The sequence below is a fragment of the Bombus vancouverensis genome, chromosome 5, assembly GCF_051014615.1.
Source record: "Bombus vancouverensis nearcticus chromosome 5, iyBomVanc1_principal, whole genome shotgun sequence".
In the NCBI taxonomy this organism is placed as follows: domain Eukaryota; kingdom Metazoa; phylum Arthropoda; class Insecta; order Hymenoptera; family Apidae; genus Bombus; species Bombus vancouverensis.
The window spans coordinates 6,310,786-6,371,733 of NC_134915.1; the positions used below are offsets into that span (position 1 = coordinate 6,310,786).

General features: G+C 35.1%; 5 protein-coding genes and 1 pseudogene across 12 annotated transcripts; 5 read left to right on the forward strand and 1 right to left on the reverse strand.

Moving 5' to 3' along the window:
* The first annotated feature begins 9,842 nt into the window (after positions 1 to 9,842).
* LOC143302706 (uncharacterized) lies at positions 9,843 to 13,619 on the forward strand. The gene is made up of 6 exons (XM_076618683.1): positions 9,843 to 10,101; positions 10,884 to 11,063; positions 11,193 to 11,448; positions 11,541 to 11,609; positions 13,357 to 13,446; positions 13,524 to 13,619. The coding sequence occupies exons 1-6, from the start codon at positions 9,962 to 9,964 to the stop codon at positions 13,617 to 13,619; spliced, it is 831 nt and encodes a 276-aa protein (XP_076474798.1). The 5' UTR covers positions 9,843 to 9,961.
* Positions 13,620 to 16,260: 2,641 nt separating this feature from the next.
* On the forward strand, positions 16,261 to 17,274 carry LOC143302707 (uncharacterized; annotated as a pseudogene).
* Positions 17,275 to 35,124: 17,850 nt separating this feature from the next.
* Positions 35,125 to 38,362, forward strand: PICK1 (protein interacting with PRKCA 1). Of its 6 annotated transcripts, none has more exons than XM_076618607.1 (6): positions 35,125 to 35,370; positions 35,553 to 35,856; positions 35,933 to 36,041; positions 36,603 to 36,921; positions 36,992 to 37,187; positions 37,347 to 38,361. In XM_076618607.1, the coding sequence occupies exons 3-6, from the start codon at positions 35,935 to 35,937 to the stop codon at positions 38,042 to 38,044; spliced, it is 1,320 nt and encodes a 439-aa protein (XP_076474722.1). In that variant the 5' UTR covers positions 35,125 to 35,370; positions 35,553 to 35,856; positions 35,933 to 35,934; the 3' UTR covers positions 38,045 to 38,361. The 6 variants fall into 6 exon arrangements, with proteins under 6 accessions (XP_076474722.1, XP_033195683.1, XP_076474723.1 ...); XM_033339792.2 differs by having other exon boundaries at positions 35,985 to 36,041; XM_076618608.1 differs by having other exon boundaries at positions 35,553 to 35,599; positions 35,985 to 36,041.
* Positions 38,363 to 39,450: 1,088 nt separating this feature from the next.
* On the forward strand, positions 39,451 to 44,552 carry GAA1 (glycosylphosphatidylinositol anchor attachment 1). Its single transcript, XM_033339750.2, has 10 exons — positions 39,451 to 39,695; positions 40,716 to 40,933; positions 41,091 to 41,247; positions 41,548 to 41,756; positions 42,214 to 42,431; positions 42,786 to 42,973; positions 43,126 to 43,253; positions 43,439 to 43,632; positions 43,702 to 43,872; positions 44,135 to 44,552. Exons 1-10 carry the CDS (start codon positions 39,554 to 39,556, stop codon positions 44,400 to 44,402), a joined length of 1,893 nt encoding a protein of 630 aa, XP_033195641.1. The 5' UTR covers positions 39,451 to 39,553; the 3' UTR covers positions 44,403 to 44,552.
* Positions 44,553 to 46,057: 1,505 nt separating this feature from the next.
* On the reverse strand, positions 46,058 to 49,551 carry LOC117159699 (transport and golgi organization 4). Its single transcript, XM_033339795.2, has 11 exons — positions 49,413 to 49,551; positions 48,920 to 49,197; positions 48,636 to 48,742; positions 48,446 to 48,570; positions 48,079 to 48,359; positions 47,771 to 47,920; positions 47,480 to 47,674; positions 47,270 to 47,388; positions 47,005 to 47,184; positions 46,766 to 46,919; positions 46,058 to 46,655 (listed from the first exon to the last, which is right to left on the reverse strand). Exons 2-11 carry the CDS (start codon positions 48,920 to 48,922, stop codon positions 46,596 to 46,598), a joined length of 1,374 nt encoding a protein of 457 aa, XP_033195686.1. The 5' UTR covers positions 48,923 to 49,197; positions 49,413 to 49,551; the 3' UTR covers positions 46,058 to 46,595.
* Positions 49,552 to 49,718: 167 nt separating this feature from the next.
* On the forward strand, positions 49,719 to 60,584 carry Oseg1 (intraflagellar transport protein Oseg1). 3 transcript variants are annotated; one of them, XM_076618995.1, is made up of 18 exons: positions 49,719 to 49,955; positions 50,030 to 51,893; positions 51,983 to 52,179; positions 52,608 to 52,717; positions 52,798 to 52,918; positions 53,228 to 53,438; positions 53,665 to 53,738; positions 54,945 to 55,215; positions 55,376 to 55,537; positions 55,673 to 55,970; positions 56,277 to 56,647; positions 56,790 to 57,182; positions 57,841 to 58,255; positions 58,405 to 58,631; positions 58,784 to 59,165; positions 59,719 to 59,885; positions 60,111 to 60,272; positions 60,493 to 60,584. In XM_076618995.1, exons 3-18 carry the CDS (start codon positions 52,127 to 52,129, stop codon positions 60,577 to 60,579), a joined length of 3,504 nt encoding a protein of 1,167 aa, XP_076475110.1. In that variant the 5' UTR covers positions 49,719 to 49,955; positions 50,030 to 51,893; positions 51,983 to 52,126; the 3' UTR covers positions 60,580 to 60,584. The 3 variants fall into 3 exon arrangements, with proteins under 3 accessions (XP_076475110.1, XP_033195620.1, XP_076475111.1); XM_033339729.2 differs by having other exon boundaries at positions 50,030 to 50,298; XM_076618996.1 differs by having other exon boundaries at positions 50,030 to 50,249.
* The last annotated feature ends 364 nt before the right edge of the window (positions 60,585 to 60,948 follow it).

The window sequence follows — 60,948 nt, forward strand, 5'->3', positions numbered from 1 at the left end:
TAGATGGCTTTGTCGGTGTGAAGAGGCGGATTGCGTTTATTATGCTCGTGTTTAAGTATTCCGTGGCTGCTTCGATATCTTCCTTTGTTTTTAGTGGGGTGAAGGCTGAGGTTGAGTGTGTAAAGACTTCTCTGAAGAGCTGCCAGTTGGTGTGTTGGTTGTGAATGGAGCCGTCAGGTGTATTCTCGATGATTGTTGAGCTGACTGTTGCTATCACGGGAGAATGATCAGAGGAGAGATCAGCCGAGGAGTTGATCTGGACGTGTCTTGATGGGATATTTTTAGTTATGAAGAAGTCGAGAAGGTCGGGTATTTTGTTGGAGTCAGTGGGCCAGTATGTGGGTTCGTATGTGGTGAGGTAGTTGAGGTTGTTGTTTATTATGCTGTTTAAGAGGTTTTTGCCTCTTGCTGTAACCAGTCTGCTGCCCCATTGAATGTGCTTGGCGTTATAGTCTCCTCCAACTATGAATCTATTGCCCAGGGTGTCCAGGAAGTTATCAAAGTCTTCTTTGGCGATGGAGTGTCTGGGAGGGCAGTATACTGCTGAGGTGGTGATTGAGCCATGACAGTCTTCTATTGCTACGTTTGTTGCTTGTAGGTAGTCTTTCTGGAATGATGGAAGTTCGTAGTGCTTAATACTTGCTTTGATTATTATTCCGGTGCCACCATGGGCCTTTCCGCTGGGGTGTTGGGTATGCTAGAATTTGTAACCATTTATTTTCAGGTAGCTCTTGTCGGTGAAGTGGGTTTCCGATACGAGCATTACGTCGATTTGCTGGTGTTTTAAGAAGAGTTCTAGTTCAAGTTTGTGTTGCGCTAGACCGTTGGCGTTCCAGAGTGCTATGCGCCTTGGTTTTATTTTGAGTCGGGGGATGCTAATTTTTCCACGATGAGTGTTAGTAGCGATAGCAAGTGATTTATTTGCTCTGATTGTTTCTCTATTAGCTTTTCAAGCCTTGAGGAGTTGTCTGTGTTAGGTGGGTTGGGGACACTGTTTTGGGGAAGGTTCCTTTGGCTGTTCGGGTTATTTTGGATGCCTTGTACTGCTTGGGCATAGGAGGTTGAGGTGGAGATGAATTTGGTAGGACTGGGTGCTTGGTTGGTTGAGGAGGTTGGGGTAGTCGTGAATTTCGGCGGGCTGGGTGTTTGGTTGGATACCTCTTTTGCTCTGAGCTTAGGGTACCTGTTCGTGTATAGTGTTTTATATGCTGGGCAGCCTTTGTAGTTGGCGGGGTGGTCCCCTTGGCAGTGGATGCATTTCGCTGGAGTTTCCGGTGATTTGGCGCACTGGTCAGTGGAGTGAGTGCCTGCGCATTTAACGCAGCGGAAAGTATGGTTGCAGTATTTCTGCGTATGACCGTACCTTTGGCACCTTTTGCATTGCACTATTTCTTTTTTCACAAGCGGTGGTTCGAATTTTACTATTGCGTTCATTAGGCGACTGATATTGTAGATTTGCTTATTGTTTGGCTTTTGTTTTATATCTATGAAAAATAAGGATAACGGGTCTTTCGAGACTCTATGCCTTATATTACTTACGTTGATGACTTCGTGGCCGAGTTTTGAGAGTTCGTATTTGAGTTCGTCTATGTCTGCTGAGTGGTGTATGTTTCGTAGGACCACCCGGAAAGGCCTTTCCTGTTTGAGTTGGTAGGTGTGGAAGTTGGCGTTCAGGGTCCTGAGTGTCTTGGTGAGTTTTCTGTAAGCTTCTGGGTTCGTCGGCAGTATTTTTACTCTATTGTTGCTTATCTTAAGGTTATATTCCTCCTTGCTGATATCTCTCTCTAGGGACCTGGTCATTGTCTGTATGTCAATGACGTCGTCCACAAATATTGGTGGGGGAGGGGGGATTCTCTGTGAGAGTTGGTTTGGTGGCGGTTCTACGATTTCCATGGCGTCGTTTGAGGATTCCAATACGGCGAATCTGTTGTGTGTGTTTATTTGCGTTGCTGTTTCTATTTTCCTTTTCTTTGTAGTATTAGCGTCGTTAGTGCGGAGAGTTCTGCTACACTTCTGCCACGGGGGGGGGGGGTAGCTCGGGGTAGCTGCGAGTCTGCTCTGGAGAGCCTGGTCGCGGTTGTTGGGCCATCATCGAGCTAGTTAATTCGGAATGAACAACTAGTCGTGAGGCTGTGAGGCTAGTATTCGGGTTGGGGTTAGGTGCGTGGGATTTTCTTCTCCCTAAAGGGTAAGGGACACTTAGCTGTGTTCACTTTCGACGGTTGGGCGACACGTGTTGTTTTCGGACTACGCTGGGCACTAGAGACACGTCTGCACGCTTCGGCACTCCACAGCGAACTGTACGGGACAGTGACCGTTGAAATGTTTACTGTCGAGTGTTACAACTATTTCCTTTTCAAGGAGAGCTATAGAATTACTCCATACCTCTGCCAGACAAAGCGTTCATCCCGTGACCGCGGCTACGTTCGGCGACTGGTTGTCGCCTTGAGCCCAAGCTCATTATCACAAATCTCGAACAAATACAATCGGATCGAATGACGATAATTGTTTAATTACGCCTATGATAGAATCTACATTACGGTGTTAAGAGATTTTCCCGAAGTTCCAAAGGGAAGGTTCCGATGTCCTTTCATCTCCGACATGTATAATGATGTGTGTTCTGTCCAATCTGAATATTGAATTTTCCAATGAAGGGGTAACTTTAACAAGCCTTATTGTTAATAATATTATAGGATTATTTATTCAGAAATATTAGAAGTTAAGATTTCCAATTATTTCTTTCCTATATGATAATTTTATTGATAGCTGAATCTATTTACAATGGATTAAACATATTTATTGATAGATGGATCTATTTACAATGAATTAAACAGGAAATGATGGTTATTCAACATGAACTTAATGTAGTAATGTGATATAACTAAGACAAATAAATTGATAATTCACAACTCACAACTAATAATGTACAACTCATAACAAATCGGCAACTCTCTCTCGACTCAAATCTCGCAGCTCGCTCAACTCACAACTCGACTCAACTCAGTTAAGACTGCCTATTAATTCGTCTTAACCTCATAAGTACGGTTGAATTTTGTGCGGGGCTGTATCTCTATTCGGCAGAGTTTTACACAAGCACACTGCAATAAAGTTTTTGATAATTACATTATCAGTTCTGCCTGAGCAGCCGAGCTAGACAGACGTGGGAAACTGTGCTTCAGTGAAACCGCGACAAGCAGTGAATTTAGGCGTACGAAAAGACAACAAACACTGGCAAAGGTGAAATATACTATATGAAGAAAGCTACCAAAAAAATAGAAACGATTCAAAACCAAGAAGAAGACAGCTAAGATGACGAACCTTCACATCAAGATGAATACTGAAAGATAGCAACAGGGCACAAAAAGCATAAAATAATATCAAGCCCAAGCGCCATGAAAACTTCACATACAGAAAAGCAACAATGGCTACAAGAAATCCCACTCCGGAAACTCATTCGGTTCATTAATATTATAGAAGAAGTAGATACGGACCCAAAAGAAAAGATCACAACTCAAATCGCTAACCACCGATCACCACCGATCTACGTAGATGCCCAAATAATAGATCTCCTAATGGAAATATTGAACAATACCGCTGGAAAAGAAAACTACAGTATGAAGCAATTAAAACTAGAACAAGTAAAACTACAAACAAAAACTCCAGAAATCTTCAGAAAAGTGGTGCAACCATTAAAGGAGAAAAATGCTGTGTATCGTACATACCAGCTCAAAACAGAAAAAGCTACAAAATAGTAATTAGAGGGCTAGACCCAAGGACAAACACAAAAAACATATGTGAGAAATTAGCAAAAGTCGGAAACAAAGAAAGAACAATAAATAATATAACCAGATAAGATACGAAATAGCAATTGCCACTCTGTTTCTAATAGAACTTGCACCCAAAGCTAATAACAAAGAAATCATTGACATTAAAAAAATCCTAAACACAATAGCAACAACTGAGCAACCCCTTTATAAGAAGGGCATACTGCAATGCATACAGTGTCAACAATACAGACACACAAAAAACTACTGTAATAGAAACCCGGCGTGTGTCAAGCAAGAAATTGCAGAATCGTAACCAACACCAAATATAGAAAACATATCGAACACTAACCATAAAAACATCAACACCTTTGGTAGCCGAAGTTATGCACAAGTCACTAAGCAAACTCCGCCCTAAAACAACCAAAACCAAAACAACAACAATAACGACGCTACTGAAATCCAGGAATTGCTCAAGCAATCTATCAAAAACGCTGAGATGCTAACAAAAATAATAAGTGTGCAAAACGCAGTACTTAGACAACGAACACAAGAAATGTCCAATTACAGTTAACACCAATGGTCTACAACAACGGGTCTTCGAAGCTAAAACATTTCTGTACAACAATGATATTGCCATATTACGTATTTCAGATACACATTTCACTAAAAAAGGCTACATGAAAATACCATATTACATCATCTGATAGCAAACACACCTAGGAAAAGCACATGGGGGGCTGTAGTGATAATAAGGAACGATATCAAATACCATTAACATAGTCAAATTCGTCAAGGTCACGTTCAAGCAACCACCGTTACAATAGAAACTAACAGCAATTATCTTCAGATGTCAGCAGTATATGAATCACCGCGACACAAAATGACATTACTAAAATGGGAACAGAATTATCAGTCTTTACATGACCAATACATCGCAGCGGCAGACTTCAATGCAAAGCACACGCTATGGGACTCAAAAATTAACTCACTTCGAGGTAAAACACTAGAAAAATATATTAGAATAGTAATCGCAAAATATTATCAACTGTACACGGCCAACATATCAACAACTACACGGCTGTATTAGTCAGGCACACTAATTCAGAAACAGCAGTCACATTATTCAAGAGCATATTACAAAAATAGAAAAATGGCTAGAAGATAAACAAATAACAGCAAATCCCAGTAAATGCAACCATATTACATTTACACTAAGAAAACGGAAACCACCAAATATCCAATTGAATGACACGCACATAACACAAACAAGGCAAGTTAAATATATAGGACTCCACTTAGACACACGATTTAAATGGAAATAACTTACGAAATCAATTATGGACACAATACGGATAAAAAGAAGACAGATGCACTGGCTAACTAGTCGAAACTCTAAACTCGCCATAAAAAATAAACTAAAAATCTACGAAACGATAATTTAACCAATTTAGACGTACGGAATACCACTACTGGGGACAGCAGCAATGAGCCACATAAATAAAGTCGCTACAATCGATTATACTAAAAACAATAATCAACGCACCATGGTACGTCAGAAACGATGATATACGCAAAGACTTAAAGATATCAACGGTCAAAGAAGAAATCGGTAGGTACAAAGAAAAGTACAAGGAAAGAAAGGCAACACATCCAAACCAGCTGCCTGCTGAAGCGAGCAAAACTCTCATCGAAAGAAGACTAAAGAGAAAACAGCCCACTGACCTTACTAAAGAAATAAAATAGGCAAACTCGAAGAAGGTATCCCGCTGGGAGTAGCAATCCACACGTTAGTTAGCAATAAAGCTAGAAAAATTTACCGAATGCCCAGCTGGACAAATCGTGAAGTGCAAATTGAATAAAAAAAAAATACGGTAGCTGCCACATTTGGGCTTCTTCGTAAACAGTATAAGACTATATTGCTACAAGTATATTGCTTGGTATCTGCTGTAGGATACATGCAGTATAGATGTTAAAAAGAAGAGGTGATATTATGGCTCTTTGAGGCACGCCAACACGTATATGTTTTGGTTCAACGTATGTACGCATTATGATATGACTCGGAATGAGGCTCTCCTCTTCTTATTTAGAATATTGTAATTTAGTACCATATGAATCACTGAACAGATTCTGAAATTTACCATCATTTTCATGATAATAGAAATAGATAATGTTTCTGTTTAAACTAATAGTTGATTAATTCTAAATAATTTTCCACGTCAGTTAGTCGCATAAAATCTGAAAATCATAATCGAATTGACACAATTATTCGTGTTTGAATTTCGATGATAGATTCTCAAAGTCATTCATATCGGACAATCTGACTACACATTAAGATTACAGACTACACAGAGCGTTCGGCTATAGATGTAACAAATTTAAGGGGTGATTCCTGAAGATAAAGTACGATAAAAATCAAGAATTAGAAAATTGCGTTTTCGGTATTAGTTTTTAATTATTGACAATTAAAAATTCGCCAAAATATCCCTGTTCACGAGCTAATCTTCTTACACGAACAAAAGTATCTGAGCGCAAGCAGCGGGATGCACAGGGATTCTCAAATCGAACGATACATGGATAGCAGCTTATCTCGTACAACTTGTAGAGAACAATATTACGATATTCAAAACCACAACTCATTATCCCCACTCGTGAAAATCCATAACAGCATATTGAAGATGGTCTCAAGGAATTGTCGAGTAGAGAAGATTAATGTTTTCTATAATCCTTTACTTCCATAAATAATTAATAAATAATGGCCACATAAACAATGTTTACACAAATTTCGTACAAGCACCGTATTTGTCCTATCCGCGGGTATCGTTATTCTTTAAATCTCATTTATCTACTTCTAATACGAGTGATTGGAGCGTAGTGTATGTTTCGACCACTCGCGGAGAGACGCGATCGTGAGGAAGCACGCCAACGGGAGTCGTAAATTCCCGTTACGATTAGATAATCGACGCCACGAAATGATCGATCCCCTATTTCGATTAGGATAATAGAGGTGGTTAATTGAATATTACACTGATGTAACTAGTTGTAAATGACAGTTTATTCCAACAACTTTGTGAAGAAGATAGTTACGCTGGTGCGTATGTATAAGATAAGCGAGTGACTGATTTTCGGGTGTAAACCCGGTCGAAGGATGTTGAATGTTTGAAAGATGGAAAATCAGTGAGTTTCGGTGATGATACTGTGGCGAAGAAAAGCTAAGGATGGGTGTGTCTAGCGCACGGGACCATCGGATTTGTTGGTGACGATTTTGGCTAAGAGAGTGAGGGAAATAGACTTCGTTGTTAATTGGTTATCTGCTATGGTGGTGGGTGAGGAAGGATGCTAACCGCCCTTGTGATAAAGTCGCTAGTGGGAAGCCTCATACGTGAGAAAAGGCAACTTTCCCGTGTCAACCCGAGGTGGACAATAAACTTCAGGAAACAATACAGCGAAGAAATCTGTTCGGTCTGAAGGACTTTGACTAGGAAATTCCTGAGATTTATGGAGAGTACTTGAGGCTATTGAGGGTACGCAGTAAGGATCCGAAGACATCTGGCTGCCATCTTGCCCGCGGTGTGTGGCCTGGCAACAGTGTAAGTATGTATCGTGTATGTATCGCAATTATTGATTACTTTGTAAGAGAACAGAGGCTATATTTAATATTTACTGTAATATAAAACGATTTTCGTTGAAATTTTTGTGTCAAGAATCTGGACGCTCGCGGACGGAGCGATCACACTGCGTGTATGAAATTTCTATAAACTTTGTTTATATATGCTATTATTTATTGATAATTTATGGCGGCAAGGAATTAGAGGATAGATTAGTTCTCTCTAATCGCAAATTCCATGAGGCGGTTTTCGGTACACTGCGATGAATTGTAAGGAGTAGGCAGATATACTGCTTAATCTACGATTTTTCCTACAAAACATCGCGCAGAATGATTTACGTTTTCAAATGTCATAATTTTCTTTACGATTTATCTGAGATAAGCTGTTTCCCATTCAGCGTTCTATTTGAGGATCGTTGTGCAACCCGCTACTTAGGCTTTTTTTTATACGAGGGGTATCCTCATACACATCCCGCTGCTCCTCTGGGAAGCGAAGGAGTAGTGTCAGACTTATCGACTAAAACTCTACTGTAGCCCACCTGACGCTCAACAGGGGTGCCCCGGGATCTCTTTCGACTTCCTACCGGAGTACTCCTGCGTCTTCTCCAATTCTACGGGAACCATTCCGGAGGTCTAGTTTGTCTACCCCTGGGCCGCCGTGCAAGTCCGAGGAGATCCCAGAACCTCATTGGCGTAACGATCCCTATGACCACCTATGTTCGTCGCAGAACACTACAAGGGTAAGAAGGTCTCACCCTCTACCCCTTTGCCCGCTGCTTTGCGAGAATTACTTCTTCGCAGTAGGAGCGGCCTGCAAGGAACTCCTGTTAACCCCTCAGCATCGCTTCCACAACTGACGAGGGGTCCAAACTCTCGCCAATCGCTATTCGCAAAATACAGCGGGAGGCCTACCATGTTGAACAAAACTCCAGCGCGTGCTGAGTCGTGACCACGCCCTCTCCACAGTGGTGACATCTGTCACATCTCGTCACCTCACTTCCAATTTTCTGCAGCTATTCCCCGTATATTCCATGCCCGACGAGCACCTACGTCATCCGCGAGGATAGCTGGAGCCCTCCACAGTCCCTCCAAGCCTCCCAGTTCGGGAGGATCGTTCTATCGAGCCAGTGGCCACGGACCTGAGCTTCGGCGAGTAGGTCGGAGCGCCACCGCTCCCATACCTCTCACCTAGCTTCCCCCCGAACGTCTTGGGCCTCCTGCCCGGACGGGCCCTGCAGCTCGAACGGAGGAGACGCCGCCAGGAAAGACGCCGACGCATAAGATACCGTCCAGTATCCCCTTATGATCCTGATGGCGGCCGTCCTGTGTAGCCTCCTCAGAGAAAGCAGACTACGACGACTCGCCATAAGATTTCCTGCCCACACCGGAGCTCCGTACAGGATCCGGGAACGGACGACTCCTTCATATAGTCAGAGCACTTCGACCCCGGCTCCACCGATATTCGACGGCAAGCCACTTAAGGCATTGGCTACCACCGTCACTAACAAAGAGCCTGAAGTGCGGACCGAACCTTTGACTGTCAATGGTGAGACCCAGATATTTCATCTGAAGCCTAACCTCGACATCCACCCCGTTTATATTAAAACACAGGCCAGGCGGAGGAGCCCCCTACGCCGCCAGCCGTAAAACTGTATAGCCCCCGACGAGGCTCAGGCCCAGCCTGCGTACAGCACGCACCGCGCACCGCTGCTTAGGCTGATCTACTTTCGTTCGTGAAAGGAGGTTTGCTTGTGCACAGACATATTTCGGCTAATTTTTAATTGATGGTAGCTAAAAAACACAATGTCTAAAACGCAATTCTTTTATTGATTTTCGTCTTATTTCGCCTTCAAGAATCACTCCTTAAATTTTCTAATACCTGTAGCTGAATATCCTGTAGACACATATATACACATGTACATTTAATTTGGGCGAATAAAAGATATATGTGTTGCTAATCACTTTTACTTTTACTTACATATAGTATATTCTTTCTGAAATTATTTATGTTCTTTAACTTTAATTGTGTTCTTGTTCGTTAATACATAACTTTGATTCGATCTTTTTCTCATGAATAGTTTGTAAAATTAGAGCTGCTGTAGCATTTAATTTAGGTGCTTGATTAGTTATCATTGATCGCTAAGATTCACCGATAAAGCTTTTTTGAACTAAATGCTATAGTTACTTTAGCGTAATGTTGTTAAAAGAAATGAGATGAGAAAATATACATTCGGATTTATATTATTACTATTGTATACTTTTCGCATATATTCGTAATATGCGGGCTAGAATTGCACCATAAGTCTACAATTCTGTCTTTTTGACTATATTAAACATCCTTAAATTCTGGCTATAAATACGACCGAACCAATTTATGTAGACATACTTATTAAGACATATTTAACAGATTTTTCTGTTTATAACGTTCTTGCATTTTTCATAATAAATATTTTTTACTTTTAAGTGTTCGAAGAACATTACTGCAAGATGTGAACAAATAGACAATATTTTAGAGTTATTCGGCGTTGAGAAAAATTATACGAAAATTGTGGTCTATATTATACGAGTAACAAGTGTATGGGGTATACTGATGATAAGTCTCTTCGCATTAGCTTGGCTTTGGTGGAGGAATGGAGCTGACATTATGAAAGGATTGTATTTAAGTCTCCTACTGTCTTTACCAGTTACTATTATTTGTTTGATGAGTCTTACGTTCAACATATTTATAAGGTAAATTATGTAAAAGCAAAAATGTTTGCCAACTAAAAATTATTTGAGCAGAAAGGCGAAATCCATATTTCCCCATTCTAGACCTAACTTTCTAAAAATCTATCGTAAAGTAATTAATAATTATATTATAGAATAGGGGATATTTCGCTGATTTCAATGATAAAATTCCATCGAGATATGCTGTCAAATTCAACATCCAACAGTTCCTTGCCTTTAATTCTTTATATTTCATTTCGGTTCTAATCTGAAAACTAACAATAAATAAGAGTGGCTTACTATCTATTTCTAACACATGCAATCCTTTATTGTAGCAATAAACGCTATTTTATTTGTACTACTCAAACAATGTTCATCGGTTATTGAAGTCAGTTAAGTAATTACAAACCGTATTATATTTTATATATTGTATTTTAACTTAATTCTACTTCAAAACCAAGCCAAACTTGTTTCAAACATTAAAAATTTTTTTCCGTATATTTCTAAAACTAAGACCAAGTGGCGTTGCCATTATATGTATATGTATAAGAATGCATATCGATAAAATTATTCAGGATGTTGACCTTGACAACATAATTCAAAACCATTGAGATGTGTGTTCCATGTATAAATTACCAAACAAATTTATGTTTATCTCACTTTCATGAGCAAATTATTTTTTTGTTTTATAAACAACTTACTCTTTAAGCATTTGTATATAATATTAAAAATTTGCTTTTGTGAGTATGTGTGTATGTGAGTTGTGATCAGTTTCATACGGAGAACATTAACTAATTTCTCATCAGAATTTTAAGGGACAAATTGCACAAGATGAACATAGCAATGAGTGATGTACGTCAGCTACCAAATGAAGATGATATTAACATAAGGTATAAGATGCAACCACAAAGGGCACGTAAGCTTGTATTTGTAAGAGATTATTATAATCAGAAACATTATCTTCAGCACTTTCTCCAAATCACAAGGTATATTTGATATCTTTACAATAATATTATACAGTGTAATTTCTCTTATTACATCATTAACAGTGAGTTCCTAAGCTTATATAAATAATAGAATTTTTCTTAGAACATTTTTCTTTTAATCTGTTCAAGGCAAGTGCATTTTGAAATTGTAAAAATTTCACGCGAACTTAACCACATATATGGTTATCAACTTCTGCTGGAACTAGCGATGCAATTTACGATAATAATAAGTACACTTTATAATGTATATTTCGAAATAATATCATCGCAGAATGTGACAGAAATTTTTCATTCTAAAATAACTGTATCAGCGATGTGGTGGGCTCTTATAAGTTCTGCTAAAGTTATTACCACAAATCATCACTGCACTTGTTTCCATCGTGAGGTAAAAACATATATCTTTATGGAATGAGAAAGGAACTAACATTCAGCATGAACATAATAATAAACATGTATGCAGCATATGAAATTTTGTAGGCAGCAGTAACGGCAGAAACGCTTCAAGAATTGGCAACATTTTGTTCATACAATTGCATCAAAGATGAGGTAAAGAAAGTTCATATTTATATAGTAATAAAGTTAATGTAATTAAACAATTAAACGACAGATTTACTTCTACCAAAAATATTCAAGATCGCATATCAACAATTCTCTTGCATCTCTTCCTTTGAATTTTGAATTGACTCTGAATTAAAGCAATACCAACAATTATTACACATAAATCACACATTCTTATTTTACATGCGTATACTTACGTAGTAACATCTGGCCTAACACAAGGCTGCAAGATTTCTGGCGAGTGATCATTAAACTGTGGATTTTTATGTATTTATCTAAATTAAATATACGAAGATCCATAAAATTGATATAGTATGCAAAAATATGTAAAATACATAAAATATCCAAAGTACAGTGTTTATTATAAATATCTGCATAGATAATCTCGTAGTTGTGTTTATAAAAATATCCGCAGTTTACAGATCACATATATCATCACGGCAGCAGCGCGACGTTACTGCTGCGGCAGAATTGTGTTTACAAGTAATGAAAATGTTTATATATATGTCGGGTTCACATTATGGTTCATTTGGATTAGGCATTATTGTTATGCGATAGAAAAGATATTTACTAGTACAAATATGATTATTAGTACAAGTGTGGATATTGCAGAATTAACAAGTAACCGCGGTGATTAGACACTCATGACAATGGTCTTAGGTTCGATAACGAATCGGCGGGATAACAAATGTACTTTCTTCCAAAGTCCAAGTTGTACCCAACTTCCTTGTCTACGATACAAGTATTACTGAATTAACTCTTTATCCATCGAGAATATCCACCGAGCGTAAAGAAGCTATGTAACTCGCTAATGAGACCTCACGAGAGAGAATGACTTTCCGTCACGATAATGCTGCAGAGGAAAACTATATGGGGTGTGTCTAAGGACACGAGATTCTCGGATTCATCGAGAAAAGCCTTTGTTCGGAAAGTGAGGGCAATTGACGTTGCTGTTAATTGGTCAATTTTCATGTTAGTGGTTAGAGAAGGATGCTAGCCGCCCTTGAGGGAATGTTGTTAGCGGGAAGCGTCGTTCGTGTAAAAAAAATAGATTTCCCCTATCTTCCCGTAGTTGGGACAAAGACTCTTTGTCTATTTGAAGGGCTTTAGTTAACTAAATCTTAAGATTTGTAACGGGTCCTCAGGCTAGCTGAACATGCACTGTGGAGATGCCGACATTTGGTAATCATCTTACCCGAAGAATAGGGTCTGCGTGTGGCGAGCCATAGGACAGAAACCGTTGGAATGTTTACTGTCGCGTGTCACCACGAATATTTCTTTTAAGGAGAGCTATAGAATTACTCCATACCTTTGTTAGACAAAGCGTTCATCCCGTGACCGCGGCTACGTTCGGCGACTGGCTGTCGCCTCGAGCCCAAGCTCATTATCACAACTCGCGAACAATTACAATCAGATTGAATAACTACAATTGTTCAATTACAGCTATAGTAGACTCTAGATTACAATGTTGCGGGATTATCCAAAATTCCAAAGGCTCCGGTGTTCTTTCATCTCCGACAAGTATATAGACATTCTTCAGTACTCACGTGTACAGTTAATTCAGTAGAAATGTTACATTATTCTAAACCAGTTTTTTACAAAAGTATTAACATCTGTTTTTTTCGCTATCTACTTTGCTAACATACACAACAACAATATGAAATCGTATTTAATAGCATCTGAATACATAGCAAACACTGCTTCAGCAGATTCCCAATAACGTCGACTCTTTCAGGTGCAACAATTTTCATTGCAACTCATTCTCCATCCATTACATTTATCTGCTGGCCGTTGTGTTCGTCTTAATAACGAGTTTACAACGAAAGTAAGTTAAGAGCGTAGTGTAATAAATAAAGAGGCGTAATTACCGATTATTTACAAAAATTGAATATTTGTTTTCAGTTTTTTGGTACTATAACTACTTACTTGGCTATATTAGTTCAAGTAAGTTCCACGCCTACTGCAATGCGATCTTTAATTCATACCTTAAACATATAATGCTTTGTGTATACGTATGTAATATGGTAATATGATAATATGCTAATACATATATTTAATATGGTGATTAGTCATTATTGTTTATTGTATTTTACAATACACTATTGCAATTTATGAATAAATAAGAAAATAAAGAAATTATACAACATATGTAGAATTGGAAATTTTATATTTGTTACGCCACTAAGCTTACCATAGGCCGTATTCCTAACCGTCGCTGGTGGTACTACAGCGTGGCAGACAGATCGTCTTATATTTTTTTTTTATTTATTTACATTTTACAATTTGTCCAGTAGGACTTTTGATAAAATATTATAGCTTAGTGATATAGTAATATAGCATGTGGATAGCTACCCCCAGTGGGATACCATCTTCGAATCTGATTGATTTATTTCTTTAGTGTGATGAGTGTTTGTATGTTAGGTTATGTCCTTTGTGAGATCCGTTGGGTGTTTCCTTTTCAGTCTTCTATCCATGTTTAAGGTGTTGATCGTTTCCACAGCTAGCCGGTTCGGGTGCGTTGCTATTCTTTCTCTGTACCTTCTTGCACTTCTGTTAATCTCCTCCTTGACCGTTGGTATTCCCAGGTCCCTATTTCGGTTATATGGCTCATTGCTGCTGTTCCCCATAGTGCTATACTGTATGTCCAGATTGGTTTTATGACCATTTTATATATTTTTAGTTTGTTTTCTATGCTTAGTTTGGATTTTCGACTTGTTAGCCAGTACATTTGTCTCCTTGCCATCTGTATTTTGTCTATTGTTGCTTTAATATGCTGTTTCCATGTGAGTCGTGTATCTAAGTGGAGTCCTAGGTATTTGACTTGCCTTGTTTGTATTATGTGTGTGCCGTTTAGTACAATGTTTGGTGGTTTCTGTTTTCGCAGTGTGAATGTAATGTGTTTGCATTTATCAGGGTTTGCTTTAATTTGTTTTGCTTGAGGCCACTTTTCTATTTTTGTGATATGTTCTTGTAGTAATGTAACTGCTGTTGCACGGTTAGTGTGCCTGACTAGTACAGCTGTGTCATCCGCAAATGTCAGTATTTTACTATTGTTAGTTGTTGGTATGTTGGCCGTATATAATGCGTATAAAATTGGTCCTAGGACGCTTCCTTACGGAACTCCTGCCTTGATTTCTTTAGCTTCACGGTATGTGTCTTTGATTTTTACTATGAAGGTTCTGCTGCTTAAGTATGATTTGATTAATTGGTATATCTGCTCCGGGAACTGTTTCCTCATTGATTGAAGTAGACTAGTTTGGTTTATTTTATCGAATGCTTTTTCGATGTCCATAAAGAGTGCCGTGCAATATTGTTTTGTTTCCAGCGCCTATTGACGAGTCTGTGCATTTGTTCTATTGTGGAGTGTTTGTTTCTGAATCCGAATTGGTGATCCGGTATTAGTTGATTCTTCTCTATTATAGGTTTTATGCAGTCGTAAATTACTTTCTCTAGTATCTTAGAGAACGCAGGAAGTAATGAGATTGGTCTGTAGGATTTGGTTTCGTGTGGGTCCTTGCCTGGTTTGGGTATCATTATGATTTGTGTCAGTTTCCAAGTTTTTGGAAAGTATAGTATTCTTAGTATTGCGTTAACTATTATTGTGATTTGTCTTATCGCTTTTGGCGGAAGGTTTTTCAAGATTTTGCCGTTAATTAGGTCGATTCCTGGCGGCCGGTGGTGGTGACTGTGTAGTGGAGCAAACACAGCGAGGACGGAGCCGTTAGCTTACCAGAAATCTCCGGAAAACTGAAGAATTCAGGCAAGGAAAGTAACCAAAGTGAAGGACTAGCGCCCGTGAATGCAAAGCGGGTGTAGGAACCCACGAAATCTGGTGTAGAAAGGCGCTAAAGGCGGAGGTAAACCGAGTGCGAGGTTATGACGGAGGGATAGCCATATTGGGAGGCGTGACAACAGCGCCGCCACACGGGCTACCCGAGGAACCACACAGACGCAGCCATATTGGCACGTACGTCAAAGCGCGCCGCGTGGGCCATTTGAAAGCGGCAGCGACTAGTGGAGCAGCAAGTGCGAAGGAAACGGCCATATTTGCGCCCAATGGCGAAAAAAGACGCAACGGTGGCGAAAAATAAGGAGGTAGGGGAAACCGTCGGAGAAGGCGGCGAAGCGGAGCTGGTCGCCGAGCCGTCACACGTCATCATCAGGAGCATGACGAGGGCGGCCCTGACAAAAGAGAGGCCCTCCCATCCCACACTGGACACGGAGAACACGCAGACCGAAGAAACGACGGAGGAAGAGGACCTAGCCCAAGAGATGAGAACTGCTACTAGGGCAGACATAAGAGCGGAATTGATCCGTCGGGCCGCAGAGATGACCAAGGTTGTCGAGACATCTCGCAACCTCAAGAGTACGCAGGAGGAAACGTTGAAGGAAGTGGCGAGGACTATCACCGCGGGCACAACAGAGCTGGTGAGGAGAATAGACCCCGCCATCGTCGCCCTCGCTATAGCGCAAGGACGCATAACGACACTAGAGGCAGAGAACGAGGCGCTCAAAAAAGAGCTGGCCACGCGTCCCCCCCGCAGAGAAGAGCAGCGACACGGCGCGTCTCGCCGCAATCGAACATGAGTTAGGGGAGATAAGACCCTCGCTGCACCTGCTGGAGGAACGCCTCCAGAACATGAAAAGGAGGGAAGAAAAGGAGGTCGGCCTGGACGAGAGCACAAGAAGGGGTGAGACCGGAGCCCCAAACGCTCCATCGACCAAGGGAGGACAAGCGGCTGCCACGGAATGGCAGACCGTCGGAAAGAAAAAGAAACAGAAGAAGAAGAATAACAGAAAGAAGAAGGGGGCAGAGAAGAAACAATCGGCCAAACCAACCCCCGGGACAGAGGCGAAGAGTCCGAGGAAATCCCCAGAGAGCGGGTCGGAGAACGCGCGAAGAGGAGGAGGCAAGCTGCCCCTCCCACATACACCACGATCGTCAGCGGTAACGATCACCCTGGCAGACAAATCGGAACAATCCTACGCGGAGGTCCCGGCTGCGGCCAAGAACAGCGTCTCCCTGGCTGAGGTCGGCATCAGCACGATGAGGATGCGAAAGACCATCACTGGAGGCGTCATTCTGGAGGTCCCCGAGGATCAGGAGAGGAAGAAGGCCGCAGCGCTCGCAGCATGCCTGACGCGGGCTCTGAACCCGAACAAGGTCCGCGTGGTGACACCCTTCCGAGCGGCCGAAGCAAGGGTGTCAATGATAGACGTATCAGCCACCAAGGAGGAAATCCGGAACACCCTGGCGAAGGAGAGCGGCTGCAAGCCGGAGGACGTCCGACTGGGAGAAATCCGCCCCGCCCGAAACGGTCTTGGATCTGTGTGGATACGAGGCCCGGCTGGTGCATTGCGGAAACTGGCAATAGGGTGATCAACGGCGAGGGTCGATGCCATCGTGCGAAGACCTCTACAGTGCTACAGGTGCCTGGAGATCGGGCACGTAAGGAAGTCCTGCACCGCCACGGAAGATAGGGGGCACCTATGCTTCGGATGCGGCAAACCAGGGCACAAAGCGAAAGCATGCACTGCCGCGAGCCCGAAATGCCTACCCTGCGAGGCGCTTGGAGCACCATCCGGGCACAGGATGGGTGGACCGGCGTGCGCACCCTCCCCCCTCCCCGAAGAAAGGAACAAAAGGGGTTAGGTGGCAAAGGCGGCAATGGGGAAGGCTCCCCACCGCAAGGCGACCCTAAGCCCGCAGACAAAGAAGCTGGCACGGAGGAAGCCAGAGAAGCGACGACGCTAGGGGGCCGAAAATGCGCATCCTCCAGACGAACCTAGGAAGATCAAGGCCAGCGCAAGACCTGCTCTACCAAACCATTCGGGAGAGCACGGTCGCCCTAGCGGTGGTGGCGGAACCATACAAAGTCCCGGATGCCCCGAAATGGGCCGGAAATACAGACGGAATGGTTGCCGTTACCTGGACATCAACGCCCGGGGCGTTCGCTCACAGAACCCTGCTGGAACGCGGCAACGGATACGTCGCGATCGAATGGGCAGGGATGGTGATGGTGGGTGTGTACGTGTCACCCAACAACGGACGGGAAGCATTCGAGGAATTCCTGGACAGAGTCGGCGACTGCGTCAGGCGACGACTCCCCCGGTAAGTGCTCGTCCTGGGAGACTTCAACGCGCACTCCACGGAATGGGGGAACGCCAGGACCAACGCGTGCGGCCGCACGCTGTCAAACTGGGCCGCGGGACTTGGACTTCTGTGGGTGAACAGGGGCTCGACCAGTACCTGCGTGGCGTGGAGAGGGAGCTCCATCGTCGTCATCACATGGGCCTCCCCCGATGCATTCAGGCGGATCTCAGGCTGGAGAGTAGCCGAAGGGGTTGAGACACTCTCGGACCACCTCTACATATTCATGGGGGCGGACACACCTGGACCCCGAACGTGGACTACAGGCGATGGTTGCGGCCCGCCGAGGAAAGGACACGCGCGCCCACCGCCAAGACGGAAGGTTAAGGAGATGAACGGGCGGCTACTTCGGGCGGCTGCCATAACAACAGCCTGGAGCTGGGAGGCCCCGACGACGACGACCGAGACAGACGTGGAAAAAGAGGCCGAGAACCTACGCCGAGCCATGACAGCAATCTGCGACGCATCCATGCCAGGTGCCACACCAGGCACGGTGCGAAACAGGGCAGTCTACTGGTGGAACCCTGACATCGCGGAGCTGAGGACGAGATGCGTTCGGGCCCGAAGACAGTACCTAAGGGCCCGCCGCTGGCGATGACGCGACGAGGAAGAAGTCTCCCTGCGCTACCGAGCGTACCACGTCCTACCATGCTCGTTACAAAAGGAGATCAAGATCGCGAAGATCGGCCTGGTCCGAACTGGTCGAGGCAGTCGAGTCCGACCCATGGGGAAGGCTGTACAGGACGGTGACACGAAAACTTCGCGCCAAGGGCCCTCTGGTAACGACGGAGATGGAACCTGCGCTGCTGCTGCAAATCATCGGGACGCTTTTCCTCCCGCAAGAGGACAGTGCTGCAGAACAGTCGCGGAAAACAACATGAACGGTAGAATGAACAAATAAATGGAAAGTCACGGAGGAAGACCAGAAGAATGGCTTCCCGCGTCGTGGCGCCGGGCGCGGACGGAATCTCGGGCCGGATCTTGGGGGAAGTGATGGGGGTCATGGCTCCCAAACTTCGGCGCCTCTACACAAAATGTCTGAGAGAGGGAGTTTACCTGCAGTTAATAAAACATATAAATGGACTATTGCTCATTCTCCTACTTATAAAACCTCGTTTTTTTATTACGTGACATTTTAGGCGATCCGTGCCAGGATCCACTCGGTTCAGTGTAAACGAAATTACGATTTTGGCGTATGCGCATCACTGAAGATTGAAGGATCAAGCGGACCTCTGCATAGATCAGCTCACTTTGCGTGAAAACGACTTCTACGGAAAGTGGACTACGGTCGTCACCAAAACTGAAACTGGTCAGAGCAACATTCACGAAAAGAAGAATACCCAGGAAGACTCCTCACAATTACCATCGGATTAAAACTTGGACTAAAAAGATATTTAGTAGACATTGGTGCCGGAATAAACATAGTCAAACGCTCAAAAATCATGTCCACTCCGTTAAAAGGAAACAAGAAAACATTCTTTATGGGCAATGACAAATACGAGACAGACGAATACATTTACCTTAGAATCTGTGACAAAAGAAACAAATTCTAATCTAAAAAGAAATCTAAAAAGAAATAAATCGAAGACGGAATCATAGGGTTGTCAATGCTAGAAAACTATCAATATAAAATTACAAACGACCAAATTCAACTCAACGATCATGTATTCTCATTTCAGCCACCACGGGTAATTTCTCCAGGACAAACCAAAGTCGAAACAATTTATTTGGACAAGAGACCGACGCAAGTATGCTTCTGCAATACTGGCGAGCAACCAATACCAATTTCTAATGACCTCTCTAATGAAGTTGATCTCGAACAAATTAAAAAATTCAGAAACATAATTAAAACGAGCCATATTGAAAACAATTTCCGCATTCCTATCGAAAAAATCCTCTTACACTACATTGACGTATTCAACCTAGACACAGATACTTTACCATGCACCAATTTAACAAAACACATCATCACGTTGAAAGAAAACAAAATCATAAATACAAAATCTTACAGACCACCCGAGGTACACAAATTAGAAATCGAAAAACAAATCAAAGAAATGTTAAACAAAAACATAATCGAAGAATCAGACTGACCGTACAATAGTGCAGTATGGGTAGTCCCCAAGGAATTGGACGCCTCCGGAAAACAAAAGTGGCGCATAGTGATAGATTTCCGTAAATTAAACGAATTAACTGATCAAGACGCGTACCCTTTGCCAAATATTGACGATATACTCTCGCAATTAGGAAACGCAAAATTCTTCTCCGCACTAGACCTCTCCTCCGTGTTTCATCAAATACCAATGGACGTAACATCAAAAAAATACACAGCTTTTAGTACCCCTCAGGGACACTTTCAATACAATCGAATACCATTCAGATTAAAAAACGCGCCAGCTACATTCCAACGCATGATGGACACAGCACTGCGCGGTTTATTAAATAAATATTGCTTCGTTTATTTAAACGACATCATAATATTCGGAAATACGATTCAACAACGTAACAACAACCTTGCAATTGTATTACAAAGATTAGGAGAATTAAGACTAAAGATTCAACCAGACAAATGTGAATTCTTAAAACCAGAATTAGAATACCTTGGACACATTATCACACACGAAGGAATAAAACCAAATCCAAAAAAGATAGAAGCAGTCAAAGAATTCAAAATTCCCAAAAACTCAACCGGCGTAAAATCATTCTTCGGACTAGCAGGATATTATGGAAAATTCATACGTAACTTTTCAAAGATAGCCAAACCTCTAACCGACCTGACAAAAAAAGACATACCCTTTCATTGAACAGAGAAACAACAAGATAGCTTTCAAACTCTCAAAGACGCATTATGCAAAGCCCCGGTATTGACATATCCCAACTTTAATGAAACATTTACATTAACAACCGACGCCTCTAACGAAGGAATAGGCGCTGTTCTTTCGCAAAACGACCATTCTTGTTGCTACATCTCCAGAACACTAAATCCTCTCGAAAGAAATTACTCAACCACTGAAAAAGAACTCCTTGCAATCGTATGGGCAGTAAAACGTTTGAGACAATATTTGCTAGGAAGACATTTTCTCATAAGAACCGACCATCAAGCTGTAACTTGGCTTAAAAACTGCAAAGATCCCTCATCACGACTAATTAGATGGAGATTAAAGTTAGAAGAATACGATTACAAAATACAATACCACAGCGGAAAAGATAATACAGCTGCTGACGCACTTTCCAGACAAACTATTAACAATTTGACGACTGAAGACCATCTCCTTGACGAGTATGACAAATGGGAGCAAGACACCGACACACTTCCTAAACTACTAAAGATAGTCCCCAACGAAAAATCCTTCTTCCAAATAACAAAAGAAACTCTAGGACCCTACGACAAAAAGAAATGGTTAAAGAAGATCATAGAATCAGCTGCCACACATAGAAAGTTAGGTATAGGAGACAACAGCTTCGATGAAATCTGCAGCGGCACGCGAGCAGGACAATTCAGATCCTGGTGTTGTTTTGTTTCGGAGTATCATGACCGTTAGGTCACAGGTATTGCAAGGAGTAATGAACTCCGAGCAAAACAATGTCGCCGCTACTTTCAACCGTCAAACGCAGTCGAGTTCAAACTTTCCGACTGTCCCCCGACCAGTATAAATAAACAAACGAAATGACGAGCGAGGAAGTTCAGCGATCGCAGCATAAGCATACAGACGCATCAGACGTATATACGGAGTTTCTTGACAAGCGCGTATTTATTTCGTAAGACTTATTGTACCTGGACTTGTGCTTTGTGAGAAATCAAGTTTATAGACAATATATATCTTTAATAAATTACTCACAAACAGTTAGTCTGTTATTAGTGATATCCAAAAAGATCAATCCTCTACAAATCGAAAAGGCACGAATAAAAACATTTTTGATGTATGTTAATGACAAGATAGAAGAAATAATCTTTGCATACGACCCGATTCAAATTCTAACAGACGAACAAGTCGACACGATTATAAAAGAAAACCATAACGACGTTTCAGGACACTTAGGTATACAGAAAATTTACGCAAAAATCAAAGAACGATTTAAAATCCCACATTTGTTCTCAAAAGTAGAGGAATTTATAAAAAAATTTGTAGCATGTCAAAAACAGAAGCTTGTCAGAATCCGCGCGAAAGAAATTTCCATAATACCTCAAACCCCCACTGAACCAAACGAAAAGATAGCAATGGACATAATTGGCCCCATGCCAAAAACTAAACGAGGAAACCAATATATACTCTCTATTCGTGATGATTTGACCAAATACCTGATATTAATACCCCTCAAGACACAAAGAACCGAATCCATAATAGATGCCTTATTGAATCATTACATTTACATCTTCTCAGCACCTAGAACTATACTAACAGACCAAGGACACAACTTTATTAGCGAACTCATGACGAAATTCGAAGAAGCATTTAAAATAAAACATATAAAAACAACCAGCTTTCACCCACAATCTAACGGATCCCTAGAAAGAACACACGCAACGGTAAAAGACATGATACGAACAAGTCTAAACGACTCAGACAAAGAATGGGATGAAGTATTAAACTTCATATGCTTAAGATATAACACAGCAATACACGATGCAACCGGTTTTTCACCTTTTGAACTAACCTTTGGACGAAAAGCTAACCTCCCATCCTCAATATCCAGAACCTCCAACTACACGTATGAAGAAATCTTTACACTATGGAAAGCAATTGGACAAATACGAGACACTAGCTGGACAAACACTTGGACAAAGTAGAAAACGCTACATGCGAGATCAACAAGAAAAAAATCATTAAAACACAAACCGTATTTAAAGAAGGAGACGCGGTTCTTGTGCATAATGATCACATAGCAGATAAATTGGACGATGAATGGTTAGATCCTTACCACATCGAAAAAGACTCCTTATTACAAAATTTTAATCAATAACCAAATTAGGAAGATACATGGTAACAGAATTAAACCATACTTTTCAGGACGCTCATCTCATGCACAACCCTCGTGCTAGGATTGGAACTAATACCGATCGAAAGTAATTTCTCTCTTCAGAACCTTCAGAACACTCTTCGGAACCTTAGATGTCAAAATGTGTATTCACATATTTTGCTGAAAAATTAAGAAAAACATCGTTAGTAATACGCCCAACATTAATACTGCAACACCCTCCGTTCCTATAAACATTTACGCATCGATATCACCTGTGCACCCTGGAACAGAAAAGAAATCAAGAGTAAGTTTTGAATTATCAACACCGCCCAAGGCCAAATTCCATCCATCGATTCTAAAGAAACGCAAGAACTTAGAGAACTAAGTTCACTCTACAAAGGGCGGGGGGGGGGGAGTCTAACTATCACCCAAGAGGCAGGTGTAACTACCACCCAAGAGGCAGGTGTAACGACCACCCAAGAGGCAGGCATCCGCTGACATTGGATATGTCGATAACACCTAGTATTGTGATAACTAAGAGAAAAGACAACAGCCAGACCCCCACCCATAAGATATAAGTCATAATAAAAAAATAAAAGCCCCGGTCCTTTAGTCAGTAACCTCAGTTTGTAATCTGCAGTTAATAAAACATATGAAAGGGCTAATCTAATGGTGTTTTGTTCGGCGTGGGAGCTGTCCAGCTACACCCCGCGGCACGTCATAGGTGAAAGACTGACCCCCTCGGCGATCATAGAAGCGATGCTGAGTGGGCCACAGGAATATGAGGCTGTCCGCCTCCTCTGCGAGGAGGATTATGCTCGCAAAGGTGCGAGCAGAAAGGGAGAGAAAGAGAAACTTTCACCCTTGTAGAATAACGCGATGGAGGGCGATGGCGGTCAGGTGGCCTAGAGCCACTTCATCGCCATCCCAACGGATAGCGACTAGAAGAGGGGATATCGTTAGGGACAATGGCCCCCCTAACGCCAAATGCAACAGTCAGGAAATTGTTAGAACTGGCTCGAACAACAAGACGCGGGAAAGGGGTGCAAAGGAATATAATTTGTAAGAAGTTCCTAGAGCACTCCTGTCATACGCGTAGCATGGTCATTGTGGAGTTTTAGTCGGTAAGAGTCCGATACTCCTCTGCTGTTACCGATTATTAGCAGCTGTGGAGTTTCCATGAGGATTTCTCCACGTGCAAAAAGAAAAGAGAAGGTTTCCTATCTCTATATGTACAAAATGAATCCAGCGTTTACCTTGATTTGTTAGCTTCCGTAGATGCTTTATGCTTTGCAGGTTGCTTCCGGATTCGCTGTTAGTGGATTCGTCGTTAGAGATGACCGTGGTCCAAGTTGATTCTTTTCCCGTAGGTTGGATGTCTTATTGTCTCAACAAGCACTTTTCACTATCTTGGCAGGACCGCTAAAATGTCACGTGAACATGAGGGTTGGATGATAAAATAAAAAGGTTAAGCCGTAACACGACTATCAACTTTACTTTTATTAATCTTTATTGTGAATTCAGCAATCACAATGGAATACACACTGAATTAACACACATAAATCACTATTCACTCCAACAACTTTATGTAAAACCTAGTTACACTGATACGTTAAGTACGCGACTGGTCTAAGAATAGAAACTCGGAAAAAAGATGTTAACTATTCTAAAGATAGAGACTGAGTGAGTTTTAGTGACGATACTGTGTCTGAGGAAAGCTAGAGGTGGGTGTGTCTAAGGACACAGGACCATCGGATTTGTTGATGACAATTTTGGTTAGGAAAGTAAGAGCAGTAGACTCTGCTTCCGATCGGATAATAAGAAGGTTGGTGGACCAGGAAGGGTTTTAGCCGCCCTCGAGAGAAAGTTGTTAACGGAAGATACCGAACGTGAGAAAAACCAACTTTCCCGTGTTATCCCGTAGTAAACAATAAATGTAAAAGGGGCACTTGAAATAAAAGATATTTGTATGGTCTGAAGGACCTTAACTATGAAAAATGCCAAGACCCATGGTGGGTCCTTAAGACTACTGAGTGTAAGCGCCAAGGATGTGTAGACATCTGGTTACTTGCCCGCGGTGTGTGGCCTGGTCTGTGATGTGGATTGATGTTACAGTAGCGACAACAAAATATTTCTTTCTACTGCGTACAAAGGATTCAAGTACTTGTATCCAGAAATGCACAATTTAAGTAATATTTTAGTTTTAATTTTGGAAAAATTTGTATATGAACTTTGTAATATGCAAGTAAAGTAATACTGTCTCTAAATTAAGAATTTTCAGACACGCATATAAATACTATGTATAGAATATATATATGTATAGAATATATTTATAGTATATTAGTATAGGAGATTATAAAAGTTATCTATTGATATATAGAATAATACAGGGTTTCATTTTAAAAATTACCGATGATCTTGAGAAGTCACAAAGGAAAATGATCTTGAAAAAGGTATTTCTTTTAGCATTATACGTGTTCCTTTTAAAAATAAAGTAACTTTGTCCTATAAATTCTTTATTCGGTGGAAAAATTTCAAGAATGAGACAGCGGCTGCGTTTATATCGCATCAGCTGGTGAATTGAAACTAGTGTCAACCTTGTCCTGCAGGTCGCAACCTCTCCTAGTCTCAGGCCGTACAATTGAAAAAGCCGGTTATCAATATCAAATGTGATGATAACACGTGTTTCATATCGTTCATATCGTTACACCTGGCATCACTCGAGCGTACTTTGCTCATGATGTTCAATCAAGTTGGCAAAATTGAGACACGTAAGATATATCTATAAATGTTTATAGATTGGAAAAAGACGCATGTGTACCGTTTCTTTAACTAGGTGAAAACAGGCCAAGCATGTCAACATTCGTTGAAAATTGGAGAAGTCCGTTGCGCAATACATAAGAAATCTTTCCAAACTGATTTCAATGCAAAAAAGTACTCGCCGATGTGTGAATACATTTGCAACTAGTGGGTAACATATCACTTTCAGCCGAGTATACGATTTGACAAATGCTGATTTTTTTCGTTTTCAGTTGCTAATTTTCCACTATTTTTTATCGCAAGAAAATTTGACCGCTCAAATCATCGATTGTGAATAAATGAACAACTACGCAGTGATATTTTTGATGGAAGAAGATAAGGGCCAAGACACATGCTTACAAGGAGCGTACATCGTTTTTATCTACGCAGATCTGAAATGTTTACTGGAGGATGCTGTTCTAAAAGGGCACGGAAGTACGTCAGCATATCAGCATCGCCGGACGTTTAGCATAGGTTACTACGTTTGCTGTACGTTCGACCAGTCACTGTGCGGCTATGGCGCTTATCACGGCGAGACGGGAAGTATGCAATGTTCCGCAAAGGAGTTGTACGAGTTAGGTTGTAAGATACAGGCGATAGTTCGGAAACCGGTTTCGATAAATCGCCGTACCAAAGAACAATGAACAGAGTTCCGTCGCGTTATTCGTTGTTACATATGTGAAAACCTGTTCGAAGCGAACGATGTAAAAGTTCGCGATCATTGTCATTTTACAGGCGTGTGTCGCGATTTGGGTACTCGAGTTGTAATCAAAATTAAAAATTGTCGTTCGTTGTACTCGTTGCATTCCAATATTTGTTCGGTTATTACAGGCATTTATCATTAAAGAATTTGTTAACGCGTTTGATGGTAAAGTAGAACTGTTACCGATATTTAAAGTGAGATGCATTTTCATTAAAAAGTTCTGTTTCATTAACTCCTTCAAATTTCTAAGTTCATGTTTCAATAAACTATCATTGTAATTGGAATAGAGTGAGTTGTGTATCGTACGAAGCGCGTTCAAACATCTTCCAGATTGTGATTTTGATCTTCTATCAGAAAAGGTGTCTGCCCATGCGATTACCTAATATCTTATGGTAAATTGCGTGATATATTTCTCGCGCGCACTGGATCATTTCACAATCGAATGTGCGACAATTGTGTCCGAAACAAATTATCTCCAAGCGGTGAACGTTTAGTCACGTTTCCACATCCAGATGTTAAGAGATTATTGCAACTTGCGTCTCAAATTAGACATACTGTTATTGGCAAATGTTTTCGACAATTTTCGAAGCAATTGCATCGAGAATTTCAATATGGATTTCCCACATTGACCGATGTCGATATATTATTGTTCGTTGAGTAGGAAATACGCGGTGGCTGAATCAATGATCGCATAGGTACTGCCTCTCGAAAATAAGTATCTGCCTACAGATGATTAATCAGGAACGTAAAATATTTAAAAGTAAAGGACTCTTACTGAAGGAGCAGTGAAATGGGCCGACTTGAAATTGTATGTTACTGTAAATAATTTGTACGGTTCGGCTATGTTTCAATCGATGCTCCCCGGAGGTTTTCGATGGATCGATAATATTAATTATGATGTAAATTCTGCTCCACTGTATGAGTCACGAGATACCTCTTACCGGTTCAGTTGAAGCATTAGGAACAGGGACAAACAGCAGAAAAAAGACTGCTTGACAACAGTCGATAACAAACTCCAATATGTAACATATACTTATTTCAACAACGTTTCAAATGACGGATTGAAATTGACAAAAGTACACCGTATTTTCAAGAATCGGACGGTTGTGTAATTATAACGATTTATATTACAGACTTTATACGAATGCAACTAAAGATTTTTCCAAGAATTTGTTTAAATTAATTAATAACGTGGTCTTTGGGAAATCGATGGGAAATGTGCGCAATCATACGGACGTGAAGCTATTCACTCGTTGGAACCGTGCTGAGCGAGACTGATCATTGGACCAATTTTGTCGCATATTGTACGGACAGTTTGATTTAAGAGCCTACGCGCGATAACCCATATGATGTTATGAAGCGAAACATACGTCAGTTCGTCACGAGTGATTACGCGGGAGACAATGAGTACTGTGTTCCGTAAACGAAAAAGTGTACCGGGCTGGACGAAAGAGAAAAAGAATGGTGCGGTTATAACGGAGTTTGTAGGACTGTGAGTGAAGATGCACCCAATTCATGTTTATCCCATGCAGAAATATGTAAAAAAGTAATGAATAGTATTAAACGACACTTTGATGCGTAGAGTATGTTTCAAAGATTGCATAAAATGTCATGGAGTGAACATGGAAAAGAATCGTATCTCAGAATCGTATAAAGTCTATAATCTATGACATGTACACAATAAACGTAGAGGAATTAGATCTTAGTTCATTCGATGATAAACTATATATAGTACCAAACACACTCGCGTGAGGACATTACAGTATCGTGAAAAAATGAGCACATAAATTAGTAAAATTAAAGATATATCAAGATAGATATCAAGATAGATGGTTGCATTTATCGGGGGTTGCTTTCATTTGTTTATCTTGCAGCCACTTTTCTATTTTTGTGATATGTTCTTGTAGTAATTTGACTGCTGTTTCTGGGTTAGTGCGCCTGGCTAGTACAGCTGTGTTGTCCACGAATGTCAGTATTTTGCTATTGGTAGTTGTTGCTATGTTGGCCGTGTATAGTGTGTATAAAATTGGTCCTAGGAAGCTTCCTTGCGGAACTCCTGCCTTGATTTCTTTAACTTCAGAGTATGTGTCTTTGATTTTTACTATGAAGGTTCTGCTGCTTAAGTATGATTTTATTAATTAGTATATTTGCTCCGGCAATTGTTTCCAGATTGTTTGTAGTAGGCTTTCGTGGTTTATTTTGTCAAATGCTTTCTCTATGTCCATAAAGAGGGCTGTGCAGTATTGTTTGTTTTCTAATGCTAGTATGATTTCGTTGATAAGCCTGTGCATCTGCTCTATAGTGGAGTGTTTGTTTCTGAATCCGAATTGGTGATCCGGTATTAATTGATTCTTCTCTATTATAGGCTTTATGCGGTCATATATTATTTTCTCTAGTATTTTAGAAAACACAGGAAGTAGTGATATTGGTCTGTAAGATGTAGTTTGATGTGGGTCTTTGCCTGGTTTAGGTAACATTATGATCTGTGCCAGTTTCCATAGTTTAGGAAAGTATTGAATTCTTAGTACTGCATTGAATATTATTGTTATTAGCCTTATCGCTTTTGGCGGAAGGTTTTTCAAGATTTTACCATTGATTAGATCGATTCCTGGTGCTTCATTATTTTTTGTTTTCTCGATTATGTTTCTAATTTCTTGTGCTGTTGTTTCAGGTATGGTGTAGTGTTTGTCAGTTGAGGTACTAGTGGTTTACGCATTCTCGTCCGTATGGCATTTGGGGGTGGTGTTGTTGATATTATGTGGTGTAAATGTGTTGTAAAGGTGGTTGGAAAATTCGTTATTGTTATGTTCATTTATTTTGTTTTTTATTCCCTTTGCAAGTTTGTTTAGGTGTTTTTTGTTTTCTTTTGTTCTATGTTTTTGCCATTTTGCTTCCGCTTTTCTTTTTCCTCTAATTTTTTCAAGTATATCTGGTGGAATTATTTTTGTTTGTCTGTTGGTTGGTTCAGGTATAGTGATTGTCCATGTTGCTTCTTGGATAGTTTCTGCCAATGCTGTTACTGCCTGTTCGATGTGTTCGGGTGTTTTCAATTGGAGTTGTGTTGTAGTTGGTTTTGCTCTCGATTATTTCTTTAAAAGTTTGCCATTTGGTGGTTTTGTTGCATAGTGTCTCTGGATTGCTATAAAGTATTGGTTTGTTTCTGTATGTAATTATTATGGGTGTATGATCGGAGCTAAGCTCGAGGCTGCGTGTTATTTTTAGTTTATTTGCGTTTAGACCCTTTGTAACTGCAAAGTCGAGTAGGTCAGGAATTTTGCTCAGGTCTGTCGGCTAGTATGTCGGTCTTCCTGTGGATAATACATTGAGGTTGTTGTTTCTAATGTATTTTTCCAGGGTTCTACCTCGAGGTGTGGTAATTCTTGATCCCCATAACGTGTACTTTGCATTGTAGGCTCCCGCTGCGATATACTTGTCACCTAAGTGTATAAGTACTCTTCCGACATTTGTGTTGTCATTTTGTGTCGCGGTGGTACATATACTGCTGACAACTGGATGTGGTTGCTACTAGTTTGTACTGTAAGGGTGGTTGCTTGGGTATATTCCTTCCTTACTTGGCTGTGTAAGTGATGTTTGATATCGTTTCTTATTATCTCTGCGGTCCGTCCGTGTGCTTTTCCTGAGGGGTGCTTGGTATCATATATGGTGTAATATGGTATTTTCATGTAGCTTTTTGGAGTGAAGTGTTTCTGAAACAAGTAATATGTCTATATTGTTGTTATACAGGAATGTTTTAGTTTCTAGGGCCCGTTGTTCTAGGCCGTTTGAGTTCCAGGCTGCTATTTTCAGCGTGTCCGTCTTTATTTTTTGCTTAGCATGTTTGTAAGAAGTTGTAACATGACTGTGATTTGTTGCGTTTGTTGTCTGAGAACTGCGTTTTGTTTGCTTATCATTTTTGTTAGCATTTCGGTGTTTTTGGTGGATTGTTGGAGCAGTTCCTTGATTTCTGTAGTGTCGTTGCTGTTATTGTTCTGATTTTGGTTGTCCAAGGGTGGCGATTGGTTAACTACTTGCGCGTAGCTTCGGCTACCAACGGTGTTGGTGTTACTGTGGTTATTGTTCATTACGTGCTGTAGATTTGGTGTTGTCACAGTTTCTGTGCTATCCTGTTGCGCGTGAAAGTTGTTGTGTGTCCTGTTTCGAAGCGGCGGAAACAGTTTACGTTGCAGTAGTTTTCTGACTACACAGCCTTTGTAGCTAGCTGGGTGGTTTCCATTGTAGTTGTAGCATTTTACTTCATTTATTTTTCCTATGTATGGACAGTTTATTGTTAGGTGCTTTTCTGCGCATTTGACACACGCCGGGTTTCTGTTGCAGTAATTTTTTGTGTGTGCCTATTACTGACACCGTATGCATTGCGGTACGTCTTTTTTATGTTTAGGTTGCTCCACTGTTACTATTGTGTTTAGAACCTTTTTAATTTCAAAAATTTCTTTGATATTGTTTTTAGGTTCGAGTTCATTTGTCTGGCGTATGGAGTATTCATTTGAATGGCGAAACAGAAGTTATGAAATACCGTAACAATGTTTCCTTTATATTGAATATTAGAAGGAAATCATAATTCAGTACAAATGGATGTACTTCAGATAAAGCAGGAACCATTCAGCTGTGGTCGGTTCAGTGCGTGATTAGAGACGTAACATACACAAGCCCAATAATTGTTGATATTTACATGAGTTCGCAAGAGCAGCGTGATCTCAATGATCTCTTCAATATATTCATTATGAATATAACTCATATTATTCTAATGTGGTGTCAATAAAATTAAGGCGTTTTATTTATTGCTGATGCACCAATAAGAGCTTTCATATTGAACCATCGAATCAATACTTCCAACCGGCCTTGTTCTAAGTGCAAAGTCTCTGGAGAGATAACCGTCCGATTATGATATCTTTCGGCTACCAATCTGCTGTCAGGTTAGGTTTGCAGAATCTGCTTGATTTCTAACGCCAATCTATTACTCGATTCTGTTAACAGGCTCGGCGTACAACAGCCAAGCCTAGTACAAAAACATGGGTATGCATTTGTAAGCAGATTCTGTCTACATCTGCTGCCAATTTGCATGCAAATGATTGTCAGCGTACTGAAAATAGAATTTTGAAAAACCTGGAAAAAGCAAAATATGTCTTCATTATAACAAACTCATTGGAACAAATTTAAATATAAAATTCTTTTTAACGATAACAGTTCATCATTTTGTTAAAAATAAATTACACTCATATGTGTTAGCCACTGATGTTTTAAGGTAAAGCAATATGTTCGACCGTTCGCGGAAAGACTCGATCGCAAGGAAGCTCGTCAACGTAAGTCGTAAATTCCCGTTACGACTATATAATCGACGCCACGAAATGATCGATCTCCTATTTCGTTTAGGATAATTGGGGTGGTTGAATTGATTATAACACTGTATTAACAGGTTACAATATACACTTTATTCCAACAACTTTGTAGATATAGACAGTTATGCATGGTGCGTATAGATATAAGTTAAATAGGTGACTGATCTAAGGGTGGAAACCCGGTCAAGAGATGTTGACTGTTCTAAAGATGGAAAATCAGTCTAGAGATGATGACTGATCTGACGATAGTAAACCAGTGAAGTTCGATGACGATGCTGTCGTAGAGGAAAACTCTTGCTGGGTGTTGGTCGCCCCACCACTGATTGCTTGCGGGTGGAAATCCCGGGAAAAATGGGAAAACCCACGTTGGAATGGAATGGAACAGTGATGGAATAATAACCATAAGGAACGTCTCGACTTGAATATATTTTATAACGATTAAGGGCCCTAACGGTAAAATACAAATGCTTAGTTTTATTACAGTTCCTTAGGATCATTGCGGTCCGACTAATTATATTTGCACAGTTAGTGGCCGCCTCGGCCGAGAGATGGATCCCGGGTTACGCGCAGAGTGGCCGGACACCATACGGAAATATCATATCTAAGATGTATTTTGATGGAGTAGCAAATATTGGACAAAACTGTTGCAATTTGTAAGAGATAATGATGTAAATGTAAAAGAAGCAGTACGGAGCCTAGGTTACTTGCACTCGGCCGTGCATCGTGGGGTCCCACAGGAATCAGTTTTAGGGTCGCTCTTCTAGGATCTGACCTACGTCACGATGCTCCGGAAGCCGATGGCCCCGGACACGGCGCTGACGTATTATACCGATGACACGGGGCGTGATCGCCACAACTAGAGGATTGGAGCTAGAGTTGGGACTGCGTCCCCCGAGAAGACTACAACCCTGTGGATCTGCACCAGGGACCATCACGGGACACCTTCAGCCAGGTATAACCTACGGTTGGAGGAAGCGGAAGTCGAGATGAGAATCTAGGTGAAGTATCTGGACCTCACCATTAGACAGACATATGGTGTATAGTAAAAAATATTGTTGAAATATTCGAGGGCATACACAAGTAAGAAACTTTTTGTGTGCTAACGGTGGGTACACGACCTATGCCATACCGGGCAAGCGAAGCGATTTCTTAAAAAGCTATTTTCTATCCGTGGCTTTCATTATGTTACGTCGGGCGACCCTCTACCTAGACCAGGCCATTCCCCGCGGGCCAGACGGGAACCAGATGTCCGCTCATCCTTGCTGCGTACCCTCAATAGTCTTACGGACCCATCATAAATCCCAGTAATTTGCTAGCTAAGGTCCTTCAGACCCAACAAACATCTTTTTCCTAAATTACTTTCTAAAGAGTATTATCTACTACGGCTTGACACGGGAAAGTTAGTTTTTCTCACGTACGATGCTTCCCACTAGCAACTTTCTATCGAGGGCGGCTAAGACCCTTCCTAGTCCATCAACCTACGTTTATCCAATCAGAAGCAACGTATACTGCCCTCACTTTCCTGACCAAAAATGTCATGAACAAATCCGATGGTCCCGTGCGCTAGACACACCCATCGCTAGCTTTCCTTCGACACAGCATCGTCACTGTACTTCACTTCTTCTACACCGCTAGAAAAGTCAACAACTAAGTACAAAAATCTAACGCCTAACGTCTAAATCTAAACACAACGCTAGAGGAGTATAATTCACATCAACTATCTAAGTCGGTTCTCGGGAATATCGAACATTCATTTCCTCTATTCAGCATCCTCTAGTGCTACGTCCACTAACATATTAAATTCAATTATAAGAGCCTTGCTCTAGTGTTTGTATATCTATCTTATCTTCGTGCGACAAGTTGTTATCTACGATTTATACTCAACAGCGTAACTTAAGTGTTGGAAATATATAATTTATAATTCTGTGAATCATAGTGTTATACTAACTGAATCACCCCTATTGTCTTAACCGAAATCAGGGGATCGATCAACTCGTGGTGTCGATTACTATAATCGTAACGGGAATTTACGACTCTCGTTGACGTCTCTGTTCGCGATTGCGTCTCCCCGCGATTGGTCGAAAATACACATTAGTTTAGCGTGTATGTATTTTTCCGTTCAAGTTTTATTACCGGTCTTAATAGCATCCACGAAGATACTGAGAACAATAGTCAACACCTCATGGTGTGCTAGAAACGAGGATATACACAAAGACTTAAAAATACCAACGGTCAAAGAAGAAATCGGCAGGTACGCAAAAAAATACAAGGAAAGAATGGCAACACATCCAAACCAACTGCTGCTGAAGCGAGCAAAACTCTCATAGAAAGAAGACTAAAAAGAAAACACCCCACTGATCTCACTAAAGAAATAAAATAGTCAAACTCGAAGATGGTATCCCGCTGGGGGTAGCCATCTACATGTTATTGAGCAATTAAACTAGAAAAATTTACCGAATGTCCAGCTGGACAAATTGTAAAGTACAAATTAAATAATAATAAAAAGAATAAGAAAAAACATGCGCTTGTATTAAAAATGTATAAATGGTTGAATTTGAGAAACTGCTTGATTTCTACCACTAATCTGCTGCAACAGGTTCTGTTATATTTTTGCTGACAATTTACTAACATAACCGAATATAATAGATCCTGTGTCAAGTCTGCAGACTTCTCGTACACAAAAACTGGTAACAGGTTTCCAACAGAATCTGCTAAAACAGATTTGGTTATCTGAATACTTATTTGCGTCGCGCCCTATACAACTCGTGGCACAGACAAACAAAAGAAGTAACATAAAGGACGTAGCGTCATGTGATATCAAGAATTCATTAAAATAACCCTTAATAATATATGCGAAACGATGTACATACTTGTTAAAATGTTAAAATATAAAAAGTGACGCATGTAGGCTGGAAGTTTTGTACTAAAAATTATATTTTCCTAACTACTTATTAAAATATATAGATTTTTAGAGAATTAATAAAATTTGCATGCAAAATGTAGTAAGGAAAACACATACATTTATTTATCAGTGCAAACGTTTTTGAAAGTGGAATTCATTGTTACGTCGATCAAGGTAGTATTATGTATTGTATCACCTGTACCTCACATAACATGCTCGATTCTCGACGCTTGCTAAGGAAAACCATCTGAAAATTGAGTCGCTTCGGTGCTTTTTTTTGTATATGAGTGTTGAGATCCAATTACGTGATCGTGAATGGTCATTCCCAAAAAGGGAACCTTGTAACGGGGATCAAGATCATATAATCGGGTCTCGTGATTCACATAACGAAACACCGAGCAGAGACACTCTGTTCGTTTCTATCTTTAAAGAACTAGAACTTCATTGTCTTCCATGTTGATTTCTCACGACTCAATTTTCGGACAGTTTTCTCTAGCAAGTGTCGAGATCTGTTTATACGATCTTGCTTATAATTACTAGAAAATTTATCAGTACCAATAAAATCACGCGTAAAGTAACCAGTAGTAAAATGTACTTACTTTTATGTTTATGTTTTCAATAAATGTTTCTAAAGTAATTATTTACAAAAGAAAAATTTCGTAGAAAGTTATATATCTATAAAAAAAGTATCGGTTATGAAAATTAATTTAATTTGTTTTCAATTATTTGAATCTGTATGCACATCTCTACATATATGTATATGACAACGATGTAACATACAGTAACAAAGAATCGATTATATTTATTCCTTGGAACTGAGAAGTAAAGTTTATATGTGTCATATTGACTTGTTTCTTTAATATAAATAGTTCATAAAGGTATTAGAATTAGTATTTGTTTTTAATGTTACGCGTTTATTCTGCTACAGTTTATCACAAATTAAATTAAAAATACAAGGATTTTAATGTATATCACTAAAATATTTTATTTGATTATAAGTAACGTTACATCTAAGAAATCAAAGTGTTGAACACTAACTTAATCTTTATTAACATTACAGATTGCAAGCATGGATTATGATGATTTCTTCTTCGAAGAAGATAAGATGTTGGTTTCATACAATTGATTATTTACTTATTGATATGTGTTACATTTCAATTTAAATATGCTTCCTTTTTCTTGTAAACTGCATGTTTGTATGCCACGGTACGGTGGAATAGTCTAGTGGATCAAACAGTACTATCTACAAGTAATATAACTGTAACAAATATTGTCGATGAATCTAAAGAATGTTTTGTTCCATTAACCACCGTGCCATCAGCTAATGTGCAATTGCATCAATTTACTACAATGGAAGATCGCATGTATGCATTTTTATGTTCCACTATCTTATCTTTCATTTAAATTTCTTTTACTAACATTTTCTATAATATATTTAAGAGATGTTACAAACTGTATATTTTCTGTTTCTTTTAATCATTATGGAACGTAGACCAGATGTAGAACTGGTCAGTCAAGATCAGTCTCTTCATCATCTACCCAATAATACGTAAGTTTTGATAATAATGTGTTTAATGCTAAAGTTATATTTTAATGTATTAATTGGTACTTAATTTGTTTATAGTGTTTCATAAAAATTAATAATATAATTCAGTATTTTTTAGTTTAATATTTCTAAACATTTAATTATTATCAGAACATTCAGGTAAGGATTTTTTTTGACTAGTTATTTGATACAGATTTGTATTTAAATTGTTTTATTCTTCCTTATCTATATATTAAGCTTTATTTTATGAAATGTCATACCTCTAAGCTTTTAAAATTATTTTGTATCTATTTATGCACATTGTTAGCTGTTAAAATATATTATAAACAATAATATAATAGATAGTTTTATGTTAATGTACAGCATACTTTATATATTTATATGCATTTATATAAGAAGTATTATTAATTTATTATTATTATTGTTATTATAATAAATATGTTTATAACTTATTTCATGCTAAGAATATGAGTATGGAAGTAAATTGTATCAAATAAGTATTATACAAGGATTTTATGTGAAACAATATATTGATGTATTCTTTTGTTACATTAATTTATACAGGGGTATGACCATAACTTCTGGAAATATTGTAATACAAAAAGATAGCAGTAATCTTATTGGCATAAGTATTGGAGGCGGAGCACCATTATGCCCCTGCTTGTATATTGTACAAATTTTTGACTATTCACCTGCTGCTATAGATGGTACTTTACAATCAGGAGATGAACTTGTAGCAGTAAATGGAGTATCAGTTAAAGGAAAGACAAAAGTAGAAGTTGCAAAAATGATACAATCTTGTGATTCTCAAGTCAGTATTAATTATAATAAATTACATGCCGATCCTAAACAAGGTCGTACTCTTGATATAGCTTTGAAAAAGGTATTTATTGTCCAAACTTATATATTTATTATAAATGGTTACATTATTTTAATCCTTAAATTAATTTTAGGTAAAACATAGATTAATTGAAGGAATGGGAAGTGCAACAGCAGATGCACTTGGATTATCACGTGCCATTCTTTGTAACGATGCACTCGTACAACGATTAATGGCATTGCAGCGCACAGAAAATTTGTATAGAGGTTTAGTTTCCCATGCTAATGCTACTTTACATAGTTTTTTTGATTTAATACAAATATACAAAGGTATTGTTATACATTTTTAAATAAATTATCAAATTCCAAAACTCATTTTTAAATTTAACTGTGTCAAAAATTATTCAATTTTGAGATTATATATATATACAAATATTACAATAATATTTTGCTTTAATATTTTAAGTATCATTATATTGCATATTTTAGTATTTGGTGATGCCTTTGCTGCAATAGGAGTAAGAGAACCACAACCACGAGCTAGTGAAGCTTTCAGACAATTTGGTGAACAACATAGACAAATGGAAAAATATGGAATAACGATTTTAAAAAATTTGAAACCTATATTAAATGATTTAGGCACATATCTTCACAAAGCTATTCCAGATACTCGATTAACCATAAGCAAATATGCTGATGCAAAATTTGAATATCTTTCTTATTGTCTGAAAATAAAAGAAATGGATGATGAGGAACAAAGTTACGCATCAATACAAGAACCTTTTTATCGAGTGGAAACAGGCAATTATGAATATCGTCTAATCTTAAGATGTCGACAAGAAGCTCGTGCAAAATTTGGTAAACTTAGATCAGATGTACTTGTAAAACTCGAATTATTAGACAATAAACATGTTCAAGATGTCGTATGGCAATTGCAAAAATTTGCAGCTGGTTTAGCAAAATATTATACTAATACACGAGATTTATTATCCTCTGCAATGTTATTTCCTGTTGAAGTTGATTTATCACATTCTGCATTCCAATATAAATCTACTGGTCCTCAAGTAATAACTGATGGAGAGGATGTAGATGAATTTGAACCTGAAGAAAAAGCAAATATAAATGAAGATTTACTTATAGATACACAAAACTTTCCACTAATAACATCAGAATCTAACAATATGTAGCAATGTGCTTCTTGCTTTCAAAGAATTTTATGAACTATTACGATATTTTATTAATATTTAAATATGAATGATATTATATATACAGTGAGCCTTTTCTAGTGTAACATACTTTTACTACTTTTAATGGAATTCTGCCCTAGTTTCATTCTTTTTCATAATACAAAAAAACGAAACCAAAGATTATTATTTAAAAAGAACCATATAATTCTAACAAATCTGTATAAAAGAAATATATATATATTGTATTATATATTTTTTTTCTTTTTTTGTTTCTTTTACTATTTTAAAAATATTTAAATTTAATTAAAATTGTCTTCATACATAAGTATTCATTGTAAGGTATAAAAATGTATTTGTTACATTCTAAACTATTATAATAAATGTATATTCTATGTCAAATGAATATTATTTTTGTAAAAATTATAAATATTTTAAAAATTTTTAATATTTATTATTTAAGTATGATCAAATTAAATTATACAAACACTTACTGAAATAGTTTAATATGAAAAAAATTTTCTATAACAATACTTATGCAAAAGTATAAAAATTGCAATATATAATGTATATCTATCATTATTACATATATATATTGCAGTATTAATTGATTTTAAACAATAAGATTCTGTACAATCTTTTGTACTAATATCTGTAAATACCACGAAACTATAATCATGAAACATATCTACACATTTCGACAATATTATGAAATGCTCAGAATAATTTTTAAAAACTATTTATGTTTATATTTATTCGAATACAAAATATTATCACAAACATAAAATAATATTAAATCTTTCTGCAATATATTTACATATTTTTTTAACTATTTTCTAAATGTAATAATTGTTTATTTAAAAAATCTCAGATTAGTATATATCTGTTTCATTAAAAAGTAAGGATTAAGTAAATCACAAATAATTATTTTATGTATTATAACTTAAGTTAAACTAATATGCTTATTAAACATTTACTTTATTTATTTATGCATTTATTCATATCTATTATGTAATTTTTTAATGTTTTTCGTCATTAATGTTTGTATTTAATTTTACTATGATGCTATTACATAGTAATACTGATACTACATATCATAATATTAAAATAGAAAACTCATTGATTTCTTTAGTAAAAATTTCATTTTAAAAAGATTTGTTAAAAAGAAGTTAAATTTATATTTTTGAAACGTTAAGTATCATAACTTTACATTTTTTCTGCAATATAGATTAGTAATGTATATTAAATTATTAAAAAATCAATTAAAATTTTTTAAACAAATGTACGAATTTAAGTATTAATTTCAAAATACTCATTCTAATTAAAACTAAATAAAACTAATTATATCTAAGATATTGTATATATATACATATATATTTTTAATAGCATAACTATAATATGATAAAGTTTATCAAGTAACTAGTAAGATAGTAATTAAGTTTAACATGGATATATGCAGCCAGAGATTCTCTCGAATACAGCATAAATGAATAGAACTAGGTAGAACTGACAATGGGGTTATTAACGGATCCTACGGCAGGATCTGGAAAAATAATAAAATTTTTATTGAAACGAGAACGACCACTTTGTTTCTTCTTATACATTAGCGGTATTGTTTGGATATTACTTCTTGCTTTGCCCATATTCAACGATAGTAAGTATGAAATTGTATTATCTAAATCAACAAAAAATTAGGTTATGTTATAAAGATAATCTAATAGAAAATATTAACATAAGTAATTAATATTATAAATATCAATTATTTTTATTATCTATATTTGCTACATAAATAAAATAGGATTTATATATAGATTATTTTAGTTTATTATCAGAATGACATCATACATATATTTTATAATATTATTTATACAATGTGTTTTGTATAATGGATCAAATATTTTTAAGGTGTATAATACTGATTGTATAATACTGATTAAAATAAGAAAAAATATGTCTTATTAATATGAATTTATAAAATAATTATGAAGATATTCAGTATTTTATGTCATCTGTTAAAGTTGTAAGTGGACTGCAGATTTTTATATATTTATAGGAAATTTGAAAATACAAGATTGCACAGAATACACATAAAATAAAAAAATATATAAATACCCAAAGTATCATGTTTTCTATAATACTTAATAGATAAAACAATTCTCTATTGAGAGTCTATCTTTTTAATTATATTGTAAAGAATATGAATGTACATAAAAATCTGCAATTTACTTACAAAAATATGCAATATAGAACTGAGATTATATTTCAGCATTTCAACATATTATAAATTATAGAATATATCTAAGAGTTATATATAATATAAATGTAAATAGAACATTTTTTTTAATATTTTTTGTTTTTACCTGAAGATTTTTGCATTCAAATAAAAAAAAGTTAAAAATATGGAATATATTATATAAAGAAGTAAAATAAAGGTCTGACTTTAAACAAACTGTTATTTTTGTTTTTTTCTGGTAGATAGAACTATTTATTTTAATGAACTATATTATATGTAAATTAATTCTTCCAATACAAAGTAGTAATAGTATTTATTGCATCATCCATACATTATTCAATATTTTTGAATACTATACATAATATCAATCTAACATATATATATATATATATAATATTAATATATAAATGTCCTAAATATGTGTATTTTTTAAACATGTAGATACCTATTTCTCTGAAAATGCTTTATTGCCAGGATTGGTTACGAAAGAAAGTAACTTGGCGCAAACAGCAAAACAGTATTATATACACTTAATCCATGAAATGAAACGATATCCCGATGTAATGCCATATGCTTGGTTAGCTGCAAAATTAAATCAGCTTCATTTGGATGTTTTTACACATAATTTCACATTAGTATATCCTTTTCAAGAGCAACAGGTAAATGAAAAAACGTATCATTTATTTTTATTAGGTAGTTTCTCAGATATTTCTTTAAATTAATTATTAAGTGAGTTATACTATCATCAAAGAAAGACAAAATTTTGAAAGATATAAAAGGTATTTCGTAAAGATATAAAGATTGGTACATTTATAGTTTACAGGCCAAAATATATATGGGATTATGAGAGCTCCAAGAGCAGCTAGTACAGAAGCAATTGTAGTTAGCGTCCCTTTTAGACCAATTAATAGTATTTATTTGGATACTGCACCTTCTATTGCTCTTCTTCTCGCATTTGCTAAATTTTGTAGAAGTAAGTATTTACAAAAAATATAATTAAATTGTTTTTTAATAATTCTGATAGTATTATCTTATAATAAAATGAGAAGTGTCTTTGTATTATGTACAAATAGGCTTGGATAACAGTTTTGAAGTATATAAATATCATACAAGAACATGAAAATAAATAGAAGTTTTAAAATCAATATGTGTAAAGATAAAAATGTAATTCTATATAAGGATTATGCTTATTTCTTATATAATATAATTACTTGTATTTATTTAGTTATATACTTTTATTTTATTAATAATGTATTAAAAACTTGATTTATAGAACAGAAATACTGGGCAAAGGATATTGTATTCCTAATAACAGAACATGAACAATTAGGAATACAAGCGTGGTTGGATGCATATCATGGAGTTACTAGTGGTAACGAAGGTATACTTGTATCTGGAGATCTTCCTGGTCGTGCTGGCTCCATTCAAACTGCTATTAATTTGGAATTACATTCAATGAAGATTACATCTATTGATGTTAAAGTATGTTTGTTTTATTAAATTTTAATTAACTAAAATTCTAGAGTAGAATTATTATTATATATTTTTATTTAATTTTAATTACCTAATAATCCTTTTCTATTCTGTAAGATTTGAACATGTGTAAATTTATGTACAAAAATATTTAAATAATTTATGTTGTATTTTATTTTAAAGCAAAAAAAAGATTAAGAGTCAATTTCATTGAATAAATTTATCGTCTCTCATTCATCTGTTTGTTAAACAAAATTAAAATTTTTATTTCAGCTGTATTGAAAGAAATGAAATGAAAAAATGAATGGATGTTTATAATACTTGAATATATCCAAAATGTTTCAATTTATGCAGTAATTATTATTTATTTGACAAATATTATTATTCTTAAATTGTAGATAATTTAAAGGAAATTTGTAAAAATATCATTTTGTCTAGAATCATATAAAGTTTCCTTTTTGTCTAGGTAGAAGGATTAAATGGTCGATTACCCAATTTAGATCTTTTTAATTTGGCACAAAATATGATAGCCAAGGAAGGAATTCGACAATCATTTCAAAGACGTTTTGATGTTAAATATAAAAATAAGTTTAACTATTGGTGGTATCATTTCAATACACTTCTGATGATGATTACAAGTCAAGCTACTGGAATTCCAACAGGAAATCATGGACTTTTCCATAGGTATTTAATAACTATAAAAAATCATGAAAGATTTATTGTTAGTTTGTTATTCCTAATACATATATATGATTCTATTTACAAATCTAAAAGTATTTTTTTCTATCTAGCATATTTCAAAACGTTTGTAATAACAGATTAAAATAACATTACTGAAATTAATGATGTTAATATGCATAGTATTAATTAATGTATAAACAAAAACCATCCTGTTTTATGTCTTATTTGGTTGGTCAGATTTACAAATTCTCTTGTGAGAAATACTGATTATTTTACTTTTCAATAAGGATTATTGTATTTTAATTATTATGGTTTTCTCATCATTTAATAATTTTCCTTTAATTAATATTATTATAGGTTCGGTATTGAAGCGATTACTTTGGAAGGTTTTGAAAAGCCTGGTCAACAAAATTCTAATGGAAATTTTTACCAAATTGGTCGTATTGTAGAAAGTATAGTACGATCGTTAAATAATTTATTAGAACGTTTTCACCAATCTTATTTTTTTTATCTGCTTCCATCAACAGATACTTATATTTCTATTGGTGAGTGAAAACTAATGTTTTATTTTTCGTTATTAAAAAATTTACAAGCTTAGAAAATAAAAAATCCATTGCAATATATAATTATATACAGAGTTAGTCTTTATATATTTAGTAATGAAATATAAATAATTATCATTGAAAAAATATTTTAGGACTTTATATAAGATCTTTAGTCTTAATTATTGCTGGGATATTTGTAAAAGCATTTTCTATTTGGCAAAGGCTTCAAGTATCCACTTCTGTAGAAGATAAGAAAAACACAGTTATTAAACAGTCAAAGGTTTGTTTTTTTAACTTTCTTTTTACATGTTTAACTAATAAATAACTTTAACTAATAAATAAGCTGAAAATTTAATATTTTATAGAATATAGATAAATATAGAATATTTGTTTAAGCCATAAATTGATATATTTTCTGCAATTATAACAAGTATTATATACTTATAACATATACTTTTTTTATAGGATGATGGATTTGACATTGGCATTATTATGTCAGAAATATTATGGAGCCATATTTGTGGTGTTGTAATTGCAACATCCCCATTCCCACTTACTTATTTTGGTAAAAAAGTAAATTCTCATACAGAAGACTCTATATATTTCGGTTTTGTTGCAATAACTATCTTAACATTAATATGGCCATTTTATTCTAGAAGGTAACTCATGTTAATTCATTAACTGATGCCATAATAAGGTATACTTAAATTAATTATTGTTACTTCTAGGCAAATGAAGTATAAAAATGCAGCTTTAGTTTGTGTGATTGCACTAGTAGAGTTGGGTACTGTATTAATGTGCATAGCAATGCATAATTTTTCTTTGGCACTTCTTATTGCTGTAATTTATGTACCTTTTGTATTTGTTCTACCAATAACACCAAAACAAAATCTCACCAAGTAAGTACATTTTAAACATTAAATTCTTTTTAGATCATATTTTTCAAAATATAAAATAAAACGTATTGTCCAATTTGATTTATATTAAAGTATTTGAAATATTATAGTTCACATAACTTATTAATTTACAAACTTTTTCCTAAATACAAAAAATTATTAATTACAAATTATTATTTCTTATTCTTTTATATCATAAAAACATTTTTAAAGGACTGGAATATTATTTAGAATTATTACAATTTATAATAAAATTATGTTGCAGATCGCGCAAAATGCTTTCTTTTATGTGGGTTTTTCTACATCCATTTATGATTGCAAGTTTATTCATAATGTCTTACACATACATATATTTTTTTTCTGATTCCCTCCCCTCAATTTTATTTCGAGGATATCGTGCTACAAAACAAGCATTTGTTTTTAGTATCATGGATTCAATGATTTATGGGAATTGGTTATATAATGTAACAGTTTCCACAATGTTTCCTATTTGGTTTATATTTTGGAACATTTTATGTTTTAATATAGTATGAATTCCTAATATGTGTAAATAGTTCTTTTTATAATAAAAATTATAATTATGAGAACTTATTATTATTATTATTATCTAAGGATTTTATGAAATACTGTATACTGTATAATAAAAAAAATTTGTTAGTATCACATTTCATCAATATGAAAAACTATTTATATTATTATTTATTCTTCTTAATTAAGACGCAATAGACAGTCACTGCCTACTATACATTGTATAGAATACTTATTTATAATATTTAGAAAGAAGTTGAATTTTTGAGATTCTAGATTTCCACATTTGTATTATTTTCACTGTAATGATAATAAATGTATAATTACACAAAAGTTTAAATAAAAATCTGAAGCTTATTTTCGATTTTGAATACTGTATAAATTTAATTTGTATAATGTATTCAACTTTTTATGTGATTATAAAATATTTTAATTAAATTATTGCATAATGAAAATAAATATCAAATAAAAAATGGGCTTACTTAAATAAAAACTTTACTATAGGGAACAAACAATTATTGACGTTTTTCGCAATCTTGTAATTTTCAACATGTAAAATACAAAGATAGAAAATATAAGTTCTAAAGTGTAGAATCTATTGGTGCAACAATTAAAACTGGGCATTTTTAGGTTCCACACACACGTTACTTTGACGCCATAATTACTAATTTGATAATCTATCAAAGATTATCAAAATGTATTGCATGTGATGCCTCGAAAAAATGGAGCTTATAACAGAAGATAACATCTTAATATAGTTACCACAAATATATTTATAAAAATGCCTTTATTTACATATGTTACGGGCGAAGTTCGCAGAAATGATACGGAATTGAGATGGGTGAGGGTCAGGTTATAGAAGAAGACTTGGAATCTCCGAGGAGGACGCGTGGGACCAGTGGCGATCCGAGCTGATCAACAAGGGAGGTGAACATCAGGGAGACATGGAGATGCCGCTGCGGCCTCCCGCTCACATACAGGATGACCCAGGCGCTCACTGGACACGGCGTATTCGGCGAGTACCTAAGAAAAATCGGACGGGAGACGACAGACATTTGTCACCACTGCGGAGAGGGCAGGGACGCAGCGCAGCACACGCTGATGTTTTGTTCGGCGTGGAAGCTGCCTCGTTACATTCTGCGGCACGCCATAGGAGAAAGATTGACCCCCTCAGCGATTGTAGAAGCGATGTTGAGAGGGTCACAGGAATACAAGGCCGTCCGCCTCTTCTGCAAGCGAGTTATGCTCGCGAAGGAGCGAGCAGAAAGGGAGAGAAAAACTTTCACCCTTGTAGGATAAGACGATGGAGGAGGATGGCAGTCAGGCGACCTAGAGCCGCTCCATCGCCGTCCCAACGGACCACGACTAGAAGGGGTGATAGCGCTAGGGACAATGGCGCCCCCTAACGCCAAATTCAATAATCAGGAATTATTAGGACTGGCTCGAACAAGAGGACGCGGGAAGGGGGTGCAACAGAAGTTAATTCATAAGAGGTTCCTGGAGTACTCCTGTCATACGCGCAGGATGGTTATCGTGGAGTTTTGGTCGGTAGGAGTCCGACACTACTCTGCTGTTACGCGATTATTAGAACAGCGGAGTGTCCATGAGGATTTCTCCACGTACAAAAAAAAAAGGTTGTAGAAGAAAAAGCTAAAGAAAGTCAGCAGAAAAAGATATTTCGAATATTTATTGACGCATGGAAGCATTTATAAAACCAATACATGTGAAAGTAGGAAACTTTCTTAAAGAAGAATTCAACTTGGATAAAGAATTATAAAACACCAATATATTCTGCCAATCTGATTCTTGTTACAAATTATAATTTACGAGAAACTTAAAATTAATAATATATATTATACAAAACATTTTTTTATGTTTCTTTAGTTTCTTGTCTATCTTTAGTTCTGGTTGTTCTTTTATTGATCAGCTGACCAATTAAAAATGTTATTATGCTGATCATCTTACCGGAACATTCAAACCTAGATGTAGGAGCGTTTTTTCAGAAGCACATTAGTATTAGCAACATCTTGATAGAGTCAACTGCAATGCTAACGAAACGTTGGAATTCTTTTCCTTTTGGACACAGCTCTTTCCTGGAAGCTTCATACAATGTTAGTCGAATCAGTGTTAAATGTATCAGTGCTAACTGTAATAGTGTGAATAGTGACAGTTGAGGCTATGATGGGTTTAAGGTTTGCTTAATATTTTCTCCGCTTTATTATATCTGGTCTCCAATTTACAGGATGCGTCTCTTCAGTCTAAAAATAATAATAATAAAAATAATATAACAATAATAAAATAATAAAATAATTACGTCTTTTTATCGAAATTATTGACATAATTAACATTTAAAAGATAGCTTTCTTACAGCAGTATCATCTTCTTTATATACTTTGATTGTTTTATCTGCTTCTGTTGTAATCATGCGAGTACCAGACATGTCAAATGTAATACTAAATACTCCAGCTTCACTATCCATTGAGCCCGGTTGAACGGGTGCTTGTAAACGTTGGAAATTATACCTTGAAATATATACGTATAGATATCGTAAATAATGCTGAACATCAGTTGAAAAAATACAATCTTTATATGAAATATTATATTTACCCTGTTCTCCAGTCCCAAAGATGCATAGTACCATTATCTGCTCCAGAAACTAATACGCCATCAGCATTAACAGCTAAACAATTAACTATTGCATTATGACCAGATAAATTCTGAATGAATTTTCCTTCTGGACATTTCCATTGCTTAATATTATCTGGAGATGCTGATGCGAACATATATCTAATGAACAATATAAATTAGATGAAGGAATTTACAATCTAAAGAAAAACAATCTAAACAATCTAAAGAAATACAGTATACATACAGTGATGGATGAAAAGTCACAGCTCTTATACTTTTCTTGTGATTTGTTAAAGTAGCTCTAGATTTTCCAGCAGCTAAATCCCATAATCGTATAGTGCAATCGTGACTCCCAGTGACAATCTAGTAAAAGAAAGAAATAAAAATATATATAGTTAAATATTTTTTTAAATATATATATCAAATTATTTGATGAATTGTTTGGTTTTGATACCTGTGGTTCAGCTGTTTGACAAATTACACTAGCAACTGTGTTAGTGTGACCAACAAGTGTATGTACATTTGCTTTGGTTCGCATATCCCATACTCTTGCAGTAGAATCTCTACCTGCAGTTACTAATACATCAATACTAGGATGTAATGCCATGGAATATACAGCTGATAAATGTCCATGATAATGTCTTATAACCTATAAAAACAGTAGAAATTGTAAAATATGAACTACTGAATATTAATTATTGAGTACATAAAGTAATAGTATATATAATTAAAACTATGTTGTAACCTTGTTGTACTCAAGATCCCAACACTTCACTTGCCGATCTTCTCCACAAGAAAATAAATATGGGTGTCTTTGAGAAAATGCAAGTCCACGAACACTGCTTATGTGACCAGTCAAAGAAACTTTCAATTTACCAGTTGCAAGATCCCATATCTGAAATTTTTAAAAGTATTATGTAATAATATAATTAAAATAAGGGCTACTAAGATCTACAAAATTTATGATCAAAATCAGTTTATAAAACTGTATAAAATGACATTGCAATATATTATATAATTTAATACAAATATTAAACGAAACAATAATCTTACTTTAATCACTCTATCTGCAGATCCTGTTGCAAACCATTCATTTCCTGGTTCAACAGCACAACACCTTACCCAACCAAGATGACCACTAATAACCCTATATAATTTCCATGGTGCATGCCACTTAGGTTTTGCCATAGATGGTGTCTTCTTCTGTGGTATGATCAATGACATATTAACTGAATTTCCTCCTGAATTCGTTTGCGTTGTTACTACCATATTGTTGTTTTGTATAGGATTATAAGGAACAACTGCAACATTATTATTTCCTCCAAAAGATTCATCTGATTCAACAATATCATTGTTATTAAATCAATAACATATATAAATATTATTATGATATAAGAAATACATATATATTTATAAATACCGCCTGGTGGAGGAGGATCTGTATTTTCATTTTCATTTTGTATTTTCATTATATTGTTAGTTTTGACACGTGCCAATACAGGACCATAAGAGTCTTTTGCTTTTACAGATTTTTTTATTTTTTGTCTATAAAACATTATTTTTATCATTTTATAATGTTCGTTTATATTATAAATACAAAATATACTTACAAGTTAGGATCTACAGGTGGTAAAGTACCTTGATTTAATAAAAACATATCATGTGTTCTCTTTAAAGATCGAAATACAAGGGTATGTACAGAATGCCTTTGTACATCCTATACAGGAAAATGTATATAATTTAGCAATTTCTTATTTAAAAATCATTATGTACTATAATTGTTTTTTTTTTTACCCGTAACATTACTTAAGGGGAAAATTTCTTTTTTCGGTTTGATAATTACGCAGTCTAAAAATGTGATTAACAGCTATTTTATAAAAAGTATAGTGCTTACCATTTTTATGAATGTAAATATTGCTTGAATTAATATAAACTTAAAAGTAAATACTGTAATTCACAGTCATGTAAACAAGTATACCCTATAGCATAAAGTATAGGGTCTATTATGTATGTATACCGAAAGCACGATTGCATATACAGCCTGGAAACTTTCATAGTGAAGGTACGGCTTTTAATGTTGGGAGATGTGCTTCACAAATCGGCCGTTAGTTATAGCGCTGAGATCGATTTGTTAAAGTTTTGCATTTAATGCCATCTTCGTCGTCCTTACCACTGAAAATAAAGAATATGAACTAAACTATATTTCACATATAATATTTTGCAATCTATTTGAAGTAAACATATACTATTTTACATTGTGATGTAGAAAAATGTTGTTAAAAAAAATGTAGATTAGATAATAAAGTTCAGTTGCAGTTCAGCTTGCAAGTACAGACATAAGGTTGCGCTGCATGACAAAACCTAAAAAATTAATTGAAGCGCCTTACTTGAGAACACTTGAAAAACGTTTTCCGGTCATTAAGAGTCTTATTCCCATCACAGGAAGTTTCATGTTGATTTTTCACGATTTAATCGTCGAATGGTTTTTTCTAGGCTCCAGTATATGAGTGTGGAGAACTGTTTATATGATCGCAGTTCGAAGTATACACTTGTGCTTTCTTTTACAGCTACGTTCTTTTTCGTTTTATTTTCTTTTTTATCGTTTCTTTTTCAGCTTCTTTTCATTTTATTTTTTATTCCTTTCCTTTTTTTTTTGTTCACTTTGTTGTACGATTATATTTCTTTAAAAAAATTGAATTTAGCTAAATTACCCGCTTCAAAGGAAGCGGCTATTGCCTGAGCCCGTGAGCACAGGCTCTTACAAATAAATAAGAACTGCGGTGTTCATCGAAAGCCGATGAAGTTATATGAAGGAGCAGAGCACGGAATTAGTCGATTTCGATGTTCTGTCAGTCGTGGGAAATGTAGACAGTATGCAGGATTAATTCATTTTTTGATGAAGTTCGCCTTCCTTTAAATAAAGCAATTAAGTAAGTTTTTAACTTATTTGCCTAATTTTAACGCATTATTCAAATTATTTAAAAAATTATTTTATTTTATTTAGATTAATGTACTGCTTTGTGCGAGATTTCTCATATGAGAATACCGCGCATGAACTATGCGACCCCACCTTAGGCAATGATTGTGCGCTACTGTCAACCATAACAATTGCCGCGTGGTTTCGCTGCTGTCGGGAGATAACAGTGGATAACTTTTCAAACATACAGGCAAAGAAACCGAAATTATGGGGAATTCCGGAATTTGGGTCTCCGATTACTGTTCTGGTACCTTATGTAACAGTTCGATATTTGAAAAGTGTTTATAGAAAACACTGTAAGTGCCAAAGTTGAAAAATTTTGCGTTTTCAAAAAAATGTTCTACATAGCGATAAGAATAGTAAGAAAAGTAGATAGTACAGAATTTAAGAACAATTTCCCTTTCTAAGTAGACATTAATATAGAAAATGGTGTCACTGATATATCTATCTGTCTTGGTATTATCTATCTGGCATAAACGTTTCTTTACAAATACTTTCATTCTATAGACACTCTTTTTCATAGATTTAGACTACATGTATAAGTTTTCTCTTACCTTTTGAAAAATTTGTTTTTTAGTAGTTGCAATTTTTTCTATAAGTATTCTTTATTTCCATATTTCTGTATAACCTATTTCTTTGTATTACTTCCATTTAAATATTGTTATTTTCATATTATTTAACTGATTGACGAAGCAAAATTCGGAAAGAGAAGATATAATTATGGCAGTTGAGAGTTGAAAATCATTGGGTTTTGGGTATGGTAGACATCCAAACAAACATATTATGGGATATTAACATATTATATATCATTATAGGATGATATTAGTGCAAAATCGTGAGGCAACAACATTCATTTTAATAATAAAGGAAATTGTAATTACTGGTAATGAAATCCACACAAACAGTTTTGAAAGTTATGCCAGGTTAGCTGCAGAGGGATACATATATAAAACAACCAATCAAAGCACGAAATTTGTAGATAAATGAAATTGAGTTTTATTTGTATTAGGTTTAAATTCGAAAATGATTAGTATTTAATATTTATTTTACGGTCGGTTATGTTAGTACAAACTAACTTTTGACGAATTTAACTACAGCTAGTAATGATAGCATTGAAGAATCCAATTAGCGATCGGTAAAACACTGGATAAGGGAGAGGTTGTTTCCATGACGATGAATTTGCCGATCGCTTATACGAATTTTTTTGGCTACGTTTTTATCATCACAACAGAATTGATTTAATGGTATCGTTGATAGAAGCGATCTGAAGACATTATAGTTTTGAATAAGATAAATGGAAATCTAGAGTATTTGAATGCTCATCTGTGTAGACCAATCAGATTATAGATAGAAGCAATATGCGTAGTAAAAGTAGCAAAGTAATGTGTAATATACCTCACGAACATATAAGTAGGTCTCAACACTTATATATCGAAGTCTAGAGAAAACAGTTAAAAAATTGAGATGTGACTAGTTGTGAAAAATCAACAGAAAAGACAAGATTCTCGTTCTGCGCATGCGTGGCATGCTCAGACGAAGACAGAGATACTCTACTCATCTTTGTCTATCTCGCAAGAACACAAACTTTGTTGATCGTCCACGTTGATCTTTCATGACTGAGCGCAACTCAATTTTTGGATGATTTTCCCTAGCAAGTGTCAAAACTTGTTTATGTGGTCGTCACATATCCTAAAAATACTCAGTTTCATATAGTTTTAACTTTTAAACCATTGGATTCGTCATTCTCATCTTAAAACTTGTATTTTCGGGTTCTATACGTCGAAAATTACAAAACTGCAAAAAAGGCAGTCAATAATTTTTTCTCCTAAAGTAAAGTTTAACTAAAAAATGAATTAGTATAAGAAATGTAACAATACACTGGAAACATAGAGTAATATTCATACAAATTATATAATGCCAATTTTAATTATTTCTTAGTATTACTGTTTGTGTAATTTAAAAGTGAATTTGTTTTATTAGTATACATAAATGCCGCCATCTTAACTGTTTCCATGGAAACCATGAAAACAAACTGTTGTACAAAAATCATAGAAATGATTCCGTAAAATTAAGTGTAAAACAAAACTTTTTGTGTGTATGTGTGTGTATATAGAACAATAAACAATGCAAGCTTCTCCTACTTGGGTTGATAAAGTCCAAGATAAATCTGAACAATGGTAAGTATAGAAATATATATCTTTGGCAATATATATGATTATAACTATGGAATAATTTAAGTTTGTTTCAAATAGTAAAAAATAAGGAGTAATTACATTTTTACGTTAATGCTTTAATTAATATTTTAAATAAATCCAAGATTTTACATATTTTTAAAAATTATATTAATAATTATATTTTTATAATTTATTATGTTTTGAATGTTATTTAATGTTGTATAATATATACATTTTTAAATTAATGATTTTTTTCTTCATAGAAACTAAAATCTTTTTACTAATGTTAATAATTACGTAAGATTAATTTTATGTCCTTTATAATTTACTTATTTCCAACTTTGTGATATAAATGTTTTATGTGACATAAGGATGATTTTATATTATTCACAGCAATAGTTACTAAAATATTTTTGCAATTTTATTTTCAGTATATATGATCTATGTTTTAATCCAGATGGAACTCAGTTAGTTATTGCTGCTGGACAACAAGTTCTTGTTTATGAAACTAATGAAGGTACTTTAATTCAACCATTAAAAGGTATGTAATGAAGCTTATGAATCCAAATAAAAGAGTTAATTTGATAAAATATAAGTTATATTTCTGTTTATACTTTATAGGGCATAAAGATATAGTTTATTGTGTATGTTATGCAAGAGATGGCAAAAAATTTGCATCAGGTAGTGCTGATAAAAGTGTTATTATCTGGACATCAAGATTAGAAGGCATACTTAAATATTCGTAAGTTATCTCTGTTTTATAAATAGCACAATTAAGATAGAAATAATATTTTTGATAATGTATTATAACCAAATCTTTCACTTTAATACAATACTACAGTTTATGAGATAGAGATTTAATGTGTTTGAATAAATTACTAACTAATAAAATCTATAAATGAAAAGATATGAGTTTGTTAGAAATCTTAAGTATAAATACATATCTTTATAGAAAATATTATGAAAAGTAAAATAGTCTTAAAATTTTATAATGATAGTTATATATAGTACATACATTAATGTCGTGTATGTTTACAATACTATATTTCAGACATAATGAAGCTGTTCAAGCTATGCAGTTCAATCCAGTATCACATCAACTTTTAAGTTGTTCTTTGTCAGACATAGCACTCTGGTCTCCAGAACAGAAAGCAGTTGTAAAGCATAAATCAAGAGGAAGAGTAAATTGTTGTGCTTGGACAAATGATGGTCAATATTTAGCAATTGGCTTGGCATCTGGCTATGTCTCTATTAGAAATAAAGTTTGTTTTCTTTGTTTAAAATCTATGTCCATTACACAATGTAAATAGTTTTATATATATCATATTGTTAATATAAAAGTGTATTAAATGTTATTCTATTATTTAAATACTGTTTAACTATTTATTTATTATTTATTGTATATATTTGTTTAGAACGCTCACGATTGAAAACATTTAAAAAGTTTAACTTCATGTAAATTGTATTGAATTTATTTTAATATTTTAGAATGGTGAAGAGCAAACACGAATTGATAGACAAAATGGAATACCTATTTGGAGCTTGTTGTGGAATCGTCAATGGTAAAAAGAATAATTACTTTACATAATAACTACTTGTATATATATTAACACTTTGACTGCCACGCTGAAATCACATGTTTCGCTCAGGGCGCAACGGGAGTATTTTTATTATTCAAAGCATATAATGGCAAAATAATAATAAATTGATGATGTAAGACAACATTCTTCCCGAATGGACCGTTTATCTTATTGGTGATCACAGGTGACCACCGTAGCGCCTTGGTAACAGTTGATAGCGACATATTATAACAAGCCTTCGTTTATTTCAACAAACCATTCGCATTCGTTATTTCGTCGTAAGCAAAATGTCCAGAATATATTGTTGAAACGTGTAGAAGATATTAGTAAACAGTATTATGATTATTTTTATGATTTCAAAAAAGATTATGTTTGTGATAAACCAATGGCAGTAGTAGATTACAACAGAGAAAAATGTGCTGTAGATTTATCAGATTAAATGATAGCATATTCTACATCACATAGAAGAACCCTCAAGTAGTATATAAAGTTGGCTTTAGAGTTATTGTTAAATACATCAATTTCAAACGCGATGATATTCTATAAACAAGCAACAAAAACGAAAATCAAGGTATCAGATTTTAGAATGGCACTCGCAATGCACCTTACACTATGTCATTCACCAGAGCCATCAAATATACTTATTCGACAAACATCGTGACACGAAATGCAGAAGAAAGAAGAGCAAGCGTACCTGGCATGAATATTTTGCAGAGAGTGCTATAAAAAAAATGTTAAACAGTTAGGATCAAAAATTGCTAAGAATCGGACCAAAAAGGTGACCACCTATTGTCCAAATTGTATTGATGAGCCACATTTATGTTTAAAGTGTTTTAACACAGTGCACTGTTAGATGCAAGATTTATTCTCATTTTTTTTTTTATTGATGTTCTAATAAAAATGTTTAATTGTTCAATGGGGAACTTTTTATTTCAAAGTATCTTCTATTTATCGGTTATATTCATAATGCCGTAACTGTCAATTTTCACTCAATTTTTACAATTGTAAGAAGTTAAAGCACTTTGGTCACCAATGACCACCGTGGCGTCACAGGAGAAACTGTGGCTGGTTATATATGACTAAGGTGGCAGTCAAAGTGTTGACGTCATGTATTAAATATTTCATAGATTTTCTGTAAAGGATTAGCAAATAACAAATTTTAGTAATGAGTTCTTTTATTATCCATAGGGAAGATTTAGCAGAGGTTCTCTGTATTGCAGAATGGAATGGAACCCTATCGTTTTATTCAATTTCAGGAAAATCATTGGGGAAAGATAGACAACTCAATTTTATGCCACTTAAAATGTGTAACTTTGCAGGAGATCAATATATTTTAATTTCTGGAAGTAATAGACAGTGTTTATTAATGACATATGATGGGATACAATTGATTAACATTGGTGGTACATTTTCCTCCTGGGTTTGGAGTTGTGCTGTACATCCAAATTCTACACATGTTGTATGAATAAAAATTTTTCATTTTTTATTCAGTCTTTAATTTTATAATTCTTATTTCTTTAAACTTATAATTGTATAATTTATTTTAATATTTACTTCAATATTTATAATTAATATGCTGTAGAAGTACTTACAAAGGAGCTACGTGTCTTTTTGTTTAGGCATTAGGTTGTCAAGATGGTACAATAACATATTTGCAGTTATCTTGGGATGTTATACATGGATTATATGGAGATAGATATGCATATAGAGAAAATATGACTGATGTAATAATACAAAATTTAATTACTAATCAAAAAGTTCGCATTAAGTGCAAAGATTTGGTAAGTATACGAAATATCTTGATAATAAATATAATTTTAGATACAAATTCGTTCTTTAATTTTTAAATTGAAATAGTGTACTAAAAATACTGATAAATAAGATACATTATATAAAATGTCTTATTTTATTTTTAGATATATCGTATTGCTGTGTATAGAAACAGATTAGCAGTTCAATTATCGGAACGTGTAATAATTTATGAACCATCAAATTCCAATGATGGAATGCATTATCGAATATATGAAAAATTAAATCAAACATTAAATTGTAATTTACTTGTTGTCACTACGAACAACTTAATTTTATGTACAGAAAGACAATTACAAAGTCTATCTTTCAATGGTACAATAGAAAGAGAATGGATACTTGATGGACTTATAACTTATATAAAAGTTGTTGGTGGACCAATTGGACAAGAGTGCCTTAATGTAGGTTCGTATTACAAAATTTGTGCAAATTTAAATAAAATATCTTTGTAAGAGATAAGGAAAAATGAAAATTTAACAAAAAATGAATTAATTATACTTAATATGATTATAATAATATTAATTATATAGTTCTATTGAAATTATTAATTTATTGAGAATCAGCTAGTTTGCATAAACTTAGTCATGTGTTAATGACAATTTAGTTATTTTTTTTTTATATTAATATTTAGCATTAATGATTTGTTTATTACTTTTGATTAACAAAATAAAAATAAAATATATAATGAACTCATATTTTCATGTTTTTTAGGTTTAAATACTGGCTATATAGTGAAAATATATTTAGATAATCCTTTCCCAGCATATATAATAAAAGTTGAGGGTTCTGTAAGATGCCTCGATATCAGTTCATTAAAGGAAAAAATTGCTGTTGTTAGTGATCATGGAGTCCTTTCTGTATTTGATTTATATACAGAGGAAAAACTGCAAGAATTTCAAAATGTAAATAGTGTGACATTTAATAATAGTTTTGAAGATATAATGTGTTTCTCTAGTGGAGAATATTTAGCAATTAAAGTAGGCGATTTTGCGGAATATAGACAAAAATTTTCGGGACTTGTCATGGGTCACAATGAATCAAAAGTGTATTGTTTAAATGGTTCTTCTATTGTCACATTAGAGGTAAATTTGTGCTTTGGTATATATACAACAAATATGTTATTAAGTAATGAAGTTTAAGTCATAAAATGCTAAGTGTAATATAACATAATTTATGATTATGATAATTTATGATGATAACTAAAATATTATTGTCTGTATATAGGTACCCTTATCATTGTTTATGTATCAATATATTGATATTGGTCTTTTTTCTAATGCTTACAACATGGCATGTCTTGGAGTAGCAGATTCTGACTGGTTTGCTTTAGGAACAGCTGCTTTAGAAAATTTGGAATTAAATATTGCATACTCTTCCTTTGCTAGAATAAAAAATTTAAAATATATAGAAGTTTTATCTGAAGTGGAAGAAAAACTTAAATCTGGAGAATGGGGAAGAGAAGCATGCATGGCTACTGCTGCAGCTGCTATGGGAAAACTGAAAGATGCTGCAAAACTTTTCCAAAAAGCTGGTTTACAACAATATGCATTAACTATGTACTCTGATCTACGTATGTTTGATATTGCACAAGAATTTATTGTTAGTGGAAATAATCAGGTTAGTGAAGAAATCATTTATTTAAATTTTCATATTAGTTTTATACAGGGTATTCTATGTCATTATTACCATGTAATTTCATGATCATTGTCTAATTTTATAAAAAATTTATGCACATGCTTTAGCGTGTATCTTAATCATTAAGGATTAAAAATGATATATGTAGTATCGTGGAAAAAAGGCCTGTGGCGGCACTCGATAGCAAATACCACCACTCGGCACTAACTAGTGTCGGATGATGACAGCGCAGTGGTTAGCGCCTTAGGTTACGAACCCGGGTTCGAATTCAGGCGATCGGAGTCCGATTTTTCTTTCACGATATCAAAAATGAGAAGAAAAGCGGCCGTACCCAGCAGCGACATCTACAGCCTAAGCATTCACGATATTACATATATATGTATATTGTTTACAAAGATAAATATTTTATGTTTGGATTTTTCAATAAATTCATATTTTTATTTTAATATAATGCAAAATATAGTAACAAACTATACATAAATGACAAAAAAGGTATGCGCACAGGTACAAATTTTATTACAGATATGACATTACATTACAGTATGTAATGCTTTGTGATAATACGTTACAAGATGCTATATATGTTACAATGACATTTATATTAAAATCAGAAATAATAAGAATAAAAATTTTGTTCCAGGATCGTACAATTTTACTTCGTAAACGAGCAGAATGGGCTAAAAGTCTTGGAGAACCTCGTGCTGCGGCAGAAATGTTTCTTTCAGCTGGAGATGTTGATCGCGCCATAAATATAATCGCAGAGTATGGCTGGATTGACATGTTAATTAAAGTTGGCAGACAACTTGATAAAGCAGATAGAGATAATTTAACTGTAATTGCTAAAAAATTAAAAAAGCTGGGTGCAACTCATGGTGCAGCAGAAATTTTTAATCGCTTAGGAGATGATCCTGATGTAGCGGATGTTTTAGTAGAAGCTCAAGCTTGGCCAGAAGCATTTGAATTAGCTGAGAGAAATCCCAAACTGAAAGCTAGAATATATGGACCATATGCTAGATGGTTGGCAGAAACTGGACATTTTTCTGAAGCACAAAAGGGTAATTTTACTCAAATTTCTTTATTTGAATAAAATGTAATTGGAATATACAAAGAAAACTTGAAATTTAAAAAGAAAATAATTGACGATTTTTTGTGCGAAATAATAATAAAATTGATGGTATATTAAAACATTCATTAAATTCTGCAGCATTTCAAATAGCTGGGCAATCAGACGAATCTGTGATGGTTTTAATAATGTTGGCTAGAAATGCAGTTACTGAAAAAAGATTTCGCGATGCATCTTACTTTTATTGGCTTCTTTCTCAAATCAGCTTAAATCTTAATAAAACTGTGCATGAATTACAAACAATGTTTCTTCAATATTATGAAAAGGCTGAAATCTATTATGCATATCACGAAGTACATAAATATGTAGTAAGTAATTTATGTATTACTTTACAATACATTAATAACTGTAATTAATATTAAAAATTCATAATGTGTGTGTGGGTGTGTGTCAAAAATCACTGATATTACATTAAAATACTAAATACATATAACTAGGTAATTATTTTTTTTTTTTTTAGGAAGAACCATTTACATCATTAATGCCAGAAGCTCTTTTTAATATTGCGCGATTTCTTCTAACTAAAACAGAAAATATTCAAATAGAAGGAGTTTCAAGATTCACCATAATATACACATTGCTAAAACAAGCTTCTTTGCTTGATGCTAATAAACTAACTATGCAATTACTTGAGAAATTACGAAAAACAAAAATTCCAGTAAATCAACTTAGCCAATTAGAAATTTCAAATTTAAATGCTCGAGCATCTTCTTATAGAGATCCTGAAGAACTTTTACCTCTTTGCTATAAATGTTCGACCTTTAATCCCCTGTTGCCATCAAATAATCAGGGACAATGTGTGCAATGTGGTCTAAAATTTCAGTATTCTTTCGTAATGTTTGGTAAGTACTACTTTTAAGAAATTTTAATCATCTTTTAGCTTTGCTTTCAAAGTACAAGAATCAACGAAACAATGTTTCATTACAATAAATTTACTATTAAAATCAATATATTTAAAGAAAATATAACATTTGCAAACATTTTCAAACCAAATATACATTTTTATAAATATACTTCATTTAATGTTTATAAAAAATATGTAGTCAGTACAAAATTATAATTCATCAAAAATATATAAATCTTAAATATAAAAATTGTGATTTTTATATTTTAAGCATATTAACTATTATATAGTATTTGCTTCTTTGATTGTCTTTTTTATCAGAAAATGTTTAAAACATATTAAAAATAGTGACATGTTATATTGTACCATATTGTATATATTATATTAGCAGTATTATAATAATTACAGTAGTTAATATAATAATATATTTCTTCATTTCGACTTGACAACCAAGAAAAGACTTGGTTCACAATATTTTTACACTATTTACAGTAATTATTGAAGCTATAAAAAGATTGTAATATGTGTGTATATATATACAAAAATTGCAGAAATTTTACCATTGGTCGAATTTGAACTAGAAGAAAATATTTCTGATGAAGAAGCAGAAAAATTAATAAATGACTCATTATCATCATCCGATGATATTACAACTACAAATCAATTTTCTGTCACCTCTGAAATTGATCTTTTTACAGCACGATTAATGAAATACGAGGTATTTTCAAATGCATATGTAACAGTAATTAATATATAATTCTACAACTTAAGGGGCAATTAATAAAATTAAAGTCAATAATACGGTGATGAATAATATTTTTGACATTTAATAACATATTTAAAAATGTTATAATTATATAAATATATAAAAAAAATATAATTGTAAGATATAATTATAAAATATAAGTAAAATGAATTTAATTTAGTTAATTACTTATTTTAGGAAAAATCTAGTTCTTCTACTATAATCGTGGGAAGAAATGTCTTAAAAAGTATGGATCCATGTACAGTATTAATTATTAAATGGCCAAAACCATTTAAAACAAAGTATTTTAAAAATCTCTTACCTGATTTACAAATTACATTTTGTAAATCTTGTTTAAAGGTATGTGAAATTTAACGTTATGTATATTTATTATATTTATGTTATGTATGTATACATGGTAAATTTATATAAATTAAGTTATACATGTTTTTATAGTCAAATAAGAATAAATAATAAAAATTTGTAATACTGCGGAACATTTTAGATTAAGGTATCATATAGTAAATATAAGATATATAGACTTAAAAGAAATGTAATAATTGCTTATCATTCTTTTTAGTTATTTCATTCGGATGACTATGAACTGGCTTTATTAAGACATGGATATTGTCCATTTTGCAGAACAGTAAATAAAATTTCCAATTAGTGCTTTTTGTTAATCTAGATACGTTTATATAAGTACAATATTATTTTTACTGTAATAAATTATTACCATTATAAATTAAATTTAACTTAAGTTAAAGTAATTTAATGTACGTAATTTGTATTAACCCCATTGCAGACGAATGTCATTGCGATTTTGCTAACATACTCGTATACTTTAAATTCGGCAATTATATATTTCTGATAACAGAATTGTACATTATACAGGGTTGATTATTCAAGACGAGCCATCTAAGTAATTTTTTCAATTCTGGAGATAAAATGAAATGTTTGAAACAAAAATTTTGTGATCGCGATAATGATTTCGACAAAGCTTGTTTACGTTTTGAATTGATTGAGTATGATTTTGTTA

Bases quoted from the DNA above. Each gene is read 5' to 3' on its own strand.
- LOC143302706 (XM_076618683.1), top strand. From the start codon at position 9,962: ATGATAAGTCTCTTCGCATTAGCTTGGCTTTGGTGGAGGAATGGAGCT. The intron at 10,102-10,883 runs GTAAATTATGTA...ATTTCTCATCAG, and splicing joins ACGTTCAACATATTTATAAG to AATTTTAAGGGACAAATTGC. The intron at 11,064-11,192 runs GTATATTTGATA...AATCTGTTCAAG, and splicing joins CACTTTCTCCAAATCACAAG to GCAAGTGCATTTTGAAATTG.
- PICK1 (XM_076618607.1), top strand. From the start codon at position 35,935: ATGTTACAAACTGTATATTTTCTGTTTCTTTTAATCATTATGGAACGT. The intron at 36,042-36,602 runs GTAAGTTTTGAT...TAATTTATACAG, and splicing joins CATCATCTACCCAATAATAC to GGGTATGACCATAACTTCTG. The intron at 36,922-36,991 runs GTATTTATTGTC...AATTAATTTTAG, and splicing joins TTGATATAGCTTTGAAAAAG to GTAAAACATAGATTAATTGA.
- GAA1 (XM_033339750.2), top strand. From the start codon at position 39,554: ATGGGGTTATTAACGGATCCTACGGCAGGATCTGGAAAAATAATAAAA. The intron at 42,432-42,785 runs GTATTTAATAAC...ATATTATTATAG, and splicing joins AATCATGGACTTTTCCATAG to GTTCGGTATTGAAGCGATTA. The intron at 43,873-44,134 runs GTAAGTACATTT...ATTATGTTGCAG, and splicing joins CCAAAACAAAATCTCACCAA to ATCGCGCAAAATGCTTTCTT.
- LOC117159699 (XM_033339795.2), bottom strand. The intron at 48,571-48,635 runs GTAAGTATATTT...AATGTTTTATAG, and splicing joins CCACCTGTAGATCCTAACTT to ACAAAAAATAAAAAAATCTG. The intron at 46,656-46,765 runs GTAAGAAAGCTA...TATTATTTTTAG, and splicing joins ATAAAGAAGATGATACTGCT to ACTGAAGAGACGCATCCTGT.
- Oseg1 (XM_076618995.1), top strand. From the start codon at position 52,127: ATGCAAGCTTCTCCTACTTGGGTTGATAAAGTCCAAGATAAATCTGAA. The intron at 52,180-52,607 runs GTAAGTATAGAA...TTTTATTTTCAG, and splicing joins CAAGATAAATCTGAACAATG to TATATATGATCTATGTTTTA. The intron at 56,648-56,789 runs GTAAATTTGTGC...GTCTGTATATAG, and splicing joins CTTCTATTGTCACATTAGAG to GTACCCTTATCATTGTTTAT.